General features: G+C 60.0%; 4 protein-coding genes across 13 annotated transcripts; 2 read left to right on the plus strand and 2 right to left on the minus strand.

The window, feature by feature from the left end:
• The first annotated feature begins 416 nt into the window (after positions 1-416).
• IL6R (interleukin 6 receptor) lies at positions 417-10,887 on the plus strand. The gene is made up of 10 exons (XM_050930810.1): positions 417-516; positions 4,006-4,245; positions 4,543-4,666; positions 5,998-6,179; positions 6,420-6,580; positions 7,339-7,483; positions 7,587-7,630; positions 8,367-8,442; positions 8,843-8,951; positions 9,608-10,887. The coding sequence occupies exons 1-10, from the start codon at positions 444-446 to the stop codon at positions 9,837-9,839; spliced, it is 1,386 nt and encodes a 461-aa protein (XP_050786767.1). The 5' UTR covers positions 417-443; the 3' UTR covers positions 9,840-10,887.
• A 1,995-nt stretch (positions 10,888-12,882) lies between these two features.
• SHE (Src homology 2 domain containing E) lies at positions 12,883-27,310 on the minus strand. Of its 2 annotated transcripts, none has more exons than XM_050930812.1 (6): positions 26,324-27,310; positions 24,362-24,488; positions 19,499-19,813; positions 18,809-18,968; positions 17,854-17,973; positions 12,883-16,136 (listed from the first exon to the last, which is right to left on the minus strand). In XM_050930812.1, exons 1-6 carry the CDS (start codon positions 26,777-26,779, stop codon positions 15,950-15,952), a joined length of 1,365 nt encoding a protein of 454 aa, XP_050786769.1. In that variant the 5' UTR covers positions 26,780-27,310; the 3' UTR covers positions 12,883-15,949. The 2 variants fall into 2 exon arrangements, with proteins under 2 accessions (XP_050786769.1, XP_050786768.1); XM_050930811.1 differs by having other exon boundaries at positions 24,362-24,491.
• Positions 25,398-41,202, plus strand: TDRD10 (tudor domain containing 10). Of its 5 annotated transcripts, none has more exons than XM_050930814.1 (13): positions 25,398-25,673; positions 28,497-28,524; positions 29,383-29,459; positions 30,773-30,834; positions 31,482-31,552; positions 33,307-33,466; positions 33,983-34,025; positions 35,806-35,887; positions 36,512-36,659; positions 37,297-37,442; positions 39,247-39,401; positions 40,334-40,404; positions 40,763-41,202. In XM_050930814.1, coding segments are annotated over exons 2-13 (1,077 nt in total). In that variant the 5' UTR covers positions 25,398-25,673; positions 28,497-28,522; the 3' UTR covers positions 40,823-41,202. The 5 variants fall into 5 exon arrangements, with proteins under 5 accessions (XP_050786771.1, XP_050786773.1, XP_050786770.1 ...); XM_050930816.1 differs by having other exon boundaries at positions 25,418-25,497; XM_050930813.1 differs by lacking the exon at positions 25,398-25,673 and adding an exon at positions 27,549-27,642.
• Positions 41,203-42,209: 1,007 nt separating this feature from the next.
• UBE2Q1 (ubiquitin conjugating enzyme E2 Q1) lies at positions 42,210-57,031 on the minus strand. 5 transcript variants are annotated; one of them, XM_050931029.1, is made up of 13 exons: positions 56,743-57,031; positions 54,057-54,161; positions 53,545-53,649; positions 52,664-52,714; positions 49,349-49,489; positions 48,523-48,607; positions 47,898-47,958; positions 47,300-47,390; positions 47,155-47,213; positions 46,550-46,598; positions 45,718-45,813; positions 45,153-45,219; positions 42,210-43,640 (listed from the first exon to the last, which is right to left on the minus strand). In XM_050931029.1, exons 1-13 carry the CDS (start codon positions 57,016-57,018, stop codon positions 43,471-43,473), a joined length of 1,356 nt encoding a protein of 451 aa, XP_050786986.1. In that variant the 5' UTR covers positions 57,019-57,031; the 3' UTR covers positions 42,210-43,470. The 5 variants fall into 5 exon arrangements, with proteins under 5 accessions (XP_050786986.1, XP_050786988.1, XP_050786989.1 ...); XM_050931032.1 differs by lacking the exon at positions 42,210-43,640 and adding an exon at positions 43,670-44,083; XM_050931030.1 differs by lacking the exon at positions 42,210-43,640 and adding an exon at positions 43,670-44,083 and having other exon boundaries at positions 45,636-45,813.
• Between the last annotated feature and the right edge of the window lie 5,527 nt (positions 57,032-62,558).

A 62,558-nucleotide genomic window follows, 5' to 3' on the forward strand; every position in this document is an offset into this window, starting at 1 on the left:
TTCTAACCACACTCAGCACCCCTGTAGAACCCAGGAGTCCTGGCTCCCAACACCCCCCCAGCCCCACATAGAACCCAGGAGTCCTGGCTCCCAACACCCCACCCAACCAGCCCCACATAGAACCCAGGAGTCCTGGCTCCCAGCCCCCTCCCCTTGAAACCACATCAGCCTGCACCTGGGAGGGGGAGCGGAGCTCCTGGGGGTGGGAGTCAGCGTCTCCGCAGGTGCCCCCCACCCTCCCACGCGCTCTGCCCCCGTTGCTCAATCGCCCCTTTCACAATCGCAGCCCCCCCCCCAGTTCCTCAAATGTTTTTCTGCCGCCAGCCGCGCCCCCCGCCCGCCACGTGCCGGGGGAGCCGCGCCCCGGCGCCCGGGCTGGCGGAGCCGAGGCAGAGCGATGCGCGCTGGGGGGCGGACGCCGGCAGCCCCCGGGGCGCAGGAGCATGTGGGCGCTGCGGGCCGCCGGGCTGCTCTGCCTGCTGCGGGCCGCCGCGGAGGGGCCCTGCCCGCGGACAGGTGGGTGCGGGGCCCGGGGGGCTGAGTGGAGCCAGGTGAGCGGCCACGGCCGGCCGGGACCCCGGGGGGAGCTCGGGGCTCCGGGCAGCCGCGGGCGGGGAGGGAACGGGGCCCTTTCGCCCTGGGGACATTGCACAGATGGCGGGGGGTTGGGAGCCAGGACTCCTGGGTTCCGTTCCCGGCTCGGGGGGGGGGGGCGGGACAGGACTCCTCAGTTCTGTTCCGGGCTCCTGGGCGATGGTGGTGGTCAGGACTCCTGGGTTCCGTTCCCGGCCCGGGGGGGTCAGAACTCCTGAGTTCTGTCCCTGGCTTGGGTAGGGGAGTGGGGGTAGAAGCCAGGACTCCTGGGTTCCGTTCCCGGCTCAGGGGGGTCAGGACTCCTGAGTTCTGTCCCTGGCTTGGGTAGGGGAGTGGGGGTAGAAGCCAGGACTCCTGGGTTCCGTTCCCGGCTCCGGGGGGTCAGGACTCCTGGGTTCTGTCCGTGCTCCCCGGGGTTGGGGAATGGCCGCGCCGCGCGGTGCTTTCAGTCTGAGCTGAGAGGGACTGAGATTTATTTACTCCTGGTTCTCCCTTCTCCCAGCTACTCAGGGTGAGCGCCCCTCCCCCTGGCGTACTTCTGCTGGGACCCCCCCCCCAATCTCCTCCTCTGTCCCCTGAACGGAGGGGCCTCAACGGGGGCACCCCACGCGGGCCGGCCGCCGGCTCCTGCTCCCCTTCCTGGCCGGAGGTCCCTGGGCTGAGCCGAGCTGGGGAGAGCACAGTAGGGGGAGAGGCCCTTAACTCCAGGGCTCCCAGCTGGTGCCGCCTGGGGGCTGGTCCCCCTCCCTTGCCCAGTGCCGGGGCGCTCTAGGGGAAGAGCTGGTCCCCCGGGGGCGGGGGCACGGCAGCCTGTGAGCAACCCGTGCGCTCTAAGCCCCCATCCAAGTGACTAATGCAGCTGCCAGGGCTGGGGTGTGTGGCACAGGGAGCACCCTGCCCTGGGCCAGGACTGGGCAGCAGCGGGGACCCCAAGCTGCAAAGAGGGCACCTGGGCCCTTGTGACCAGCAGGCACCACAGGAACTGGTGTGAAGCCCACTGCCGCCTGGGCAGGGCGATGTGGGCAGAGGCAGCTGCCGCTCTCACCCTGCCCTCCCCAAAGCTGGCACAGGCCCCTCTCCGTGGGGGGCCAGATGGGGGCTCTGGGGGATGCAACGATCTCTGCACTTGTAGGAGGGTAACTTTGGGCCAGGCCTGGCCTGGCGCCCATCTGCCTCCCCACTTTCAGTCTGTGTGACCCAGCGCCACCCCACTGCCCCCATCTGCTGGGCTGCGCCAGGCTGGTCGTGAGTGGAGCTCCCAACTGCCCCACATTGGGGCTAGGGTCCACCTGCCTGGAGCCTCTGAGCTCCCCTGCTCTGGTGTCTGGCCGTGGCCACCCGGGGACTGGGCCAGGGCAGCAGAGACCCCAGTGGCAGGAGTGGAATCATGCCACACAAAAAGCAATGAGCTGCTGGCTCTGGGGAGAGCCAAAAAACGAACCCAGGCCTCCTGGCTCCCAGCCCCCCACGGCTCTCCCCAGGGCGGAAATGAAACTTCCCAGCGAATGGGGAAGTGCCCAGGCCTCCTATGTGCCGATAGCCAAGGGCTGAGTTGCTGCTGCTGGACAAGTGGGTCCCATGGGTGCAGGCCAGGCGGTGCGGAGCTGCTCGGCTCCCAGGGCTGGGTTTGGCTGGGCTTTGAGATGCCTGCTCTCCTGAGCCTCCAGCTCTCACATTGTCGCTGGTTATTTATACCTGGGGCGCCCCTCGGCGATGTAAGGGTTAAACCACCCAGCAGGCTCAGGACCCCAGCCCAGGGGTCCCAGACAGGGGGAAAAGGGCAGGTCTGGAACTGCCCAGTCATGGTCTGCAGGGCCCAGGAACTCTGCCCCACAGACCCTGGGCACCAGCCTGCCTGTGCCGAGGACGTTTGAGTGCCTGGCTTAGGGGAGCCCCTCTGCGGAGTTCTTAGCCATGCATTGCAGAGATGGCTCCTGCCCCAGAAGCTTTGCCTAAGGGGCTGAAGGAGGCAGGACAGTTCCCTCAGTTGGATCTTCGGGGAGCTAGGGCCAGGAAGGGGCCGGAGCAGCCCCAAGGGAGCATGTGACAGAGCTGGGAACAGAACCCAGCTCTCCTGGGTCCTAGTCCAGTGCCTGGTCCCTTCAGTGGAGAGGTGCCCCCTCCTCTTGCCTGGGATGCCCTATTCCCCCCAATTTACAGGGTGCAGGGGGGTTGCCACTCAGGGCTCAGCTTGTATTGGACCCCAGCTCTCTTGGCTCTCCGCCCCATGCATGGGGGGCTGGTCCCTGCAGCGCAGGTGCCCAGCTCCCTGGGATTAGCAGGCAGCTGAGAGTTCTCTGTGCTGAGCTGGCCGGTTGCGTAAGTGGGTTTGGGTAGAACTGGCTGTTCCCGACAGGGCTGCGCAGGCACCGGGCACTGGGAAACTGGAGTGTTTGCTTTCGTTATTGACACTTGTGGGTTTGCAGAAATCCCAGCTCCTGTGAACCTGTCTGGGAGGGTGTGTGGGGAGGGGAACGGGACATTTAAGGGAGGGGGACAGGGAGGGAGCTGTCAGCCTCTGACCTTTACAAACCACCTGGCCCAGCCATGAGCCAGCTGAGCCAGACCCAGCTCTGGCCCCATTCCGGTGCGGATGGTGACTCTGTCCCAAAGGTGGCCGTGAGGATTAACCCTTTGAGGCCAGCAGCCTGTGTGGCTGCCCTGCTGGCAGGGCCCTGGGTCCCGTGTGATTGCTGTGCACGCTGGCTTTAGGCTCTGGGAGCTGGGATCCCTTGAGGCTGCTCCTCCCACCCCAGGAGCCCTGGACACCCCTCCCACAACTGGCTCTGGGTCCTCTCAGGCACCTCCTTGCACTGGGCACCCAGCTTGCCAGGGAAATGAGGAGCCCAGGGGCCCATTAACGTGCCCTGTGTAGGGCCCAGGCTGGGGCATGGCCCAGGCTGAGGGCTCTGGGTCTGGGAAGGGGGGATCTGATCATGACAGGGCCTGGTGCAGTGACTTGGAAAGAGGTGGGTGAGGAAGCGAGTGCTCAGCCAGGCCGATGCTCATTCAGGCTTGCAGGCTTTTCCTCTCCAGCAAATATTGACACAGGCTGGTTGTCTCCTCCCTCAGGGAGCCCCTCTGGAGTGTTTCCTAGGAGCCGGGAAGGGGGGAGCCTGTGCCCTCCAGCCTGGTAGGGAGATGGGGGTCAGCACCACCATTGCACACAGCAGCCAGTGAGAGTCATTTTCTGTGACATCATAGCCTGGTCAGCTTGTGGCAACCAGGGAAGGTGGCAGTCCCCATGGAACATAAAGGGAAACTGAGGCACAACAAGGGTATTTGCCTAGGGTCATACAATCAGTAGTGACACAGCTGGGCATGGAACCCAGGAGTCCTGCCCCCACCCCAGCTCTAACCCCTAGACTGCTCTCCCTTCCCTCTGCACTAATGGCTCTTCCCCTCCTGCAGCCCTCCTGCCTGACATGGTGCTGAGCACCGTGGGAGCAAATGTCACCCTGCCCTGCCTGCAGTGGCAGCCAGAGCCAAATGGCACCGTTAGCTGGAAGGTGGAGAACAAGGCTGTGAGTTCGGAACACGCAGTGCTGGGGCCCAGCCTGCTTCTGCGCCTGGTGCAGTACAACGACTCAGGCAGGTACAACTGCTATGTGGGCGGCTGCCTGGTGCGCTCGCTGCGGCTGCTGGTGGAAGGTGAGTCTGGCTCAGGGATGGGGTGCCCATGCCAGGGGCTGGGGAGGAATGTCCAGGTCCATGGGCGCCGGGACTGCGGGGTCCCTCCATGCCTGCAGGATGGTGCAGCAGCGTCCAGGCCAGCAGGCTCATCCTGCAAGGTCCAAAGGCTGCATGGGGCGAGCCATGTAACATGAAACCTGGTGTGGGTCGGGATGTGCCCGCCTGGCGTGGCTGGCTCCCCCCCTGCCCAGCTCTGCAGCCACTAACCCCTGCTCAGTCCGGGGTTCCCCTCACCACAGCTGTGTCTGACTCCAGAGCCCCCGGAGCCGCCCAGCTTCTCCTGCTACCGCAGAAGCCACGTCAAGGACATCCTGTGCGAGTGGCAGCCGGAGCGGAGGCCGTCGCCCCGGACCAGGGCCGTGCTGTGGGTGAAGAAGTGGTGAGAGCCTGGGGGAGCTGGGCCGTGGTTGGGGATGTGTCACGGAGTTTGGAGGATACAAGGCCCTGCACCCCAACTTCCTGCGGTTCACCGGGACACTCAGCCAGCCGGTAACACAGATGACAGGAACACAGTCCAAGACAGGTCTTGCGGGTACAGACAACAGGACCCCCTCAGTCAGGGTCCATCTTGGGGGGGCCCCAGGGAGGCCACAGCCCTGTTGGGAGGCCAGAGCCCCATCTGGGCTCACCTCCATTTTCCCAACCAGCTCCAAACTGAAACTCTCTCCAGCTGTCTCACCCAGCCTCCCCCCGGCCCCTCACCCAGCCTTTTTGCAGTTTCCAGGGCAGAGGTGTCACCTGTCTCCAAACCCCACTCCTGGGTTCTCACGTTAGGTGCTCAGGTATCCTCCCTCAGGGAAAGTCTCTCATCCCCACTGCAGCCAGTCCCAGCAAAACTCCCCTGCAACCTTCCCAGGCCAACACTCCCCACTCAGCATTCCAAGAACACGTTAAGAACATTCCCAGTTCCTCACAGGATGACCCTGAGGCCCTCAAGGAGCACGTGGGGGTAACCCTGCCTGGGACCCAGTCCTGGGGTTAGCTGTTAGCCGTGGAGCCAGCTGGGCATGAGAGTAAGGCCAGGGCAGGATTTGGGGTAGGCGCAGCCAGCATGGCTGTGCTGTTGATGCCCGGCAGGGTCCCCCCCAGTGGCTGGCTCTCCGCGAGCAGAGCTGGGGCCTGCTTTCCTGGCACAAAATCGCCCTCCCTGCTTGCTGCCATCCCACAGGGCTGGGATGGGTGCTGGATAGGGGGACACCATGGCAGGGTTGGATGTGGGGGTCCCTTGGGGGCTCTCTCCCTTGGCTGCCAATGCCAAGCCCGGGGTGGGGGAGTGCTGCTGGCCTTTGGATCAGATGCCAAGCCAAGGGCCTGACTGTGCCTGCTCAGGAAAGAGCCATGTGCCTTCTCCCAGGCTTCCTCCCCCTATCCCCGCATGCTCACACCCTCCCTACTTTCAGTTCCATACAGAGTCCTTCTCCTCTTCCTGTTCGAAAGTGCAGCCCTGCAGCTGCTCTGCTCCACCCCAGAGTGGCTGCAGTGCAGCATCGTGTGCAGGGAGCCCTTGGCCAGGGGAGGTGCCTGAGTGGGGTGTGAGGCTGCTGTTGCATGTTGCAGCCGGGGGCGCAGGCTGCTGTGACATTGATCTGATGTCGGTAGCTCTGCTGGGCCCTGGGGTGTTCCCGACCTGGGGACGTGGGTGGGGGGCGGTGGCAGGGCCCGCTGGCTGGGTGCTGCACCTGGACCTGAGCCGTGTTCCCTCCCCGGCAGGCTCACGGGGAAGAACGCCACGGAGCAGCGCTGCCGCTACTTCCCCAAGGTGGAGAAATTCACGTGCAGGATCACGGTGCCGCCCAGCGAGGACGACACCTTCCTGCTGGTGTCCGTGTGCGTCAGCAACGGGGCAGGGAGCACGGTCAGCAAGGACCAGGTCATCTCAGCCAACCGCGTCTGTACGTATGGCCCCCCCGCCCCTCCTGCTGCCCCCCTTCTCCCCACGCCTACCGCACTGCCCCTCCCCAGAGCTGTGCCTGCTGCCCTCCCCCTTTTCCAGCCAGGTCTCTCTCCCCATGGGGCTGCTGGGTGCTGGCGCAGGCTGAGCCTGCAGAGACGGAGCTCCCCCATCCCTGGGGGGTAGCGGGGACATGCTGCACCAGACCCATCTGCCATGGCAACCCCCCTTCTCCTGACAGTGAAGCCGGACCCCCCGGTGAATGTGCTGGTGGACCCGGTGAAGAGCGCGCCCCAGAAACTGCGTGTGAACTGGACATATCCTCCCTCCTGGGACCCCAAGTTCTACCGGCTGCACTTCCAGGTCCGGTACCGGGCTGAGCGCTCCCAGAGCTACACGGAGGTGAGCACCCCCCGCCCCGGGCTCCCCGTGCCTGCCAGGCTGCGGTATCCACACATGCCCCACCCTGCAGCTGCTGGGCAGGATGGACTCCCTCCTGCCCCCCAACTCCTGTGCCTGAGCCCCTGCCCCCATAGCTACAGCGTGGGGAGAAGGCCCTGGTGCATCGCGTCTCCCTGTGGACAGGGACGGTGCTGCTAATGGGACGTTAGTACGGGCCAGGAGCGAACGCTGCTCCCGATCCTCCCAGCATACTGCAGCCAGGTGTGGCTGGGCTCTTCCATTCCGGCAGCAAGACTCTGGCAGTTCCCTGGCTAGGGAGAGACACCCGGGTGTCCCGTTGCAAGCCCAGAGAGATCCAGACAGTCCTTCGAGCCTTAGTCACAAACCGACCCCCGCCAGCTGGGGGGTTGCTCCTGTGGAGTCTGTGATCTCTGTTAACTGGTGGCTCAGCATCTCCTGCCTGCCTGAAGGGAAGATTCTCCACCTGGTGACCTGCTTAACTCCCAGACCGACTCCCTCCCAGAGGATCCATAGGCATGTTTCACAGCCCAGCAGAGACCTTCCCTGCCTCTCCTCAGTGAATTACCCTAGACAACGGACTCCGGGGATCCCTGTAAAACTCAGCACCCCCGGTGCCCTCTGCTAGTTGGCATGACGAGGTTCCTGGGTCACAGGGACCCTGGCTGTCCCAGCTAGGGAGGAGGTGGGGGCTGCGCCAGTGCTAGTGCCCCTGGTTTAATTCTGCCTGTTGGTTGCAGATCGACCAGTTAAGAGAAACGTCCCTGGTGATCCATGATGCCTGGCACGGCACACGGCACATGGTGCAGGTGCGGGGGCTGGAGGAGTTTGGCCATGGCTCGTGGAGTGAGTGGAGCCAGGAGGCTGTGGGCACCCCGTGGGCAGGTAGGACTATGAGGGAGGGGAGGGGAGGGCTTCTCTGGGTGCCGTCCCCCCTCGCCCCCATTCCCAGGGCTGTCCCCTCACTGCTCCTCTCCTTGGATTGCAGATCCCATCGACCTCGAGTGGCAGACAGGATCCTACAGCTCGCAGGTAAGGCAGGTGGTGCTGGGGCTGCCTGCCCTTCTGGCTAGGGGCCCGTGGGCCCCGGTGGGAGGGGGAATGGGCCTCAGGGCTCAGCACTGTATGTGCTTCACCCAAGGGCTCTGTGGTCTGGGGGGAGTGGGACAGGGGACATGCTGTGTGTTGGGGGTGTCACAGGTAGGGGTGGGGGAGCAGGAGGGGGGACATGCCATGTTTGGGGATGTCACAAGCAGGGATGGGGGACATGCTGTGTGTTGGGGGTGTCACAGGCAGGGATGTGGGAGCAGGAGGGGGGACATGCTGTGTGTTGGGGGTGTCACAGGCAGGGATGTGGGAGCGGGATGAGGGACATGACTTGTGTTGGGGGTGTCACAGGTGGGGATGAGAAGTAGAAGGGGGGACATGGCTTGTGTTGGAGATGTCACAGGCGGGGGTGAGGGAGTGTGGGGGACATGCCGTGTGTTGGGGGTGTCACAAGTGGGGATGGGGAAGTGGGATGAGGGACATGACTTGTGTTGGAAGTGTCACAGGCAGGGATGGGGGAGTGGGACTGGGGACATGCCTTTTGTTGGGGGTGTCACAGGCAGGAATGGGAGAGTGGGATTGGGGACATGCCTTGTGTTGGGGGTAGCACAGGTGGGGATGGGGAAGTGGGATTGGGGACATGCCTTGTGTTGGGGGTAGCACAGGTGGGGCTGGGGGGACCCTTTGACCCTGTTGCTAACCCCCCATCTCTCTCCTCCAGTTCCCCTCGGATTATGATTTCTACGCTGACACATTCACGTTGCCCCCCGGGCTCTATGGCACAGAGGGCACTAACGGTAATGAGATCCCCCCTCCCCCCGGTGCTGGTCTGTCAGGCCCAGGGCTCCTGGGTGGGCAAGGCTGCCATGCCAGGGACATGTGGGTTGATCCAGAGCCCAGCTGGCAGCATGGGCTGAGAGCCCTGGTCAGCTGCCTCAGGACGGGCTGATCCAGGGCAACCGAGCCAGGTGGCAGCCGTATGGGTGGGCCCCAGGCTGGGCTGCTGGCTCAGAACCACAGGAGGTCCCAGTCATTCTCCAGGGCTCCCGAGCCCCTGGCAGCAGGTTTCTGGCCTTTGTAAAGTCCTCGCTGGGAGATGGCCCAGAAATATCCAGCCCTGCAAAGTGAGCAAGGGTGTGGGGGCTGGGCCTTGCCTTGCCGTGCTGGTAATGGTGCCCATGTGCCCTCGGTTTGCAGAGGGGGGGCGTGGTGTCGGCGACCACTCCACCGTGCCCCTGTACACGTTCCTGGTCACCGGAGCGAGCCTGTTCCTGGGCACCGGCCTGCTCGCTGGCATCGTGCTCAGGTGAGACGCGGCTGGGCAAGCTGCCGCTGGGCCTGTGCTCGGGTTGGTGCCGAGGGGTGCTGGGCCCCAGGCCCCTGGGCGGGGTGACGGTACCGGCGGAGGAAGCACTGAGGGAGGGACAGTCGCTCTCAGCTGGCACCCCAGACCGTGCAGTGCACGCCTGGGTCGGAGCCGTTACTCTGGTGTGACTCTGGAGTGACTCCTGGGCACCAGGGCAGGACGGGATCTGGCCTGCTGGACTCAAACGAGTTCCTGCCGGACTTACACCTGCGTAGCCAAGAGAGGCCATCTCCATACAGCAATCTGGGGCCTTCTGGAGAACATGAAAGGACCCCCTGACCCCTTATATGAGTGGCCACTGCTGGCCCGGTCAGCCCTCTGGGGCTGGGATCCTGGTCTCCCTCCAGCCGAGAGACGCCCCTGAATGCTCGTCTCACAGGCCGTTACTGATGGCGACTCAGTGGGGCTGTACCCCCTGCCTGCCCCAGGGACAGCCACAGGCCTGGGGCAGCCACATTGTGGTCCCGGAGCCAGCGGGGCAATGGGCACCCTGCCAGTGCTGGCCTGAGTCCCAACCCTGCTGCCAGCAGGGATCGGGGTGTCGGAGGGGTGGGAGCCCCCATCTCTGCCCCTTCCTAACCTGCTCTGTGTTTAAGGTACAAGAAGAAATGGAGGAGGGGCTCCCTGGGCCAGGGCAAGGCCAGGGCCATGGTCCAGCACCCCTTGGTGCCGCTGGCTCCTCCGAGCCCCACGTCCCCACTGAGCGAGGCCCCGCTCCTCTCCCCTCCGGCATCGCCAGGCAGCGTCAGCTCCACGGGCACCCCTGGCAGCGGGGACTTCGGCCCCTTCGATGTCACCAACATGGATTATCTCCTGGTCCCCCAGTAGCCAGGGAACCAGCGTCGCCAGCCTGTGACGCACCGACCGCCCCAGCAGGCGCCACGGCAGGGCCCCGACCTTGTGGCTCGGCTATAAATAGCCCGGCCCTTAACAATAGCGCTCGCTCTGCCCCAGCGGGCTGGAGCCGCTGTCAGCTGCTGCCGGGCAGCTCGGGCTCCCCGCAGCTGGTGGGTCCAGGGCCTCTGCTCCCTGTCCTCCCTGGGAGACGGACCCGCGCCCGCTGGCAGCGATGCCCTGATCTGCACCCAGGCACCCCGAGCCAGCGTTTCGCAGTGGGGTTTGGCCAGTCCTTGCCTGTGGGTGGGGCCTGCGGCCTGGGAGTGATGCAGCGCGGAGGGCATCCGATGGGCTCACTTCACGCGGAAGGTGGCAAGGGCTGGCGGGGCCCCAGTTCCGGGAGAGGGGCATTAGCTGGGCATTCAGGGCACTGCCCCTTGGCCATGCGCTCGCCAAGGGAAGCCAGCTGCAGGGCTGGGCTGAGGGCCAGCAGTGCCCGACTCCAGGCCGACAGCAGAGCTGGGTGGGTGCAGCCACCCCGTCCGAGGGAGCAGGGGCACCCGAGCTGTGGGATAACTCAGGGCTCCCCCCTGGCAGTAGTGGGCCACGCCTGGCACTGGGCACCTAGCACTGCTGTGGCTCCAGCCCACTGCCCCCTGCCCCTTGTACGGAGCTGGAGGTGCCAGGCAGCCATAGAACGAGAGACCCTGGTGCGGGGAGCTCCCCATCTGTCTGGATGGGGGGGGGAATGGACAGCAGCTCAGCATGAGGGCAGGATGTGCCCAAGCTCACCCAGGGCTCCTGCTATCCAGCCCAGTGCCCTCCCCACTGGGCCTCACCCCCTCCCTGCAGCTGCCTGCGTGTGTCCGTAACAAATGCTCGTTTGCTGGGCATGACGGGCCTCCCCCCTAGCCCCTGGGGCAGCACTGAGGGTTAGATTCTCCCCCCCAGATTCAAACTGGTGTTTGTGAAGAATGTTTTGTACAGGAAGAGCCGTGTTGGCAACCGTGTGTCCAATAAATGTTTTGGGTTTTTTTTACTCTGTGCATAGGGCTGATGCTGGCAGGGTGGGGTGGGATTGGGGAGCTGCTTGGGGATGGGTTCACTCATGGGGCACTAGCCAAACCCCCCACTCTGGTTGGTGAAGAAGCTGAGCCTGGCGCTGTCTGCCGGTGCCAGAGAGGCCACCACTGCGTAAGTGGAAGCAGAGCAGTAACGTGTTCCTGCTTGGCTGGTGAGCCCAGGCCAGAGCCATGCAGAGAACCCAGCAGTCCTGGCTCCCAATCCCTCCTGATCGAACCCACCAGTCCCCACTCCCCTCCCTGAGCCATGCAGAGAACCCAGGAGTCCTGGCTCCCAGCCCCCCCCTGCTCTAACCACTAGCCCCCACTCCCCTCCCAGAGCTGGGGAGAGAACCCAGGAGTCCTGGCTCCCAATCCCTCCTGATTGAACCCACCAGTACCCACTGCCCTCCCAGAGCCATGCAGAGAACCCAGGTGTCCTGGCTCCCACCCCGCCCCCTGCTCTAACCACCAGCCTGCACTCCCCTCCCAGAGCCGGGGAGAGAACCCAGGAGTCCTGGCTCCTAGTCCCCCCTCCTCTAACCACCAGCCCCCACTCCCCTCCCAGAGCCATGCAGAGAACTCAGGAGTCCTGGCTCCTAGACCGGCCATTTGTTTTGCAACACAGAGAAAGAAAAATGGCAGCTGCAGCCAGCGCACGTTCAGCGGGCAGTGCGAAGGCAGGAAACCACAGGGCCGGGAGGCCAGTCTTGCCCGCAGCCCTGGGGGGAGACAGTTCCCCTTTGGGGCTGGCCCCTGGCTTTTAAGCAGCAGCACAGGATGCAGATGTCTCTCCTGGGGCTGGGAAGAGCACGTGGTGGGGGATGGGGTGCAAAGGCAGCAGGGTCCTGGCCACCTCTTAGCAGCAGCTGGGGGTGGGCAGCAGGGATCCAGCCCTGGACCCAGAGGAGAAGGGAGGGGTCAAAGGGGGAGCGTGGCCCAGGGCTGTGGATTCAAGGGGAGACATACAGGGCAGGGGCAGGGGCCAGGCTGAGCACTGCAGGCCAGGGCTCCTTGGGGTGCTAGCCCCACTGCTGCCTGCAGCTCTGCCTGTGAGCGGCTGGGGCAGCCCCCACCCCCACCCAGGGCGGTGCAGAGGAAGGTTCGCTGCCTGCTATGTAAATGTCCTACCCCGCAAGTACCTGCTGCCAGCAGCTCTAGTCTGGGGTTGAGTCAGCCCCTACCCCGCAGAGCCCAGAATAGCCGGCGGGGGGGAACAGACAGGTGAGTGAGCGGCCCCCTGCCCTCAGGGTGAGCGTTACCACAGCCGGGCCCCCACGTTGGGAACCAGCCAGGCCCTGCCCCCCGAGTCTCTGCCTCCGGGAAGGGGTTCGCCATTGTGCTCCTGGGGAGCCAAGCCATTCTGCCAACCTGGCCCGCCCCAGGAGCAGCAGCCTTGGCCACACAGCGGGCAGGTGCCTGGGACCCACGCTGCTCTTCGGCCGTGGCTACATGGGGGGAACTGTCCAGCAAAGCGAGCCCAGTATGATGCCCCTCTGGGTGGAACAGAGGCATTGCTGTGCCAGACCAGAGCTGCCCGAGGCTGTTGGCCCAGAATGGCTAATGCAGAGCAGGGTCGTTCATAGCGACTCTGCCAGTCCGAGCCGCGCAGGCCTGAGCCCAGAGGTAAATCCAGATTTACCCCAGGCTAGCAGCAGAATCCAGCTCAGACCAGCTGCATGAGTTGTGTGTCGCTCACTTCTGGTCACATATTTTGTAAGACACAAAGTTCCCCAAGTGAGGGTGAGAGCAGGAAGCTGACTAACCCCTTCTCTGCAGCAGAGGCACCGAGAAGGGAGAGGGACAGATTTTTTTTTTTTCCTTAGTGCTGATGCAAATCAGAAAATCCAAAGCCTTGCCACTGATTTCAATGGGCTTGGAACCAGGCCCTGCTGCAAAGATGCAACCAAGCACTTATGCAGCGCTAGCAAGTGTCTCGTCTGCCCGGGCCTCAGCAACATGCAGACGCTGGGTGAGGCTGTTCCTTGAAGTGACAGTTTATTTCCACCTAGCGCCATGGCTGCAAGCAGCCTTTTATCTGGTCTCACTGACATTCCAAGACACCATAAAACTACCTCGGGCAACATCATAAATACTTTAAAAACAATTAATACAGCCAAGCAGCTGGTTAAAGACACAGTCTCCAAAAACCAAAGGTCAAACACTGGCCATCGAGCCAGCTGTGCTAACTGCCAACCCACACAAAGCATGACGACCTGCCAGGACGCTCTGCCAATCACTTGCCCAACCCAGGAGTGTCTCCGAGACCTTTGGGCCAGCTGGATGCTCCCGGGGAGGCACACGAGCTGCAGGCACATGCTAACTGGAATCCCCCGGGACAATGCTAGATCAAGCTGCAACCTGGCTCGCTTTGGGAAGGGGATTCGATTCCTTCGGAGGGGTGCAGGGCTTGTCCTCTCTGCAAAGCTAATGGACGTGTCGCTCCCCCCCACCCCAGATGTGAGGGTGTTGGTGCATTGCCTGGAGGTGGCTGGCACAGGGTAAGTGGAGCAGAGCTAACGCCATATTGAGGACAAAGCCTCAGCCTGTAGTGCCCACAGCTGGCCGGCCCATGTCTCCGGCCAGGCTCCAGCAGGGAGAACCTGCCTGGGTTAGCTCAGAAATTGTCCCCCAGAATTATTTGGTTTCCAGGCCCTGTGGATCCTCCCCTTAGGCTGGGGTGGGGGTCCTTAGCAGTGAGCAGGTTCCCATAGGAACACGCTCCTGCTGCCCTATGGCCTGGAGGGTGGAGGAAGGCAGGGGGCTGCTCCTGGGCCCTTGCTGTCACTGCTCCAGCTGCTCCCTTGGCTGGGCCAGACAAAAACAATTCCTTAGGCCATGCAACTTAGGGGTAACATTTTCCTCCCTTGCCCGCTCCCTGTAATGCAGAGTCCTCGCCACAGGGTGGCAGTGTTGACCCAAGCACTACTCGGCCCCTTTCTGGTCTCTGCCCACCCCAGGTTGCAGAGAACAGGGGAGCCCCTGGCTCTGTGTAGGGGACAGAGCAAGGGGGGGGGGGGGTGGCCGGCACTGGGGGATTTGGGGCGTTTCCGTCCCCTCCATAACAAACCCCTGCCAGGCACCAAGTCAGCAAAGCAGGTGCTAAGCTGAGCCCCGGCCAGCGATGCACCGATCAGCCTGGGGCTTTGCCACAGCAAGGCCTGGTAGAACGAAGCCCAGCGCCATACGGCAGCAGCACCTGCTCCCAGGTGTTTACTCCTGTTCCTGGGAAACCTGCTTTGGGGGAAGCGCCTGAACAAACTAGAACCATCTCGGGGCTTGTGGCTGCCGGGACCAGGCCCCGTTACAGGCAGGGCATCACTTGCCGCATCAGTTTGTTTTTAGCGGGAGAAAGGCAGCGTACAGGTGGTGCCAGGATCGCTGCCTGCCGCCCATCAGTCGTGCCCCACAGGAGCTGTCAGGTGCCCCCACTCCATTAGGCACATCCTCGTTAGGGCACTGCCAGAAGCAGGGGCAGGTCGGCCCCTGGGAACAGGCCCATGGGGCAGCCTGGAACAACCCTTCTGTCAAATGCTGCTCCCAGAGGAAAACCGTGGGGGACTTCCCCACAGAGGACCTGTGCCGAGCCACAGTCCGAGTGGAAGTTACTTCCTTCAACGCTGGGACTCGGCCCACGGAATTACCCTAGTGGGACGTAAAAGCGCATCAAAAAAATGCCCTTCCTGCAATCTAGTGCAAGACCTGCCGGGAGGGCCTGGGCATTACTGGCTGCCGGTGGGAGAGGCTGGGCGTTACCGCCTGCCGAGGAGGCATGGGCATTATCACCTGCCGGGTGTGTGTGTGTGTGTGTGTGTGTGTCTTGCACTACCCGAATACAGAAGCTGCCCTCCGCTCCTACCGCCAGGCTCCTACCCAGCCAGCTCCCAGATCGCTGGCTCTCATGGCCTGGGCCCCCGCCCCTAGGGCTGTCCCTCACCCCACAGGCCTGGGCCAGAACAGCTGCATTTCAGGCTGGGCGAAAAGGAAGCCAAGCGGATCCCTTTGCCATTTGTCACGCCGCCACGTAAAGATACATCCTGCCCCTATGCCGAGCTGGTCCATCCGGCCTGCCAAGCCTCCTGCCCGCCTGGGGAAGCTGAGCACACGGCGCCAGTGCTGGGAATTCGCTGGGGAGCTCCCGTAAACCCGTGGGGCAGCCGGCTGCAGACTCAGTGCTGGACAGCGAGGGCTGCAGGAGTTTGGCCCTGGCTTGGGGCGGGGCAGACTGGAGGGGAGAGAAGGCCTGGAGGGGGAACGACCTTGCAGCGGAGGGACATAAGGATGCTCCCAGCAGGGAGACACCTTGAGGTCGAGTCAAACACCTTGCCCTGGACAGAGAGCAGTGGAGCAAAGGGGCCTCCCGGGGCACAGGAGAGTCTAGGGAAGCAGAATGGCCGCCAAGGTGCCAGTGGAGCCGGGCCCCAGCTGCCCACAACCATCAGAGACCCCAGGAAGCCAAAGGGGACATCACTCCTCTAGACAGCGGCTCTGGCTTGGCCCGGGAGGCAGGAGTCAGCAGGGGAGGAGCTCTGGCCTGTGCCAGGCAGGCCAGCCCGGAGGAGCCAAATGGCCCCCCTGGCCTTAAGGGGATTGAGACCAGGACCAGCTGCTTAGCACCGTGCCCACTGCTGCCCAGAGTCACACTGACAGTCCCAGGCAGCGCAGGGTCACCTGAGGCTGGGCCACCTCCCTGGCCGGCCTGCGGGACGATCCACTCCGGCGATCCCTACCGGCACCAAAGCCTGGCAGCTCCGGCTCTCTGCAGGGCCGAGGGGGCTCTCCGTGGGGCAGAGCATTCCCAGATTGCAGCCCCTGCTAGTGTCCTGCAGGCTGGGCGGCCGCTTCCACGGGGGCACCAACCGCGCTCTGGCTGGAACATCAGACGTGCTGGGGAGCGGGGTCTTTGACTCTGTCCAGGGGGGGCCCCAGAGCACCTGCCGCCCCCGCGCTGCACCTGGCTCCACACGTGAGCCCGCCCGGCCCCCTGGCTGCCCCAAAGTCCGTGGCGAAGCCCCAGGCAGCTGGCTGGGCGCGGCCACACTACTGCAGCTTGCTGTGCACGGGGTGCAGCAGGGTCATGTGCTCCGCCCCTTTGAAAGGCAGCTTCTCGGCGGAGTAGTGATGCACCACCTCGGGGACGCTGCCGAAGACGCCGCTAGTCTGGCTCAGCGTGTACTTGTTGTCCTTGGTCTGGGCCACGATGATGTGGACGCATCCCTGACTGGTCCTGCAGCAAAGCCACGGAGGGATCAGACGTGCTGGGGAGTAACAGCGGGGGGCTCCCTGGGCCCCACGTGCTACAGCCAGCACCGACCTTAGTGCCTGCTCCTGCTCCTCCCAGCACTTCATGTATGAAACCTCGCAAGGCCCGAGCAGCTTCGGTATCCCCACTGTGCAGAGGGGAAAGTGAGGCATGGGGAGGCTGGGCCCCAGCAAGTTAGTGGCCGACCCAGGAAGAGAACCCAGGAGTCCTGGTTCCCAAGCACTTGAACTCACTCCCCCACCCGAGCCAGGAAGAAAACCCGGGGGGGGGGGGGTCTTGGCTCCTGACCACCAGACCCCACTCCCCTCCCAGAGCTGTCAATAGAACCCAGGAGTCCTGGCTCACAGGGCCTTCTCCCCCGACCCTCGGCACTCCCAGAGCAGCGGTGACTGGCTCCAGAGGGAGACTTCTCCAAGGACAGTGGCTGGATCAGACCCAGTGGGAACTGCTGGGTGCAGAGCTCCAGGCCGGCTCCTTGTCCAGCATGCTGCCCTGGGGGCAGGGGGTGTTTCCTAGGGTCCAGCCCTGAGCACCACCACCTCCAGGCTCTGCCAGCTAGCCCTGCTGCCAGGGCCTGGTTCTCTGCTGCCTGCCGCACTGCTTCCCAGGCCAAGCGTGACGGGGGCAGCCACACGAGGTGCTGGCGAGTCCCTGGGTCTGTTCCCCGTTTCCCTGGGCTGGGCCCAGCTAGGGGCCGCCCAGGGCCATTCCGGCCCTGCAGTCGCCTCGTCACCAGCCCAGCCCCTGTTTGTTCCCTTCCCTGCTCCGATTGTTTCGGCTCCAGGGGCTCCACTTCCTCAGGAAGGAAACGCCGCCAGCACTGCCGACAACGATCCTCCAGCGCTGCGCCAGAGAGCCAGGCACCGGGCACTGCCGCGCCTCCCAGGGCACAGCCAGCAACGGGGAGGCCGAGGGGTGCGCAGGGGCTCCCCACAGTGCTCCACGTCCACAAGGGGGTCAGGCTGCTCCCCAGAGACCCTTCTGCCCAGGAAAGGTGTTGCTGCAAGGCAGCCTCACCAGCCTGTATTACCCACAGAGCCCTCCCAGGACTCCTGGGTCCTATTTCCAGCTCAGGGAGGGGAGTGGGGTTCAGTGGGCTAGAGCAGGGGGGCTGGGAGCCAGGACTCCTGGGTTCTCTCCCTGGGAAGGGAGTGGGGTGTAGGGGTTAGAGGTGGGGGGCTGGGAGCCAGGACTCCTGAGTTCTATCACGGCTCAGGGAGGGGCGTGGGGTCCAGTGGGTTAGAGCAGGGGGGCTGGGAGCCAGGACTCTTGGGTTCTCTCCGTGGGAAGAGAGTGGGGTGTAGGGGTTAGAGGTGGGGGGTTGGGAGCCAGGACTCCTGGGTTCTATCATGGCGCCGGGAGGGTCGTGCGGTCCAGTGGGTTACAGCAGGGGGGCTGGGAGCCAGGACTCCTGGGTTCTATCTCTGGCCCAGGGAGGGGTGTGGGGTCTATTAGTGGCCAGTGCAAGGTGCTCATTAGGCCCCGGGACACGATCACCCCAGGGGTGTCGCCCCCCAACGTTTTATCCCATTTCAATGGATCCCAACCACTGCCCTGCTGGCTGAGCCCTCCTGGCACAGGGGAGCCGTATCCTGTAGCCAGGCCCATCCAACACCTCCGAGCCTGGGGCCCAGATCTCTGCTCTGCCTACCCCCTGCAGGCAAACGTCTCCGCTACTTACTTGAGTGCAATGGAGTATTTGCCGCTCCCCGTCTCGCTGGTCCGCACCAGGTAACCGGCCTCTTTGCAGGGCTGCAGTCGGCTCTCGGCCTCGGCCCGGGTGATGGCTCCATGGTACCAGCTGCGAGGAGCAGAGAACAGGCTGGGTTTGTGAGCATGTCCTGCAGGGCCCCTGAGTCCTGGCTCTGTGGGGTGGGCAATGGGGGGTTACAGGGACTCCCCATGTGCTGGTTGGAGGGGGGCAGTTAGCTCTGGGGCTGCATGGCACGGCACAGGCTCCACCTTTCCTCTCATGTTGGTAAAAGGCACCTGCGTTGCCCAGCGTGTCCCTGGAAGCAGCGCTGGGCCCTGGGGGCACAGGATGTTTTAAGGGCTGGGTGTCCAGGCCATCGGAGGCTGATAATCTCGTTAGCCTTAGGAAGTGGCTGCAGATCCTGGGATGGGAGGATACGGGGCCAGGAGGGGGCATAGCAAGCTCCGGATCCCACTGGGCCAGCCCCAGTGTTGGGGTTCCAGAGCCACCACTCAGCTCCTCTGCTTCCTCGTTCCAAAGCCAAGATTTGGAGGCAGGAGGAGGAGAGAAAAATTGATTTCCCAAAGCAAGTGGGGAGAGCCTAGGGCAGAGGGGTCGAGACAAGGGACACCCCAATGCCCTCGGAGGGACAGGCTGGTGGGAAGGGGCAACAGCGAACCAAAGTCACAATGCAGCCTCATTTTGTTTGGGAAGCTCCTGGGGGGCAGGGGAGGGGGGGCCGGGTGCGGGGCTGGGCAGGAGGTGGGGGCTGGCCAGGGGAGCAGGGGCAGGGTGGGGGAGCAGGGGCTGGGCATGGCCTCAGCAGGAGGGGGGACCAGGAGCAGGCCCAGGCAGGCGAGGGGGGGCGGGGCATGGGGCTCGGCAGGAGGGGGGACCAGGAGCGGCGCCGGGCAGAGGAGGGCGGGGTGGGTGTGGAGCTTACGGCTGCTTCTCCAGCGCCAGGGCTGGGTCCACTCGCTCGCCCTCGCCATGGTCTGCGAGCGTTGGCTTCAGGGTCTTGGGAGTCCAGCTCTTCTGGCGATGGTGCTGCCGCAGCGCCTCGTCCTTGGGGATGCCCACCCGCTCCGCTCCCTCAAACTGGACTGGAAGGAAGGGCTCCGTTCACCGTCCGGCAAAGGGGAGAAGTGCCCGACTCTCCCCATCCAGACCCAGCTGGAACGGGCCGCGCTCCTCTCCCTTGTGCTTGGCCCTTCCTCAGCTCCGGGGCTTCCCCAACCCGGATTCTCTCCAGCAGCCCAGAGCCCAGATCCCCTCCTCACTCCCAAGGACAGGCTCCGGGGCCCCTGCCAGGGGGAGGGCACTGCCCACTGGACACGGGCACCGCACGGTGTGGATGGACACCCTGGCGTATTGCTAGGAGAGCCAGTCCCTGGCCTCTGCTAGCAGGAGAGTGGGGCAGCTCCCCATGGCAGCCTGGGGCCATGTGGAAACCAGAGCGACCCCACGGCTGCTCCCCTGCAGCCCTGAGAGCAGGTGCCCATATGCCTCTGTCACCAGGAGACCCACGCCCCGCCCGCCCCAGAGTCCCTAGTATCCCGCCAGCCAGCACCCCCTCTCCCCTCCACTGCCTCCTGTGCCCTGCTGGCCAGTGCCCCACAGCCCCACCTCCTACCCGACAGAGCCTTCACTATCTGCTCCTTCTTCCACTCCCAGGGCTGCTCGTACTCCGCAGCAGGGCGCTCGTCATTCTCCGGGAGCCGGCTGTCCACCGCCCGCATCCTCCTGTCCTGCGGGGTGCTGGCCGGTGCCTCCCCGGGCTCATAGGGGGTGTCATAGAGCTGCGGCGGGGCCTTCCCCAGCTGCTCCTTGGAGACCTGCCGCTTGGGCGCTGCGTCTGGCCTGGTGCCGCCCTCCCCTGGCTCCCCGGGCCCGTCCAGCAGCAGGATGGCTTTGACCAGAGGGTCCTTGGAGCCCCGCCTGCGGATTTCTGAAAAGCCAGGGGAGAACCAGAGTCAGGCAGCCCCCCAGAGCCCTGCAGGCAGAGTAGGGGGAGAGGGCAGCAAAGGGGCCTGCCCCCCTCCCCATAATAATGCCCAGGTGAACACCCTGGAACCTGCAATGTCATGGCTCAATCCAACATGCCCGATCCTGGGAGACTCCCATGGGCCCCCACAGGCACTGGCCAGGCCTGGACCCATGGGCTGACCCAAGCTGGCCCTGGGAACACCCCAGCTCTGCAAACCCAAGCTCCGGGAGGCAGGGATTAATGCTGCTTTGTGGGACATCGGCACATGGAGCCGGGAGGGCGAGGTGCTGTCCCTGAATGCTATGGGGCTGGGAAGGCAAGTCCCAGCCGTGGTGCTGGGAAGAGGGAGCGTCCCTCAGGTTCTCAGCACTGGGGTACAGATGAGGAGATGAGTGCTAGGGTGGGTCTGGGGTCTCTCTGCCCCTCCCCAAGGCGCCGGTAACAGAAACAATCCTGGAGTTGCAAAGGGATCCTTCCAGCTGGGAGAATGGAGTGGGACGTGCAGGACGGGCTCCCGGAGGAAACGCAGGCAGGAAGCTACGCCCTGGCTGTCCGATAGGAGCCCCTACGCCAGGGCCAGCCAGTGGGCGCAGCGAAGCAGGGCTGGGAACAGGCTAACCCTGCCGCGCTCGGGACGTGCATGCAGCTGGCCGGGGGCTAGGGACTTGCCCCGGGCCCCCGTCACGAGCCACCCTCCATGGTCACACTCAGCAGCAGGACCCTTATCCCCCAAGTCACAGAGCCCAGCTGCTCCCCGGCGAGAAGAGGGCCAGAGCTGAGCTCAGCCATTGCCCTGGCTCCGGGAGGGGTAGGCATGAGGGCAGTGTGGGGCAGGGACCCTGCCCAGCGCCTAGCAAACAGGAGCCCAACCTGTGGCTGGGGCCCCTGTGGACACAGCCAAGCCATCAGCAAAACCACCCGCCCACCCCAACCCTTCTCCGTTCACCGCGAACCCTGGCGCCCCAGGCCTGACAAACTGCCCTGCATGGAAAAAACCCATCAGCCAATCTCTCATTTCCAGCTTCCGTCCCACTCGCTTCCTGTTATTCCGCCCAGCTGCTTGGCCGGGGCGAGCCGGGGCCCAGCGCAGCACGACACTGGCTGGGGGACGCTGAGCTGGGAGCTGGACAGCCAAGCCCGCCGTGTTGCCAGGCGCCCGCGCGATGTATTTTTCAAAGGGCAGCGGGAGAAAGTTGCTGCTCAAGAGCTTGGCTGTAAAACGAGCTGCAAATTACCCCAATTCCGCAGAGCTCCCAGATGTTCCCCATGCCCCCCTGCTGCCCAGGAGCTGCCCCCCCCAGCACGCTGGAGAAAGGAACAAAGCCTGAGAACTGCTCCCCATGGAGACGCCCAGGGGAACCTCGGAGGTGAAAGTGAGAGACGTGCTGAGACAGCTCATCCAGCGGGCTCTGCCAGCTGCCCTTGATCCCACCCCATAGCCCGGCTAGTTCAGCCCAGGGTCCCAGCCTGGCTCTGCCAGTGCCCCTCCAACTTGACCCCCAGCCCCTCCTGCTGGCCCTGCCTGGCGCAACCCTCCTGCCCAGCTCTGTCACTGCCCTTCCAACCTCACCCACAGCCCCTCCTGCTGGCTCTGCCTGGGGCACTCCTGCCCAGCTCCCCCAGTGCCCCTCCAACCTGACCCCCAGCCTGCCCCTCTTGCCCAGCTCCATCAGTGCCCCTCCAACCTGACCCCCAGCCTCTCCTGCTGGCCCAGCCCGGGGCACCCCTCCTGCCCAGCTCCCCCAGTGCCCCTCCAACCTGACCCCCAGCGCCTCCTGCTGGCTCTGCCTGGGGCACCCCTCCTGCCCAGCTCTGTCACTGCCCCTCCAACCTGACCCCCAGCCCCTCCTGCTGGCCCAGCCCGGGGCACCCCTCCTGCCCAGCTCCCCCAGTGCCCCTCCAACCTGACCCCCAGCGCCTCCTGCTGGCTCTGCCTGGGGCACCCCTCCTGCCCAGCTCTGTCACTGCCCTTCCAACCTCACCCACAGCCCCTCCTGCTGGCCCAGCCCGGGGCACCCCTCCTGCCCAGCTCCCCCAGTGCCCCTCCAACCTGACCCCCAGCGCCTCCTGCTGGCTCTGCCTGGGGCACCTCTCCTGCCCAGCTCCCCCAGTGCCCCTCCAACCTGACCCCCAGCCTGCCCCTCTTGCCCAGCTCCATCAGTGCCCCTCCAACCTGACCCCCAGCCCCTCCTGCTGGCCCAGCCCGGGGCACCCCTCCTGCCCAGCTCCCCCAGTGCCCCTCCAACCTGACCCCCAGCGCCTCCTGCTGGCTCTGCCTGGGGCACCCCTCCTGCCCAGCTCTGTCACTGCCCCTCCAACCTGACCCCAAGCCCCTCCTGCTGGCCCAGCCCGGGGCACCCCTCCTGCCCAGCTCTCCCAGTGCCCCTCCAACCTGACCCCCAGCCCCTCCCGCCCAGCTCTGCCAGTGCCCCTCCAACTCGACCCACAGCCCCTCCTGCTGGCCCTGCCTGGTGCACCCCCCCTGGCCAGCTCCCCAAGTGCCCCTCCAACCTGACCCCCAGCCCCTCCTGCTGGCCCAGCCTGGGGCACCTCTCCTGGCCAGCTCCCCAAGTGCCCCTCCAACCTGACCCCCAGCCCCTCCTGCTGGCCCAGCCTGGGGCACCCCTCCTGCCCAGCTCCCCCAGTGCCCCTCCAACCTGACCCCCAGCCCCTCCTGCTGGCCCAGCCTGGGGCACCCCTCCTGCCCAGCTCCCCCAGTGCCCCTCCAACCTGACCCCCAGCCCCTCCTGCTGGCCCAGCCTGGGGCACCCCTCCTGCCTAGCTCCCCCAGTGCCCCTCCAACCTGACCCCCAGCCCCTCCTGCTGGCCCAGCCTGGGGCACCCCTCCTGCCCAGCTCCCCCAGTGCCCCTCCAACCTGACCCCCAGCCCCTCCTGCTGGCCCAGCCTGGGGCATTCCACCCAGCTCTGCCAGCACCCCTCACTCTTCACCCACAGCCTCTGCTGTCCCCGCCCAGGACACACAGGCTCTGCTGAAGCCCTGCAATTTCACCAGTGGAAGCTGCAGCTGTCCAGGCCTGGACTCTCATGAGCGTGCACCAAAAGCCCTGCCCAACTGCTTACCGTGATGGACACACCCTGGGTTCGGGATGGCGCTGAGCTCCGAACTGGCAGAGTCCCTGCACACTTGCTCCAGCCCCACCGTCTGGGACAAGGCTCAGCCGTGTGCCCAGAATCGGGGCAGGGAACCCAGCAGCCATCAGGACAGACTTGAAGGCTCCAGCCGCAAAGAGCCCCAAGCATCTAACTCTGCTCGCCCCTGCAGGTCACATGCCCCCCTCTGCTCCCCAAGGTGTGGCCCACCCAGCCTCTGGCTTGGCTGGGGTTACGCAGAGCGGGCTCACGGGCACCGATTACCACCCACACCCTGCCCCAGAGGCACTGCAGTGCCAGTTGCCACGTGCCCAGCACGCCTGCTTGGGGAGGGGACAGACACACCCCTTTGCTGTGCTAGGCACAGTGTCCCCTGGCTACCCCCCACCTAACCCACAGCCAGACACCAATCGGGTCTTCCATGGGCTTTGGATCAGAGCCCAGCAGAAGTGGAAGCAGTAACCCAGGGTATTCAAAGCTTCCCTGTGTGCACTCATCCCCTACAAGCCATTGCAGTCCCTGGGAGTCCATGTGCGAACGGGGCCAAGCGCCACGGTCCAAGCCAGGCCCCAGCCGCCCCCAGGCCAGTGACCGATGGCAGAGTCAGGCTCCCACCCCTGGGGAGCACCAAGTTCGCTTCCCTCGAGCACTGGGAATGAAGACCTCCCAGCCCGGTGAGCGGGCACAGGCGAAGGTAGGAGCCAGCCAGCTCACGGGATGGGGAAGGAGCCCTGTGCACACTTGGGCTGTCGCTGGCCAAGCGTTTGTGCAGCCGAGAGAGCGGGGAGGGACCCGAACTGGCCCAGACGCAGGTGGACACAGCTCTGGAGCCTGCCCCACTCCAGTTTGGCCAAGGACTCCAGGCGCGATGGGAGTTCTGGATGCCAGGATTGGGCCCATCGTGAGGGATTCGGTACCTGGCCCCATCAAGCGCTTCCCCATGTTTCGTTCCCCTCTTCTCCGCCCAGGGGCTGCTCCTTTCACTTCCCTTCAGTGTGGGATTGGAGCGGAGGTCAGAGTCCATCGGCCCCGGGTCAGGCCCTGGCCAGAGCCCGCGCTGCTCCTTATCTCTCCCCACAGAGCAAGAGGAAACAGCAGAGCCGGCTTCCTGCTCCAGCTCGGCTAAGGGGCTGCTGCAGGGATGGAGTCTGCCCAGCCTGGGGCAATCCCACATCCTACCCAGCTCCACGGCTTCAGGGGTGGGTCTCTAATACCTGCAAATATCCCCCCCGCAGGGAACCGCACGCCACTTGAGTGAGCCTCCCCAGAGCCAGACATTCCCCGATTCGGCAGGCAGCGGGCAGATTTAAATATCCAGTTTCAGTACTGGCCCGTGCCTCATCCCACCCCAAGTTTCCCTTTCCCCGGGGTCAAATTGGCATTCGCCGGCCACGCACCGGTTATCATCTGCTGCGCGTCGTAGGGCTCCATGTACCCATCGTTCTCCCCCAGCCGTTCCGCCTCCCGCTGGCCCTTGGTGCGCTTGGCATCATACGGGTCGGCGTAGTCCTCCAGAATGATGACCTGCTGGGGGCAAAGAGTTCTCAGCACGCCGGCCAGGACAGCCACAAGCCCCCTAAGGGCCACAGCACCAGCGCGCCCAGCGTTGGGGCAGGAGGGCCTGTGTTTCCAGCAATGCTGAGCCCCACAGCGCCCCACATCTTCAACTGGAGAGCGGGGTGCTCAGCATCACCACTACCAGCTCCGAAGGCCCTGCTTCACTGCCACCAGTGCTGCTGGCACAACTGTGCGACACGACTGGGTTCACACGCACAGTGACGGGAATGCTTCACGGTTGGAGACAATATAATCCCAAGGGGATCAGAAGCTGGTAGGGACAGAAAGACGAGATGGTGTGGCCTGGTGGGGAGGGCCCTGGACTAGAACCTAGACCTGGCTTCTATCCCCTGCTCTGCCATTGCCCTGCTGGGTATCCTTGGGCAAGTCCCTTCCTGCCTCTCTGCCTCAGTTTCTCCTCCCACACTTTGCCTGTTCAGACCCATGATGCGTCCCAATAACGCTGCAGCCAACACACAGGGAGCTCCCAGGGCAGACCAGGCAGCCTGGAGCCTTCACAGATACTGGCCCGTCGTGGTGATGCTAGCGGGGAGCCCGCTAACGCACATGACAACCACATGGGGATGGTGCCAGCTGATGGATGCATGGTAGTGTCCCTGGAGAAGACAAGGCCTCTGCATCGGTGCAGCGCCCAGCACCCTGAATTCAAGAGGCAGAGACACGCAGTCGAAGGCTCTTGTGCCAGCAGGGGCAGAGGGCAGGGGATTAACGAGGCCATTGGCTGCAGAAGCCAACGTGAAATGCACATGCCTATCAGCGTGGAGAAAACACGAGACAGGGGGGTGCAGCGTCTGCACCGGACACGCTTAGTGCCAGTTTCCCCCGGTCTCGCTACCCAATGAATAACCACAGCCTGGGGCCCGGCCCCTGGGCTGGCTACTGGGGGCACATCGGCAGAGCGGGCAAGGAGGGGCCCTGGCCAGGAAGAGCAGCGAGAGCTGTGGGGCAGAACCAGGTGAATTCGAGCAGCTTGGGGCTCCTGAGCCTGGAGTAGCTGCAGACCAGGACTCCAGCGTATTGACTTGCCCGATGGGAAGCACAGGACTGAAATACTGGGGCCGGGGGGAGGGGAATCTGTGGGTCAGGGCTGACCAGCCATGGGCACCTCCGTCTGGGCCAGCAGAGCTGCAGGTCGGTACCAAGGTTCAGGCCAGCACTGCCAGGGGCTCTCCGATTCCAGGCTTTATTTAGCTAAACCGCAGCCCCGCTTCCCAGCGAACAGGGTCCTGTCAACCAGACTTTTCAAACTCCTTCCCCTCACGAGCAGCCAAGCCAGCAGGGCCCTGCCGAAGGAGGTCAGCGTGGGATCCTTTAGCTGGGGGACAGAGCGCCTATTCTCCCTGTGGCAGATTAACCGATTTGGGATCAAGAGAATTAGGGAAGGGCTCAGGGCCAGGCTGATCAGCTGGGCCGGCAGCACTGAAAGCTGCCTCCTGCTCTAGGGTTCCCGTTTCCCAGGAACTGGGGCAGAGAACGAGAACGTGACCTGCCCAGTGCCACGCACCAGAGCTCTGCCGAGCAGAGGGGCAGACGCTCTCCCAGGGGGCGCTGGCCCCCTCGAGGCACCAATACTTGGCCGAAGGGAAGGGGGTGTTAATCCGTCCGGCAGGGCAGCCCCATCCCCTCTCCCGGGCACAGGGCAGGTTCCGAGCACGCGGCTGCTGCGTTCCAACCGCGGGTCCAGACCAGCCATTTGCTGCCGTGTAGACGCCCCTGGGTGAGTTGCCCAAGCCCAAGCCCACACAGCCCCAGGCGCTACCCGCTAGGCCATGGCCCCTTACCGTCTCCTGCTTGGGACTCCTGCCCTTCTCCTCCTCCGGCGAGGGGCTGCTGCCGGGGTAGCTTTTCCCATTCTTCTCATGGGCGTCCACCTTGATGAGCCGATTCATGTAGGTGCTGCAGCCAGGGCCCTTGGGGGCGCCCTCCTGGGGGCTCCCCTCCGCCCGTGAGTTCTTGCGCATCTTGCCCGTGGCGGCCTGGATCAGCCCCTGCAGGTTGTCCCGGGACAGCCTGCTGCCACCGTCCTTGCTGGGCCCCGGAGCCGCCCTGCAGCCCCCCAGCTCAGCCGCCGAGTTCTTGCGGTTTTTGCCCTGCAGTGGGCCGGGGCCCGGCTCGGCGGGGCCCAGGGGCTTCCGAGAGGCACTGCACAGCTTGCCCAGGCTCCCGCTGCCCGGCCTGGCCCGCTCGGAAGCCGTCTTCAGACTGGAGGGGAACTCCTTGAACCACTTGGCCGCCATGGGGCGGGGGGGCTGTCGGACTACGGCTGGGAAAGGCCGGAGCTGAGATGCCGGGGAGGGGGCTGTGACCTTTGGTGGGGAGGGGGGGATCTGGAGCCTGGTGGGTTGGGGGAGGGGGTGTGCCCCACCCACGGGGCCTGGGTAGGAGCTCCGTGCCAGCTCAGAGCCAGCAGGGGATGCGGTCGGGAGAAGGGGTGGTCCTGCTTCCCCCTCGCCCCCGATAAATTACAGTCACGGCGTGGGGGGGAGGGCCAGAGTCACGGCAAGGGGGCCCCCATCGCAGAGGTGGGGAGCTGGAGTCACTCGGGGGGGGGCTGGTCCTTAACCCATGGGGGTGCAGCAGTGAGCAGGAGGGGAGACAACTTCACCTGCAGGAGAAGGGGGGGTGGGATCCTCCTTCGCCGGGGGGGCAGGTGGGGTCGCTCCAGGGATCCCTGATCCTTCGCCGGGGGGAAGGGGGGCAAGTGGAGTCGCTCCCGGTCCTTCACCCCGCCCCCGGGGCCCCACGAAGCGCTGCCGGGCGCCCAGCTCCCGGGCAGCCCCGAGGCCTGGAGAGGGTCTGCGGGGGCGCAGCGCAGCGCAGTGGGGGCGGCTCCGTGTCTCCAGCGCCTCGCTCAGCTGCGCGGCCAGCGCAGCCCGGGCTCCCCGCCCAGATCCGGAGGGGGTGGTGCAGGGGGAGGGGGCACCGGCCTGCAAAGAGCGACCCCCGCCGCGGGGGGGCGCAATCTGCCGCGCAAGGAGTAGGGCGATTTCCAGCGGTGTGGGGGCGCGATCTGCGCGGTCAGTGCGCTGCGCGCTTTGCCTCCGGGCCGGGTTGGAAATCGCCGCCCCGACGGGCAGTATGAACACGCTGCGCGCGGGCGGTAATTACAGACTGCGAACTGCGCCTGTGAATAACTGTCGCCCCCGCGCAAATCAGTGCGCGGAGCCTTGGTGTCCCCGCGCAAAGGCTGCAGCTTGTGCACGGGGGAATCGCTCTGCACGCAGGCAGGGATCGTGCAAGCAGCGCTGGTCAACGCTACATTTTCGGACTAATTGCAATCAGCAGCGCCGGCCATTAGCGCTGTTCTCCGGCCAGGCGCTGCCGTTCCCAAGAGCGCGGAGTTTGCACGCGGGTCCGAGTGGCTGCAACGCAGGAATTGCGCGCTCGGGCTCTGCACCGGGTCCGTCTCGTCCTCCCCGAGGTGGCGGCTAATCCCGCCCGCCAGGTTTGCAGCCGGTGCAATGGCGCCGAGCGGGCGTGGCGCTGCCTCCAGGCCGCAGGGGGCCCGGGACTCGGGGGGCTGGTTGCAGCTGCCGGTGCCCCGAGTTTGGAAGCCCCCCCCTTCCCGGGGGTAGCGGCCAGGGACGGGGCTGAGCAGCTCCCCCCTCCCCTCTCAGGGCCCCTCGGGGAACAGACCCACCCCTTCCCCCATGTGGCTTTCTGGGCCTAACTGGCCCCCTAATATAGCCCCCCTTTGGGGGACCCCGAGAGGGAAATTGCTCCTTCCCCTTGCAAGCCCCCCCACATAGGCCCCTGGTGCCCTCCCAGGTGGGGCCCTGTGGTGGGGGTGCCCGGCGGTGCAGACCTGGCTGCAATGGGCACAGCTCTGCAGGAACTGCTGTGGATTCCCATCTGCAGGTGGCCCCCAGGCTGGCTGGCCCCACCCTTGGGAGCAGCATGGTCAGACGCGCCCCCACCCCCATGTTCACTCAGTGTCTCCTGGTCTCTTTGCAGGTTGCTGGGCCCGTGACCCCTGAGCCATGTGAGTAGCTGGGGGAGAGGAGCTCGTGCTGGTGGTGAGCTGGGGGGCTCGGTGTCTGTGGGACTGGGGCTGGGAGCCCTCCTGGCTCCGGGCTGGGAAATGCCCCTGCCCCCAGCATTGCAATGTGCCCCAGGGGGTTCTGGGGTGCTGCAACCCCAGGCGCCACTTGGTTTGGGGAAGGTCTTGGGCTACTGCTCGTCCCCCACCCTGTCCCTGGGGGGGCCCTCCCAGCGCAAAGCTCCAGCCCCCAGATCAGACTTGTATCAGGCCCCATGGGCAGCTGGGTCCCAGTTCTGCAGAGGCAGTTTCAGAAAATCTTTAGCAGGAATTAAATCTGGCAGCGTGGGGTTCCGCTGGCATAGGCACACCACAGCGCAGTTCACACCTGTTTCAGGCTGCTGCAAACTCAGGAAACATCACTGCATCAGTTTCCTAAGAGATCGGCTCTGGGAATTACTTTGGGGCAGTTCTAATGTCTGGTCTGTGCTAGGCCAGAGGGCTGACTTGATGATCCTGGTGGTCCCTCCTGGCCTTGGGATCTGTGAATTTAGGCCCTGACCTTGTTTTGAGGCTATTTCGGTGGCATGAAGGCTTGAAACACACACGTGTGAGTGCGAGAGACAGGCCCTGGAGCAAGGGGCGAATCTTGGGTGTGGCATATTGCTCTGCCCTGCCCCAGGGCCCTGAGCAAGTGTCTGACTTGATTTAGTAGCTTCCAGCAGTGCCGAGCACCCAGAGCTCCCTCCCACGTCACCCTCCTTCCACGTTATGACTGTCGGATCGTGGGTGATAAGGTCTCGTTTTGCTGTAGTTAAAAGCACAAAGTGCGCATGTCCTCTGCTCCTTCCTGTCTTTCAGGGCAAGCAGCAGCGGTGGCTGGGGTGCTCCCAAGTCCCACAAGCCCAACGGGAAACCGCAGCAGCTCAAATACTCAGGTAAACTCAGATCCTGGTTCCTTTCCCTTGCCACAGCTGTACTTATGTGGCTGTTCATTTTGCATCCTCCACACGAAAGCGAGAGAATCATTAACTTTCTGTGTGTTTAGGATTTAACGCTGCAGCAGCATCTTTACAAACAGCTGTTCTGTGTCCTGTGACAGGATGGGTCCCTCTTGTACATGTGACCGTCTTACAACTGCTCTTTTTATATTGCAAACGAGTCCCTCGTTAGAGTTGTAGCTGCTTTTGTGGGGCGCTCTCATGCTGTTAGCAGTGACCAACTTTGCTCTTTCTTTGGTATCAAAGCCAATGGGATAGAAAATAATCCATGGGTGGTAGTTCAAGCCAAATCCTGAATCTGACAAATGGTTAAACCCAGAGGCAGCCCCATCAAATGCAGATGTGAAACTGAAGACACCTTAAGGAAGTGGCTTAATCTTTTGCAGGACCAAGACCTAAGTTTGTACCTGAATTTCCATGATAAACCCTTTTCCGGGGGTTCAGGAGAAGCTGGCATCTCATCCTGCAAACTAATAACCAAACCCTGGATCAGGAGGATGGGAGTGACATGGGAATCCATCTTTGGCTTTTAAGATAAAAGATGCATTTTATTGTCACTAAAACAGAGCTTGTTTATCTTTTGAGGAGTAAAGTAACTAAAGTGAGAGAGAGAGAGAGTGTGTGTGTGTGTGTTTTTTGCCCAGATATGCAAGAGAAACAGTAATGTTCTTGTGGCATTGTTAGCATCTGTTGGCTAATGTCCTTGTGGCATTGTTAGCATCTGTTGGCTAATGTCCATCATCAAAACTTAGCCCAAAATGTATGTATATAATAGTAGGTTTAGCCATTGAGGGGAGCTATTTACCAAAATATGCATTTGTGCGTTTCCCCTGAACAAAGGGGAGAGGAGGTCACTTCACACAACTCTCAGGTTTATTAACCCACTAATAAGGCTGGAAGAAAGTTGGGTTTGGTTGGGAGGGTTTGTTTGGTTTGTTTGTTCAAAAGTTGTAGCCCCAGTTTGTTAGTGTGGTGTTTCCAGGTGTGCACCCCCGAAGCAGGGCAGGGGCACAGGGCAGATCCTGCATGCCCGGTTTGGTTCTCACAGGCAGGCATGATGCTTGGATGGCTAGGCCAAAATTTGAGTCAAATTTGCTGCAATTATTAAAAAAAAAAAAAAAAGTTGCTGTTTCCGGAAGAAAATGTCAGCCTGCGATTTGCATTCAGCCTTATCCGTAAGCTTGTCAAGACCCTGCTTCGCTGGAAGCACAAAATGGAATTTTAGGTGTTTTTCTTCCTTGTTTTTCAAGGTGTTGTCAAGAAAAAGGATTCAGAAGTTTATGTCGGAAACGTCCCGCCTGAGATGACGGAGGTATCTTCACCGCTGTTTTGGAAGGGCCGTTCTCTGCTTTAGTGATATAAGCTAAGCAATTAACATTGACGTCCCACCAAGTCGTACGTAGCCTGCTGTCTTTAACTCTTTGTGACATACGGTTATGCTCAGTGATTTCCCCGCTCAGCCAGCAAATAATCTTCCAAAGGAAACGAAAGGCGGTTTGCAAACATCCGCTCTTGCTCCTGTGTAAGTGCGAACACGGCGGTGGCAGGTTATGGGATTAGTGATGCGCTTGGGGGGAACCTGCAGCAGGAACCCAGCAGTTTCATGTAATGGCCGTGAATCTTATCAGGGCAGGAGTCGCTTTCACCTTGCTCCCCATGGTTACTCTGCTCCCATTCCCTACTGTACGTCTTTCTGAATCGGGGGCAGGTGCCTGCTCCACTTGCGTGATCCTTTGCACCGATCCTGTTCCAGGGCTGGCTATTCTGTGTGTAACTGCCCTTTGTCAGCTGCCTGTCTCGGCACAGACAATAGCTGGACTCACCCAAAATAAAACGTGCTCCCGTCCCTTTGGGAAACTGCTTACAAATAAACCGAGTGCTGCAACCGCTGTCATTGTCTCTGCTGTAACGAGGCCTCCCCCTTAACCTGTTCTGCTTTGCTTTGCTTTGCTTTCCCAGGAGGACATATTGCTCCTGCTCAGGGACTTCCACCCGCAGCATATAAAAAGGTGCCATTCCGGGCTGAGAAGGTAGGTTTGTTTTTCCTTTTGGCCCTCAGTGTAGTTCTCCCTGTTGTCCAGCTCAGCAAGCTCCCGTCTCTGCTCCAGGGGGCTTTGTTCTGTGGGGATAGAGGCTTGGAGAGCAAATGGCTGATGGGGCATGACCTGGTCCCTGGCTTTTCCTTAGCTTGTTCTGCAGATTGGGTGGTCGTGGTAGTTATCAAGTTATATCATTCTAGGGGGTGGCTTCAGAAGAACCCCCAACTGGCACCCTAGCTTCTCCCTTCTGTCCAGAAACAGCAGAACAACATTCTGGGGTCACCCTGGAAGCTTTTCTCCACCTGCCTCTCCACATCCGCACCAAGCTAGTGGACGGGAGGCCAAAGACAGCCCGAGGAGTAGGTTCTCGGGAACAGTTCCTGGAGATAACTTAAACCCCTTGTTTTGGGCTTCTCTCTGCCCTATGACAGTCTGGCTCGTTGCCGTGAGCTCCCTGCAGGTCTGCCCAGTGGCACTTGTTCATTGCTGGGCCATTTCTAGCTTCTTGCTACTGAACACAGCAGGATGGGTCTCTGTGACTGTACCTGTCACAGATTCCCTTGGGACTGTCACCTAACGTGCTGAAATTACCTCTGAGACCGTTTTCCCTGCCAGTATGGGCCTCCAGAACCCTGTCTTGTTGAGCCAGACACACTAGCCTGCTGCAACACAGACCCAGGGCCTGGTCCATGCTTCCAGAGCTGCAGACTTAACTGAAAACAGCTCAGCAGGTCACCTGTCTCCAGCACCCAGACACCCAGTTCCCAGTGGGATCCAAACCCCAAATAAATCCATTTTACTCTGTATAAAGCTTATACTGGGTAAACTCATAAAATGTCCCCCTCTCTAACACTGATGGGGAGAGGTGCACAGCTGTTTGCTCCCCCAGGTATCAGTCACTTACTCTGGGTTTATTAATAAACAAAAGTGATTTTATGAAGTATAAAAGGAGGATTTCAGTGGTTTCAAGTAATAACAGACAGAACAAAGTCAGTCACCAAGCAAAATAAAGCAAAAACAGGCAAGTCTAAGCTGAACACATTAAGAAACTGATCACCTGTAGTCTCTCACCCTCCGAGATGTTCCAGCGAGCTTCTTTCACAGACTAGACTCCTTCCTAGGCTGGGCCCAATCCTTTCCCCGGTACCGTCCTTGTTAGGTCCAGCAGACATCTCAGGTGGGAAGCAGGGGGTTTCTCATGACTGGCAGCCCCCTTTGTCCTGCTCCACCCCCTCTTATAGCTTTGGCACAAGGTGGGAATACTTTGTCTCTCTGGATCCCCACCCCTCCTTCAAAATAGCAAAGTACCAGATTTAAAATGGATTCCAGTAAGGTGACATGGTCACATGTCACTAAGACCCCCCCAGTCTCCATTCCTCATGGGCTGGCCCCACTCTTACACAGGAAGGTTTGCAGGTAAATAAACCATTTACAACCAATTGTCCTAATCAATGGGAGCTATCAAGATTCTAAACCATCATTAATGGCCCACACTTTGCATAATTACAACAGGACCTCAGAGTTACACTTCCTATTTCTAGTTTCATACACAAGAATGATTCCTGCATACAAATAGGAGGAATATATCCAGTAGGTTATAACCTTTGTTATGATACCTTACAAGAGACCTTTTGCATAAAGCATATTCCAGTTACATCATATTCACACTCATCAGCATATTTCCCTACAACATGGCATGCACCGTCACAGAGTAACGTGTCCCCTTTCCTTCCCCACCCCCCCAGCTATGCCTTTGTAGATCTCAGCTCCTCTGAGCAGGTGCAGGCTGCAATCCAGCGCTTCAACGGGCACCTCGTGAACGGACGTCGCCTGTTTCTGAGCCGCACGGGTGCAGACAACGGGAGGAAGGCCCCGGCTGAGACCCAGAGCACCATGGAAATGCCCGTATGGCTGCTGCTAGCTCTGAGCCGTGTAACTAGCTGTAGGGGAGGCCTCCCGACGGCGCGTTTGGCCAAGGCTGGTCAGCTGGACCAAGCCCTTTGTGGCAGTGCACAAGTCACTCGCCCCTCCCTTCTCTCCACATTATCAGTGAGACACGGGGGACGGCTACCCGAAGTGGGGAGTGGGAGGCAGGACGTGCTCTGGGAACTGGGAAGCCCGGGTGATGTTGCCAGCTGTGTCACTGGGTGAATGGGAGAAGTGGGGGCTGCAGTCCGAGACCTGCCTGTTGGAAGAGGAGAATAAAATGCGCCTTTGCAAAGCGCTCTGGGCTCTCTGGAGGAAAGCCTCGGTGTCAGTGCACCATGTCCCTACCCCGCAGCGCTGGCTGGTACCACCATCCACAGCCCTGAGCTGCTGCCCGCTGTGGGGAGCAGGCAGGAGGCAGCGCCTGCTCTCTGGGTGCTTCCAGGCCCTGGGGGCTCGTGTCTTGTATTGTGAGATCAGCTGTTTTCTTTGCAGGCTTTGGAGAGAGTCCCTAGGGGAGAGCTTGGTCTGAGCCATGGTAAGCTCCAGGGGGGTCCCGGCCTGCTGCCTCCGGCCCTGGTTCCATCAGCAGCTCCCCACCTCCCTCCCCCATGGGGAAGTGAAGCTTGGTGGCTGCTTGTGAACTGAGCTGTCTGGCTGTCCCATGCCCCTGTGTTTGACAGGAATGATCAGGGAGGGGCTCATTCCACATGCCTCTGGAGACGTCCTAGCCCAGGAGCGCAGACAGCAATTCCGGGCCCCAGGGCAGGACAGTCAGTGCCCCCCGCCCCCCCGCATGCACAAGCCGCGGATGCCTGATATTCACCCGTTCTTCCGGCGCAGCCAGGGCTTCACGTTCCCAGCCGGTAGGGCTGCCAGCTGTCTAATCGCGCAAACCCAAAGACCCTTGCCCCGCCCTGACCCACCTCTTCCCTGAGGCCCCACCCCTGCTCACTCCACCCCACCCCGTCCATCACTCGCTCTCCCTCACCCTCACTCACTTGCACCAGGCTGGGGCAGGGGGTGGGGTTCTGGGAGGGAATTTGGGTGTGGGGGTGGGGTTCTGGGAGGGAATTTGGGTGCGGGGGGGAGGGGTGCAGGCTCTGGGAGGGAATTTGGGTGTGGGGGGAGAGGGGTGGGGTTCTGGGAGGGAATTTGGGTGCGGGGGGGAGGGGTGAAGGCTCTGGGAGGGAGTTTGGGAATGGGGGGGTGGGGTTCTGGGAGGGAATTTGGGTGCGGGGGGAGGGGTGCGGGCTCTGGGAGGGAGTTTGGGAATGGGGGGGTGGGCTCTGGGAGGGAGTTTGGGTGCAGGGGGGAGGGGTGTGGGCTCTGGGAGGGAGTTTAGGTGCAGGGTCTAGGCAGGGGGTTGGGGTACAGGAGGGGGTCAGGGGGCTGGCATTTACCTCAGGCAGCTCCTGAAAGCGACCCACACACCCTTTGGCAGCGGCTGCTGGGGGGGCCCCAAGGGTTCTCTGCTCACTGCTAGCCACAGGCACCGCCCCCGCAGCTCCTATTGGCTGCAGTTCCTGGCCAATGGGAGCTGTGGAGTCGGTGCACAGGGCAGAGCAACTTGTGGAGACCCCCTCCCCAGGGGCCACAGGGACGTTCCAGCTGTTTCCCCGGGGCAGTGTGGAGCGAGGGCGGGCAGGAAGCCTGCCTTAGCCCAGCTGCACTGCTGCCGGCGGTGGCTGGGGGCCCCTGGGCAGTTGTCCCCCCCTCGGCTGGCCTGTCCTAGACCCAAGGACATTGGAGGTTGCACAGGCTGGTAGGCCCAGGAACCTTGAGTGGCTTCTAATTCAGCAGCCACCTGTACGCTGATCTGCTGCTGTTCATGTTATTCCCAGTGTCCCCTGCCCGGTCTCAAAGGGGAACATCTCTTGGGCTCCTGCTTTCCCAGCTCCTGGCTTTGCAGGAGCTCGCCTGTGTTTTCCCTAGTCCCTGTTGTCAGCAGCTCACCCTGCGGATGCCAAAACACAGAACCAGCTCCAAACACCAGAACTGTCCTACCTGAAAAGGCAGCTGTGCCTCTGGTGCCGTTCAGGCTCCTGGTGCACATGGGCCTGCTGGGGACGAAGGAATTCGGTCGCCCGAGGGCCTGGCTTAGCTAATTTGGGAGGAGGTTTTGCGGGGTGACCAACACCGCTGGGCACGTTTTGGTTGCTCCGGTGAAATCTCGCTGTAAGGTTTCCAACCCCATTCTCCAGCAGTCGCACGAGCTCCTGGAGCAGGAGGAGAAGGCGACTGAAATCCTGTCTGGCGGATTTTAATTAAAGGTCTCGTTTAAATCTCAAACCGTCCTGTTCTTCCTCTGCTCCTAGCAAAGGCAGAGACCCAAACCCTGCAGCCGGCGCCTCCCGATGCAGCGAGGCAGATCTGTTATGCGGTTCCCATGGAAATGAGGTAAGCACCAGTGCCAGGGACTCCTGCGCCGACCCCGGCCTGCCAGCATCACCGGCTCTGGGATAACTGCGCTGGATGTTTAATGTTCCTCACTCTGGCATCCTGCCGCTAGTTCAGTCCTGGCTGTCTGGCTGAGGCGGCCATGTTCCATGCTGCTGGTAACCTCGGCAGAGGATTTCAGTTCTCTGACCTCCACCAGGACAGGCCAGTGCACCAATCCACTCACCTCACCCCCAGAATAGCTCAAATGTCTTTTGGAGACGCCACAACTCTGCCAACCCGGGTACCTAGCCCCTAATTCCCTCCCACAACCTGTGCCTTGGCCTCTCCTAGTCCTGCCAGACTCAGTCTTCTCGTAACTCTGGGAACTCATTCATTGCACCTGCTGCTCTTTGCTTTGCATGTATCTAATCTGCTGGGCAGGTGAAGAGAGATGGAGCTGTTGCTTGAGGCCCCTGTAAATGAGCATGCTGAGCCTTGGAGAGAAGGAGCCTTGGACCATAGATGAGAAGCTCTCTCTGTCAGCTAGATTACACCCTCTCTTTCCCACCTTGTGCAGGGCTGTACCACATGAGAAGCCTTCCCTTTGCTGACTGTCCTCTTAAGCTAGTTTTTCCTCTCCAGGGGTTCCTTCTTGGCACTCATGCTAAAAGACTGCTTTCAGGATCTGAACTGGTTGGTGTCGATTGCAAAGCTGCACGGAGAGGCAGGGCTGCTGGTGACGGATGCTCTGCCACAGACCCCGTACTTCTGGGCCATACACCTCACAGAGGTAGGCACAGGGAAAGCTGGGCTGTGAGTCCTTTCACAGGAGCCCCTGCGAGACGGTCGCCTTGGTCTTGGCGTGCGTGTATCGGACTGTAACACGCGTGTCTCTGGGCTGCGTGTTCTTGGGTGAGGACATGCTGGTGTCTGCGAGCAGTCTGCGTAATGATTACGTAGGCCCACGAGGAAAAGGCCAAACGTGCAAAGAACTGCTGGGAGCTCTGCTTTCCGGGAATGGGTTGATTGACGCCCATTCTGAGCACGGTTTCACACTGGGATCTCTGCGCTTTGAATTTACAAGGCTCAAAGGCACAAGGGGATCAAGTTCCATTCCCTCCCCTTCCCTCCCCAGGCCCTGTTTTATTTCTGCTCTGGGGTCTTTGCTCCCAAGCCAGGGACATGCTGAAATCCCGCTGATGCCCCCTGGGGCTACGCGTGTTTTGCTGAATTGCAAAGGGAGTGAACCAAAGTCCGGCTGGATGCACAGGTAGTTCGAAGCTGGGGCGGAGGGGAGTGGAGAACAAGGCTGTCCCCTCGGCTGGCACTAGAGTACGAGTGAGTGGTGGTGGATGTGCTGTAGCGCTGGCAGCCTGGCGCGAGGGGTGGCATTGAGTGGGTTCTCTGCTCTGCTCTTTCCTTGGCAGGAAAGTCACTCGAACATGCACAAGCTGTTCTGCCAGCTGGCGGAAGAGGAATCCAAGCAGCCCTACCTGACGAGGCAGGCGGTGCAGCGAGGGACCCGCTGCATGGCAGAGTGCATTCTGGGGGAGGACGGCGCGGCATGGAACAGGTTTAGGGAACAAGCTGCATGCTCAGAATGGACCGGCTGAGCGAGAGGCAGCGCTGAGGCCAAAGGGGTGGGGAGTGGGGGGGGACATTGACTGATATTGGTCCCCTCCGACTGTGCATGGAGGGCATGTGGCACCTTTCCTGGTCTGCAGGTTTCTTAGCGCACCTTCACCCCGTGCAGGAGCCTCTCCCTGTTACCGAGCCGCAGCCGCTCTGTGCCACCACTGCCTGGCCACTGCTGAGACGGGGAACAAAGCGTGAATTCCCCAGGCAGAGGGGCAGTCGAACTCAGCAAGTGCAATTATCCAAGCTGGGGTTTGTCCGCATGCTGGGGTGAACCTTCGAACAAAGCATGTGCCGCTCTAGCCAAGCTTTGTGGTTCACCAGCCGCAGTGTCACCTTGCACTATGCTGGTGAAAGGCGCCCCTGCTGATTGCCCAGACCCAGCTCGTCTCACCTGGCTTCTTCCTTGAAGGTCTCTCATGCAGGTATTGACACGGCCTGTGTAATAACCTTAGTCCCAGTTTTGGACCTTAGCGTCCAAAATATGGGGGTTAGCATGAAAACCTCCAAGCTTAGCCACCAGCCTGGACCTGGTACCTGCTGCCACCACCCAAAAATTAGAGTGTTTTGGGGCACTCTGGTCCCTCTGAAAAACCTTCCCTGGGGACCCCAAGACCCAAATCCCTTGAGTCTCACAACAAAGGGAAATAATCCTTTTTCCCTTCCCCCCTCCAGGTGCTCCTGGAGAGATACACAGACACAAGCTCTGTGAATCCAAACAGAGTGAATCTCCCTCTCTGTTCCCACTCCTGGAAACAAAAAGTACTTTCCTATTCCCCCAGAGGGAATGCAAAATTAGGCTAGCAATCCAACACACAGATCTCCCCTTGACTTCTTCCTCCCACCAATTCCCTGGTGAGTACAGACTCAATTTCCCTGAAGTAAAGAAAAACTCCAACAGGTCTTAAAAGAAAGCTTTATATAAAAAGAAAGAAAAATACATCCAAATGTGCTCTCTGTATTAAGATGATACAACACAGGGTCAATTGCTTAAAAGAATTTTGAATAAACAGCCTTATTCAAAAAGAAGACAAATCAAAGCACTCCAGCACTTATATTCATGCAAATACCAAAGAAAAGAAACCATATAACTTACTATCTGATCTCTTTGTCCTTACACTTAGAAACAGAAGATTAGAAAACAGAACTACTTCTCCAAAGCTCAGAGAAATCAGGCAGCCAGAAAACAAAGACTCAGACACACAATTCCCTCCACCCAAAGTTGAAAAAATCCGGTTTCCTGATTGGTCCTCTGGTCAGGTGCTTCAGGTGAAAGAGACATTAACCCACTCAGCAAGTGCAATTATCCAAGCTGGGGTTTGTCCGCATGCTGGGGTGAACCTTCGAACAAAGCATGTGCCGCTCTAGCCAAGCTTTGTGGTTCACCAGCCGCAGTGTCACCTTGCACTATGCTGGTGAAAGGCGCCCCTGCTGATTGCCCAGACCCAGCTCGTCTCACCTGGCTTCTTCCTTGAAGGTCTCTCATGCAGGTATTGACACGGCCTGTCCTGGCTTCGCTCTCCCGGTCTGAGTTACTGAGATGGCAGTAGATAATATTGCAGCCAAAATTCCATTTTGCTGAGATTTTAAGCTGTACTGTTTAAAAAAAAAACAAACCACAATCCCCTAACCCCTGAGGCAGTCAGCTGGCCTCTCTCTCCCGCCTCTTTGCAGGACAAATATTAAATCCTGGCTCCTGTAGCTTCTTTCCAGGCTCACGTGCTCCTATTTGACCCTCACAGGTGCTGGGTCTTGGAGAAAGTGGAAGATCTTGCAGTGGTTCTCTTTGTTGACTTTGGCCGTTCAGCCACTGTTCCTCTGAACTCACTGCGGAAGCTGGATGAAGATGATTTCTGGGACATAAAACCGCTGGCCCAGCCCTTCATGTTCCAAAAAGGTACTAGCCTAAGGCTCCGATGTTGCAAAGGGATCCGTTCCCTCTGATGCTCTGCCTGGAGCACTTTGCACAGTCCTTCGTCGGGCCTTTTGCAGCCTCCCGTGGGCTAGAACTGATTTTAAACTTCAGTTTGGTAGAAACAACCTTCTGGTTGTGCAGTGCCACTTACTGGCCAGGTAGGTGTATTGCATTTGACCAGCTGAAGGTTAACCTCTCGGCACACAGTAAAACCAGCATTTTCAGTATAAACCCCCCAATTCCCAATGTGGAGGTGCAAACCAGGGCTGGAAGAACGCTCTGCTGCTGTCAAAGCACTGTGGTTTTCTCTGCTTTGAATACTTACAGCCCCAGTGGCAAAACATCCACCCACTCTTTCAGGAACATAGGTCTTATTTTACCCTGAAGGTCTTTTGATGCCTTTCTCCTTTCTCACTCCTGCTGCTGGGTTGCTGCCTAGTGATGACGTATCACAAACTCCTAATTTATCATAAAATGTTTGCTGCTCCTCAGAGCAGTTCAGCTCCTAGCATGGGTTGGGTGTAACGGGCAGCCCATCTTCTACTGGCTTTTCTGGGCAGATAGAACTCTCGTTTCCCGCTGGCTTGCACCCCTCACCCTGCCAGCGCTAGTTAATGCCTCTGATGAAAATACCACCTTGTTAATGGGATATGCTATAGCTTGCCTGGAAACAGAAGAGCTGGTTCCTATTTACCTGTCTTGGTACCCACCCCAGGGATGTTGTGAGGATACAGAGTCACATGGAGCTGGGCCTTAACCCTGGATCTCCCAGGCCAGCAGCCTATACACAGGACCGACCTGCCAGGCCCCTGTACACTCTGGAATCACTTGGCTGTTTAAAGTGATGAGTTACTGTCCTGCATTCCTCCATCTGATGCAGGGCAGAACCCCACTGAACCCTCTTTGTCTTCTAGAGATTGTCTCTGCAAGACCCATGGTCCGGCAAATCCTGCGAGGGAAGGTGGTTGGCCCGTCTCGCCTGGAGGTACTATGGAGCCCTGAGCACTTGGGGTGTGTGAAAGGCTCATGTGTTGTTTGAAAGGATGCTGCCCTCCCCAAAATACACATGGCCATTGGTCATGTCTGCCATCACAACCCTGGGGTCCTATTTCATTGGGTGTGACTGTCTCTAAACATTGGCCCAACGTACATACCCAAGACAGCTTTCTGGTGTGTGTACAGCAGGGACCAGTTCCCCTGGGGCTCCTTCCCACCTCTCTGTGATATCTTTACCAATCCTACACCAGCCTCCCTGGAACGGGACAAGGGGGAGGGAGGCCTATGGCAGCTTTGAAGAGGAGGTTGGAGACCTGCTAACTCCTGCCCCACTTGCCTTGTGCCAGCCTCACATCCTGACATTCACCTTCTGCACAGAGGAGGAAGAGGAAGCTGAGGACCAGTGAGCTCTGAGCTGAAAGTCCCCTGCCTCTTGCTGCCTAAAGCAGGAGTGGGGCAGAGAACTGCTGGACCTTGGAAAAGTCGTCTTCAGCCTGAACCAGCCTTATTAACTGGCTGCAGTGTTGTGATTGTGGGGAGGGGGCGTCTCTTATTTCTCCAGGTTTAGTGATATCCCCAGTTAGCTTCAAGGGGGTTACCTAGTTTTGATTTTTCTGTAAAATTGTGAGGGGGCTGGTGAACTGTCTCTCTGGTGCCTGACTATTAAATGGAGCCTGGCAAGTCCCGCTAACGCTGCCTCCGCTAGGTGTGGGTCTGCCCAGAGTGCCTGGCTGCTGGACAAATCCCTGTTAGACCAGCATGTGCCCTGGCAGCTTGAAGGGCCTGTGGGAGGGTTGTTCCCTCAGTGCTGTTAGGACAAGGCCTTGCAGCCCTTTCTTCAGCAGGACTAGAGACTTCAGCCTCCACCTGGTGTCAGGGCTTGTAACTGGGAGCCAGCTCTGCCCGTTGTCAGAACAGCAGGGGCCTGGGGCAGGCTGTGCCCACAGGCTCGTTTGGGTAAAGCATCATACAAATCTCCAATTTGTTACTCTCACAAACCATGGACAGGGGCCAAATGCTCAGTTCTGAAGAGTGACTCAACTGCTGAGGGCAGAGGTTGGCTTGTTTTTGAAGGGGGGAAGAAACTAACAGGGCTCTGGATAACTGAGGTCTGCCCCTAGTGTCTGGTTTTGGGGCTTGGTTGCTAAGTGGCTCAGAAGAAAATTGCTCTGGTGTTTTGGCTGAAAGGATGAAGCTAGCTTAAAGTAAATGGTTCCAACCTGGCCCCCAGGTTTAGATCAGAAATTGTCAAGCTTAATTTCACAAGTGAAAGTCAGTGGGCAGGGCTGGCAGTTGTGAAACCACTGAGATTCTCCCACAGGAGCCTCCAGAAGGCTGAACCTGAGTTGTAGAATCCCTTTTTCTGAAAGGAAAACAAAGCTGTATAACGCTTGCCTGAGGCTGGCACACATGCTATCCTGGATGGCTTTGAACTCAGCTTTGCAGCTGGGTAGAACATTTTAGTGAGCTGCTCTGGCCCATACCAAGAGCCAGCTATCTGCTGAGTTTAAAGCTCTAATCACTGGGGAAATCTTATTTTGGCTACGGCTCGAGGGAAACTCTCAGTAGCTCCAGCATGAAGTGGCTTGGCAGCAGTATCCAGGGTGTGGCTGGTGGCACATCACAAGAGTTCAGCTCCCTCTATGAACCTCTCCTGCAGTCTTACCCGTGTCACTGCGATCCTTCAGCAGAGTATTTTACCATTGTTCAAAGGGGGGGAGGGGACTTGTGAAGCAGGTTTCAGTCTGAGGGGAACTCCCCTAAAATTATTAAGGAAAACAGCACAGACCCTCCTGAGTGATACTCTGCTTCCTTTATTTAGTGAACACAACTAGCCTACAAGCAGGCAGTGAAACAGTCCCTGCAATTCCAGAGCACTGATGCACAGCTGACAGTGAAAAGTAGAAAGGCTGCTGGGTAAGATAACGGGCAGCTTCTGAGTGCCTTTGAGTTCTAGCAGCATCTATTAGAGTAAGTTCATACCGACAGTCTGGCTTTAGGGCACGAGTGATGTAGCCACACACTGATGGGCCCGGACGAGAGCAGCTCTAACATCAGATCCTGACAATCTAAATGCCAAGTTTAAGGGATGGAAGATGGGAACAGGAAGTGAACAAGAGGATGAGCAGGGAGGACTCAGTCCACCACACCTCCTCTCCCCTGGTGCCTGAGCAGCAAGGGACAGTTTACCCCATTGGATGAGACCCATGGGCCATCTACCACAGTGAGCTGCCAGCAGCAGCTGCTTCAGGAAGGAAGGAAGCTCAGAGGAGGCAGCTGTGGGATGATCTGCCCTCCCTGAGGTGCTGGTCTCATAGCCCATAGCCAGAGGGTTCACATCATGGTGCACGCTCAGGATTCCAGGCCCAGGAGCCCAGCTGTACTCAGCAGTTCCAGGGCGCTGAGTTCACATAGTTAACTTCCAGCAAAGGTAAAACAGGCAGAGTCATAAACCTCTTTTGAAATGGAGTCAGAGGTGACAGGACAGGACAGATTCCAGCTGCCATAATCAGTTCATCAGCACTCCTAGGATTTGCAGGGGCAGAAACAGGGTTGCCCTTTCAGCCCATCCTCCACTCAGCCTGTAATCCTGCCTCACTCAGTTAGAAGGTAGAGATGATCTGTTACATTTACAGGGAGCACAGAACAACTGGCCCAGCTGTTAGCCAGTTTAGTGCAGAACCTGCTGCCTCCCTGAATGAGAGAAGCTTTGCTCACCCATGTCTTACTGAGCAGCAGCCCTGGCAGAGACAAAACCAGAACAAGTTACAGAGCTGGGCAACATCTGACATGCGAGCAGGTGTAGTGCTTCTGACAGCCCCCCCAGCAGCTGACAGCCCGCACCCCCAAACGCATACAAACTGCTCACCCACAGCAGGATGAGCACAGCATCAAGTAGCTATAATCTGTATCTGTTCTCCAGAAGTGAGAAACTTTGTGGTTTCTTGAAGGAAAATCTGTTCTTGGTTTTGCAGATTAGCAAGTTAACTACCTCTCCCTTACAGCATGGAATTCAGGTGTTCAAAGACGTTGTTTGCGTACCGGACTTTCCCAGTCAGGTCTCCTGGGGGGATCTCAGCACACTTTGGCCATCCATAAGAATGGGCAGTTGAGAAAAGACTCCCTCCGCCACACACAGCTGGCCAGGGGCCACACCAAGACAGTTTGGCCTGGGGCTCAGAGCGGTACGCTGCGCCCGCAGTGTAGAACTCAGCTCAGCAGTAACTTCAGAAAAAAAGAGTCAGACCAGCATCTGCAAATTAACAAACTGTAATTTTTCTCCAAAGATACATTTTCCATACACATCCATCATACACTGTAACCAAAAAAAGCAGTGTACATGAAATAAGAAAATAAATTAAATCCGTAGCATAGGTGAGGAGGATGCTCTAGACTGGAGCGGAGTCGAAAGTTTCCAGCGATACAAGAGGCTCAAGAGTTGTTTTAATAAGGACGCCTGCTAGCGAGGGTCCAGCAAGAGTTTCATGTCAGTCCAACTGCTTACACAGTTTTTCCCGTCAAGTTTATAACAGCTGTCACTGTCCTGCGAACAGGCAGAGCTATCACATCCCAGGAGGGAGCCACAGGGCATTTTATGGGCCAAGGACAGCATTCCACAGTAGCCAACTGGCAACGCTAGCCATCTTCCTTGGGCGGCGTGTACCAGCCTGCAACAAGAGCAAAGACTCCATGGGAGGGACAAGTCTCACCCCAGTACTACAGCTACACTCCCCAGAACAGTCCCACCAGACTCCAGCAACCTGCCACGTGACAAGTGCCTCACGTGAGACCATGCAGCTCTGGGATGGCAGACAGGGAGGATAGTCTCTCCTTCCCCCTCCCATGCCTTGACTGTAGGTTCTGCCCATCCTGCAGCTTCCTGAAGCACTGCAAGGGATGCACGCTGCACGCACAGGGCAGGAAGATACTCTCCCTCTTGAGCAGGTCAGCTCTCCACAGCCCATACCTGATGTAGCTCTGCCGGACCAGGACAACCAGGCCAAGCAGCGCCCAGCTCTCACTGTGCCAGCAGAGCTGTTTTCAGCTGGCAGCATGAGCTTGGAGTGTCACACGGTTTCATTAGCTGGGGACCAGCACTGACAGGACAAATTTAACCCACCCCGTAATATGCCCAGTGCACCTGAATTTGGGGAGCCAAGGAGGAAGAGAGGGATAGTTTCATCAAACAGGAGAACACCGTGTAGGTAGCAACTCCTCTCGGTCTCAGGCCCGGTAAGGTATTGGACATTCAGCTCCCTTGAGCTGCTGCACTTCTTCAGAGAACACGTTCTCAGTCCAGCTGGGTTTGTTACACGCAGTGCTGCTCTGCCCCGCCCCAGCTCTAGCTTCCACATGGCTAGGATGGGTAAAGCCTTATGGAGTCAGACAGCGTGAGCCAGGCGCAGGAACATTAACAAGGCCAGACATCCTGCTTAGCAGCCACTACACAGGCCTTGCAGGACACACACGTACATTCGGTCTCTTTCTGCAGTGAGCTAAGGGTCCGTCCCACATGCCAAGAGAGGCAGCTTTGCAGCAAGGTCCACGCAGGAACTGGGACCCAGGGCATTTCACCAGACACACACTGGGTGCAGCCCACTCAGTCACACTGCTCTCAAGCAGCGATTCTGAAGTGGGCACAGGCAGGTTCGACATGCTGTCTGTTCTGCTGTGCCCCGCGCAGGAGCCCCATGGGAAGGACAGACACACCCCCCCACGCCCCAGTGGGGGCCTTACCATTCTTCTCATGAATCTGCACCAGGGACTTGTAGGACTGCTGTGCTCGCGTCAGGCTGTACTGATTCTGCAGGGGAAGCCAGAGGGACAGTCGGGTCAGTGCACTACAGAACAGGCATCAGTTAACCAGCTGCACTGGGCCAGCACCATGGCCCATGTCCCACCCCAAGTCACTTTACACCCATTTCTGGCACCAGAACCTAAAGATGCAACGATCAGAGCTGATGGGGGCAGGCAGCTTGCGCCTTATCCCATCTGCACAGGGTCGCAGCCCCCCCTCTAGAGCTAATGAGAATGCAGCACATCATCCCGAGCCCCGTCACCCTTTCCGAGGGTGCTGAGATGCAGATGCGTGGCATGACAGCACAGGGGCCTCGCGCTGGGATTCCTATCTCCATCCCACAGCCCCAGACAAAGCGCACTGCTGGCATTTGATTCATCGCATCAGCCAAGGAAACAGCAGCTCCCAAGTATGTAAGGCACCTGAGAATCGTGGCTTTAACCTGCACCCACAGAGTAGATGATGCTGAAACATGCACTCCGCTCCCCCAGGCCAGGGGCTTACTTTATTGGCTCCAAACTGCACCCTTGCTTTCCCTTTCACCAGCGTGGCACTGATCTGCATTATCACTGATTCAATAGAATAGGCACTGCTCCAGCCCTGCAAACAAGGGGAAACAGTGAGTGGCAGGAACCTGCCATCCCGGTGGCTGGGCAACGGCCAACAGAAGGCAGTAGCCAGTCCTGTCCTGGCTGGCGGGAGCTGGCTTCTCTCAGCTGGGCTCTGCTGAGGGGTCCAGGTGGACCCCATCAGCAGTGCTAGGGTGCAGCTATTGGAGGATCAGCAGCCCGCCCACCCTTGGGCTGCAGGCTGGTCACCTCTTGTTCAGAGGGGGACAGTCTCATGACCCTTTTCACCCTGGGCTATACAAGTGAGAAGAACAAGAATGATGCTAGCCCTAGAGAACTGGGGTGTGTTCTCCGAGGCTGCTGGGGGGGGGGAGGAGAGATTTGCTTTGCTTAAGACTGTGGTGAAACTTTCATGGCCTCGCAATCTTCAAGTGCTCTGCTCCGCGCTCCCCCCCGCCCCACCCCCCGGCTTGAGAACAACGCGCCGGGCTATGGTGGACTCTCCCTGCAGCTTGGCACTGTTGCCCACCAACTGAACATTTTGCCATATCCTTTAAGCAAATGTTTTCTCCCTCCCCCCAAGTAAAGGCAGCAGCACTGTACAGGCCAGGGAAGCCCAATAACGCCAGGCACTCGAGGGGTCAGAGCTGTGTGGGAATGTTAACGCTAGTGGCAGGATTTTCAGACACTTGCAGGGCTCCCGGCACCAGTGCTGCTCACAGGCCTTCCTGCAATGCAGCCGCCTAGGCTGGAGACGAGACACTCACCTGCTTTGTAAGCAGCTCCATGCAGATGGCACCTCCCCCCAGAACGTACCTTGGGAGGGAAGATGACAATCATACCCATCTCCTGCAGCAATGCCCAGTCCCTTCCCCCTCCAGAGCCTGAGGTAACTAGTCACTGCTCCCCCTCCAAGGGAGATCGCAGTTCTACAGAAACATCCCCAGTCAGCTGCTACAAAGACAGCAGCTGAGCAGGGCTCCAGCACCTTTCAGCTCCATCCTCTCCACAGTCACACCCCCATGCCTGGGCCCTGCACTCCCCTGGGAAAGGCCACAGTCACCTTCCCCCTCTAGCGCCTTCATTCACAAATAGCAAACACCACACCAGGGAGATGACCACTGACCTACTGGAGTGGAGTCATCAGAGTGTCACCTCAACCGCTCTTGGCAGACCCCGAGAGGGGACTTGGACCAAAGAGATACAGGGACTATCCATCCCTACCCCCCAGACAAGCCCAGAGGAACCACCAGCCTCGCTACTAATGCGGAGGCCTAACCGCACCCCTGCGGCAGCTCCCTCGATATGGGACAAGGGACTGCCGTGGCCAAAGCACGTGGTGGCAAGCGCACTAATCTGAACGATCACTTACCCCCCCGAGAGCACAGGGGACACAACCCTTACAAACGGTGGGTCGAAAGGGAAGTTATCCTGCAAGGAGAGAGAGACACCCAGGGCTGTTGAGAACCAGAGCAGGGCAGAGTGGGGCGGGAAGGGACCAGTGCTGCAGGCCTTACTTTAAAGGAGAAGTTCAGGAGGATGAAGTCGATCCCTTCTTTCTCTTTGAGGATCTGGAGATCGTTGTGCAAAGCGCTGTCCTCGTCCACCCTGCAAGGAAGGGCCGTGGGGTCAGAGCCCAGGGCAGGCAGCACTCTGCACTGCTACGGGAGCCCAGGGCAATCGCACCTGGCTGACCCAAGCCTGCCGGCTGGAACACAACCACTATGGAATTCAGGTTCGCAGCCCAACCCCTCGCTCCCCAGGCACGAGCGGGATCATGCACTGGGGAGGAGAGGGAAGGACACCACCGCATGAGCATGGCGCGAGAGCTGGCAGCTTCCAAGGGACGCATGCCTGGCCCTAGACTGTATCTGGAGGGTGGAAGGGGAGGATGCACCCATGCCAAAGCTCCAGAAACAGCAAACAGCTCCACAGCTCCCTCGAAGCATGGGGAAACCGAGGCACAGACTGGGCAGGGCATGCGAGTCTCAGTGGCAGAGTCTGGAGCACAGCCCAGGTCTGCCAAGCATCATCTCCTCTCTCCCTACTCACACTCTATGTACCAGGGCCCAGCCACCCCAAGCCCTGTCCACAAACCTGAGCCAGGCCACCTACTTCAGGAGTTTGACGTTCCAATCGTACAGGCTGTCGCTCACTAGTTCAACTGCATAGTTTCCTGCAGAGCAGAGAAAGGACACGTCAGCGCCACCGGAGACAGCAGCCGCCGTTCGGACAAGGATCTGAGCAGCAGCCCTCTGGGAGAAAGCATGAGCTCAACCTGGCATGGATCCGCACCGCGCAGGAAGCGCCCTTGTCTAGGCAGGCTGTCCTCACAGGGCACCGGCAACTGACTGCCCCTCCCCAGAGTCGGGGGCTTCGGGGCAGGGGACAGTCACTCCCCTGCCGCCACCAATTCGCACGGTGAAAGGGCCATTGCACCAGCTAGAGACTTCACGGAAGCAACTACCAACTCAGAGGCCCTCCCTCAGCACAAGCTCCTTGCTCCCCTCTAACACGGACAGTGATATCACTGATCCAGCGCCTCCACCTCCTCCAAACCCCCAGCATGGCTCCAGGAAGCCCATTCCATTAGGGCATAGGGAAGGGAAGTGGCCTGCTCAACAGATCAGCTCTCCCTGGCCATTAGGTATAGGCTGGCACAGCCACGACACACGAGCAGTCAGATTAAGGAAGGGCCCCCCCAGCCCTCCTCCTCAGGCCCGAGCTAGTCACCACTTACCGCCCTTGAAACTTGGTGATCGGTAAATATCCCTGAGCTCCTTCATTAGCCGGTCAGTGGCCTGCACAGAGCCAGACACTGCGCCCTGCGAGGGGTGGGAAGAGGGGCGGGGAGCAATCACATTGTTACACTGCTCTCACTACAGTCAAGGCCTGAGCCAGGACTACTGCCCTGGGAGATCTGGCCAAGGTGCATTCGTGCCATGCACTGCAGCCCCCTCCTCTGCAGTCCTCCAGGGAGCAGCCACCCCTGCCCAGACATTCAGATCCTCTGGGTTAGGAGGCAGGTGGCGAGCCCGAGATGAGCCCAGCCCCATGGCAAGACTGCGTGGCCCCAAGACACCAACTGTATCCCAGCAAGAACAGAGGAGTCCAGGAAGGGTCCAACCTCCTGGTGCTGTGCAGGGCAGAGCTCCCGCTCAGCTGTACTGGAGCAGGAGCCTGGATTCCAGCAAGGGGAGGGAGAAGCGGCTGCACTTGCTTCCGGCAGCATTAGAGGTAAGCGAACCAAATTCCTTTGGATAAGCCACCCAAGGTCAGTGGTCTTCACGTGGACTCTCCAAGATTCTCCCTGCATCCTTCTCTGGAGACAGCACGTTTGCTACAGAGCTACTGGGCACGTGCAGCTATGCAGACTACAAGCGTCGTGAGCAACTGAGCAAATGCAGATCCCTCCATGGAAACAGGAGTCACCCAAGGAGCTAGAACATTGCAGCAGATGGGGACTGACGGGCTCAGGCACTGCTCTGCCAAGCAGTGCGGCAGCAACACAGGGTATCCCTCAGCCCCTCTGCTCCCCAGCCCCGCCCCCTCCTAGTGACACGTACATTTAAGTAATCTTGCCTCTGGTTCTGTTTGATTTTCTCTAAGATGGCCAGGTTTTCCTTCCCGATGCCGTCATCCTCCGACTTCTTCCCGTCGACTGGCTCCTCCTCTTTCATCTCATAGTGATCCAAGTCCTCAGTGTCCTGGGCAGGGAGAAGAAGGATCTCACACCAGACACGCAGCTCCACTCCCCACTGCTCTGAGCAGCTGCAGTTTTACAGAACCTACGATACCCAAGGCAGGCTCTGGGGAGCATTCCGGGCTCCCAGTCTCCCTCAGTGGAAATTCTCAGCAACTCCTTTCCCAACATGTGCAGAGATGTCACAAAATCCTGGTGGGCTCGTGGTGTCAGAAGCCAGTGTGGGGCAGAGGGAAGTCAGGTCTGAGCTATGGGATGGGAAATTCCAGTACCTGGGCAGCGAGCTGGGTCCAGCGCACCGCTTGCACTTCACTCCTCTGGAGATCAGGAAGAGGGAAGCAAACTGCGCAATGGCCCCCAGCCCACCTGCAATGCTCCACCTCCAGGACAAGTGGGTAACGAGCAGCCAGGAGCTGCAAACTCCACCGCCCTGAAGCCATACAGCTACTGACACCCGTGCACTGCTCCAGCTCCAAGCTGGTGCTGCACTTGGGCAAGCTTGAGTAAAGATGAGTCTTTGCCTCTAGCGAATGCCCGAGGATCCCAGACCGGACGCAGTCTGTCCCTGGAACGCACATGCAACTCACCCTCTGACTTCAACAATGGGACTCCGAGAAATTCTCATCTCCAGAGTAAGAGAAATACTGAGGCTCTGTAGCCGCTGTCACTCCCACACCTCCAGCCCTCACCCCGGAAACTGGCTGCAGCTCATTCTATGGTGAAATCCCACGTCCAGTCATTACTAGCCTCCAAAGTGGCTCTGCTGCCACATGAGAATCTCAGTGTGTATCCAACAGCTCCCCATCAACCAGCCATCCTGCTTCTTCCCCTCCCCAACTCTGTCCCTGCTCCCTTACTCCATCGGAGGACCCCTTGGCGGTGGCTGCAGATATCTGAAAGAGGAAACCCAGCCCCAAAGTTAAGCAGGTTTCTGAGTGGACCCCAAGTGAGCTCCCTCAGCTCTTCACTCTGCTCCCCACTGCATGTTTCTTTCCACGTTGAAAGTGGGCACATACAGCTGCTTGTTCACCAGCTTCTCAGCTGCCAAGTCCAGCTCTTCTTGTAATTAGCCACTGTCCCCTTGTGTACATTCCCCAACATGCCTCACTGAGCCGGAAGGCTCGGTAGCTCTGTTGAGCCTTTGCTTGTGAAGGTGGAAAGCAAACGGAGCTGTCTCAATGCTTGGAGACAAACATTCTGGTCACCAAGAGTGTGGAAGGGACCCAGGGCAGATTCCCAGGGCCTTTGTATATGTGAAACCCAGAGCGGCTCAGGGCCCTTTTCTCTGGAAGTAGTACCATATTTCAGGGTACTTTTGGAGGGTCTTTCAGATCACCCCCAGCTCTGCAGACCCCTTCCCTCCCTCCACAGTCAGCTGGCCAGAGAAGGTTGCTGAGTGGGACACGGGCTCTATGTGGATAGTGTTTCAAGCATGCTGGCTCCTCAGCCCTCACAGAGCATGGTCGGAAGCCCCATTCGCCAGCGCAGCAACATGCTGTTACACCCAGCACATCTGCAGACTGCACTCAGTGCTTGCGCTGACGGCTACTGTCACTCAGGAGAGATGCTGTGTCACTCCATACAAAGCTAAATGCCGACTCCACCAACCACCTCGCTATGTGCAGAACCTGATGGAGTTTCAAACCTCTGCGAGGGAGCACCTTGCTGTCGCCGCTCTCCAGGGCACCTGCTGCTATTCCAGAGAAACAATGCGTTCTGGGAAGGGCTTTGCCTAGGAAACCCTCCAAACAGGATTAACCTGCACAGCAGGCTACAGTGAGTCTGACCTGCACTCACCCCACAGGGGTGGTTCCTGTCCCACAGGACTGGGCCCAGATCCCCACTCCAGGCACCACGACCAGGCACAAGGGTCACAGCATCACTCCGGATTGGACAGCGGGTGGAGGGGTGACAGCAGCGGCCAGGCCAGATTTGAGAAAGCAATGTTGTGACGGGGTCATAGCACCACTACTCAAATTTGGCCCGGCCACCCCGCATTGTCACAACAGAATGGTGGCTGGGCCAGACCTGAGCAGCACTGCAACCCTGAACACAGCTGCAATGCCTGAAGTGAGGAGAGGGGCCCAGCCTTGTGGGATGGAGCCGAACTGCAGGGTGCGGTTCTTCATTTTATGTTATTTCACCTTTGTAAAAAACATGGGACTCTAGTTACTGCTAGTAACCACCCAGTTCTCAAGGGTCCATTCACCACCGACAGGTCCAGCTCAGTGTAGCGTGGGCGAGTGTAGACATCGCAGGCAGGCTGGGAAAGTGGGTGAGTTTACATGTACTGCATGTGACCTCGTGTATTAGGTTAATGCACAACATCCTCTCTCAGGGGACGAGCCTATCCCTGATCCAACAGGGTCTCATCTTCACTATAATCCCTACACTGCACACCCCCACTAATTGTATAGGGCCTGTGACTGCCGGAATGGTTGTGAAAAGCTGTATGAACCTTGCACATCCATATCCTAGCCAGAGGCATTTTAGGAAACATCACCATGGAGAGTCAGGTTTATTCCATCCCCTTGAAAACCAACAGCTGAAGCCCACAGGAGTTACAGCAAAGCTGAGTCCTCACCAGCCTGCAGTGAAATATGGCCGCCTCTCACCGCCTGGACAAGTGTCTTGCTTGCGCACTTTGCAAGCCTGCCTAATCCTCTCTCTCCAAGACTCAGATTTCCACTATGCGATTTCCATGCCAGCAATGGCAACTCAAAACTCCATGCCAAGGAGATCAAAGAGCTTAGCTGGTAAATTTCAGGCCCTGGAGAACTGCAGTACAAACAGACAAAGCAGCAAGCCAAAGGATTCCATTCCCAGCTCACAATCCCTTCCCACCCCCCCCGGCAGTGGCAAGTCTTGATAACACAGGCCTCTTATATCAACCAAATGCAGAGGACAGCAGCAGTATCATTTCCTTAAGGCTCTCAGTAAAGCAGACCCGATGATTCCGTCAGGGCTGAGCAAACATGCTCAGTGACGGATCCCAACCTTGTCAGTATAAGGAGCTGCTCATGCTTTGAAAAGAAACAAGCCAGGTTTGAATCTGACAACTGCTGCTTGGGCTAATCTGCCTCAGCTCCTTTCCTGACACACTTCACTGCAGTGCTCTCCCCACCCCACCCCACGGCTGGATACAGTGTGAACTTCTCCTGCTCCGCCCTGCTCTTACCTCTGGCATCTCCTCATCTTCATCCTCTGAGGACACCTCTTCCTGGGTGCTCTACAGGAGCAGGACAGAGACAAGGATCAGAACGGCCCCTGTGGAGTCGCTGCCATTCTGCAGGGAGGAGCTAGCCAGCCGAGTGACCGCTGCCCAGACAGTCTGTGCTGACAAGCGGCACCTCAGCTAGGAAGCTGCCACCAGGCAAAGCTCACTGACCAGTGCCCTGGAGCAGTGGCCTATGCAATTCTGTACCTCATTAACAGCAAGTGGAGCCCTCGAAATCCCCTACAACGCTTCAAGGGAAGCTTGGATGAGGACTGACCCTGAGCATTCAGCTCAAAATTCAAGTGAAGCCAGAAACTTTTTACAGGCTGTTCCTTCTAGAATGGCTGCCTCACAGGTGAAGGGTTAAGTTGGGGCAGTAATCAGAGAAAGCCCAGTGGGCAACATCTGACACACTGGCATACATACCCACAGAGGGCAGACAACCAAGCTGGGGCTGTACTAGCACTGCACAGGCCACCTGGCCAGTATTGCCAAGGTAACGTACTTGTCTCAGGCAGGGAAGCGAAACACACCCACATTCAATTCCAGAGACTGGGTGAGAAAAGGACCCATGCAGTGCGCTGCCCTCTCTGTATGTTACAAGAGGTGCACACGATGTAGAGCACTAGGGCAAAAACAGGTACTGGTCCACCTGCCATGCTCCAGGAGAGCAACCAAAGCCACAATCCTGGAAAACAGACCCCTTTGGAGGGCACCCCCAGATCCCCCTGACTGGGCACATGGGAGAAGGGTCATTGCAGTACAAAGCTGCACAAAAGCTATCTTCTCAGCAGGCTTTTCCCCCAGGTCAAGGTCAGAGCAGCTTGTCTTAGGTCTGTTACTTGTTCTGCTGGCAGAGGCTGGTCCAACATCTCGACATCTGGGTGCTGGGGAAGGTTGTAGAGTTTGCACAGGTCGGAGATTATCCGCTTCAGGTGCTGCAAAAGCTGCCCAGGAAGGAGACAGACAAGCAGTGTTAGAAAAAGGCACAGAGTCCCCAGCAGTCGAGTGCAGCCTACGCAGCCCCTGGCAGCACACTTCTCCCCACTGCATGCAACTCAGATACCTGGGGAGGTCATGGGAGAAGCTCCTTGCTGAACGCAGCTTCTGCACAGCACCAGGGCAGGCCATTTGCCAGCACGACTGCAGGCTGCAACCAGCAACCAAGCCACATCCCACGTAAGGGAAGAGCATAGGGAGACTCACTAGCTGGACAAGCCTGAACTGCTCAGCTTGACTCTCCAAACCCCTTTACAATCACCCCAGTCAGAACACTAGAGAACCACAGACCAGACGGGACTCGTACTCCTCAAGTTCTCCCCGTCCAGCCCTTCCCTATACCTTGTCACCTCACCAATGTATTTCCTTTCTTGACTTCCACCAGCCGCTCCAGGATAGCTGCCAGGTTTGGATCATCGGACTCCACAGACCAGATTGGGGGAACAGCTGGGTAAGACTCCTAGAGAACAGGGGAAACGGTGATGTTTGGGCCATTGTTACAGAGTGCACCTCAACCCCACCCAGCCTAGGGTGTCAGAGTGAGCATCCCTCTGACCGGGGCAGCAAGCTGCAGTCCTGTCTCTTCCCCCCGCCCCCAAACACACAGCTCAGCAGGACAGCGTCCAAGCAAAGGCACTCCACCCTCCGGACTAATCCCGGATGGAGGCAAAACAAACAGTTGCTCTGATGGCATCAATCTGTGCTGCTACACTCCCTCCAACCCGCAAGCTCTCTGCCAGATGGGGAGGCGAGAGAAAGAAAGGTACAAAGTCTATGTCACTTCACACTTTGCCTACGGAGAGTGAATGAAATCCTACACTCTCATCCTACGCAGCCCAGTGCCTGTCAGCCCCTTAAGGGCAGGTCCTCTCTGCCCTACATTCTGCTGACAGCACTTGGTAACGTATCTTCTTTTTAAACAAGCCCTCTGGAAAATCATCCTGAACTCACATCATGGAAATAGGCCCCTGGGCAAAGGAGTGGAGAATGTAGCTTCTCCTCAAGACAAGCTGCTCCCCAGCCTATAACCTACCCTACCTGAGCAGGCCCCAACACCGAGGCACAAGAAATGTGTCTGTGTTAATGAGGCTGCTGCAGCACATGGCCCTGCAGCTCCAAACCCCCCTGCAGCCTGCTAATGTTCTTACTGCACATGCTCAACTGCTCCCTGAAAGGGAGCTCTCAGCCTTTGCTATTTATCCATAACCGAGTCCGGAAAAATCCAGCACACACAGAGCCAGGAGTCTCACGTGCATCAGAAAGATCAAGTCCTTATTTGATGTTTCATTTCAAACACAGCCAAAACAGTGTTTTCAACAAAAAATCCTCATTCTGAGCTGCATGCAAACATCCTGAGCAGAGATCTTGTGCGAGGATGGGGAGCAGAGAGGTTTTGCTGCAAACATTTAGTTCAGGACGTTGCGTGTCCTGAGAAACAGGATGATAATGGAAACCCTGTGGGGGCAAAGACATGCACATAGTTCTACCCAGCTGAATTCCCACTGGGACCCCCAGAAGAGAGACAAACCCAAGAATCACCTTGGCCAGTTTAACTTCTGCAACTGTCCAGTCACAACAGGAAAACACTATCCTTCTCCTGCAATCTCCGGAGCAATCCAATCAGAGACTGCACCAATACGAGGCAAGCCTGCAGTCAGACCCTGTTTACACACCAACCCAACTTGCACTCTGCACCAAGGGCTATGCGCACGGCACTGCAAGCTGCTCTAGACTGCAGTTTACCATTTCAAAGTTATGCCCAGTGACCTTCTGGCTTCTGTGTGTGCAGTGCAAGCCTGCTGCCATCCTCCCCGTGAAAGCAAAGAGCAGAAGCTCTGAAGCAGGATGCTGATGTTTCAGGAGATGGCAGGACAGACTGGGTTATCTGGTGCCCACCTGAGGAATTTCACTCAACACCACAGAGTAGGCTGCAAACCACAACTGGCACCAGGCCCAAGTCTCCCATAATCCAAATTCCTCCCAGTGGACAAGGTCAAAATTAGGGGTGGCATCTGGGGTTCTGAACGATATTCCTAGCACCACAGAGACAATGGTTGGAACAGCTCATCTGTGAACCCACTTCACCTTATGCAGCATAACATCTGAAGTGGGTTACAGCATCCTGAGGCAGCTTTGTGCCACTAGCTACTGGAAATGAACATGCAGCCAGGGTTTGAGGAGCACCTCTAGTGCTTTACCTTACATCAGACAAGCCCCAGCTGAGGTGGAGTCTGCATACAGCAGTTCCTTCAGCTGAATGTCTGAAGGGCAGACACTTCAGGGTCTAATCCAGGAGCTAATCCCACCTGATCTGAGAGATTTATTCACAGGAACACCATGCACATCTCTCCCTCCATGTATTGCCCCAGCTCTAGCTCCTCTCTGCCCAGAAACCCAGCAGCACCTTTTGGGGAAGTGTGCAGGCATTTGCATTTCAGAGCAGCTACCTCCATGTTGAAAAGGGGCTAAGATGGGGCATTTAGTTTTCAATGTAAACACCCAGCCCATTCTTGCTCATCCCAGCGAGTGAGCAGGTGCAGGATAGGAAGCTTCAACTGGAATGAGCTACAGGAGCTGGTCCTTAGGGGAACAGATTATAATTCTCATTTTAGTGAGGATGAATACAGCCCTGGGGATAGGGTCTCCTCTGAGCACTCCAGCACCGCCCTGTACTTCCCGGGGTTCACGGCAAGAAGGCAGAGCAGGCGGGACTGCAGAACACCCCAATACGACCGGTGGCAGCGCCTCTCAGAGGCGAGGGCCAGTGACTGGGCTCACGCCACAGGGCTGGGAGGAGCCGCACAGGCAGGGCAAGGGCTACGCGGCGGCTTTAGGCCGGGGGTGCGAGCCCGAAGGAGCTGGCCTGGCTCTGCGCTCGGCGCTGCGCAGTTTGGTTTGGCGCTGCGGACGCGCCGATGGCGCCGGGGGGGGCGCAGCCCGTGCGAAGGGGAAGCTGGTAACCGCCCCCCCCCCGCCATGCTGCGCAGGCGGCCCGGCCCAGCCCCACGCGGGCAGCTACAGCCCGGCCCCCCCGCCCTCACCGTGATGTTGCAGTGGATGCGGACGGGCCCCGGCGGCGGCCCCCGGCTCCCGGACCCCCCGGCGCGGGCCCCCGGCCCGGGCACGAACTCGCAGCTGATCTCGTCGGGGCAGGCGCTGCCGATGCGGAACCGCTCGTGGCCCCGGTGGAAGATGGACTCGAGCAGCCGCAGCTCCCGCCTCAGGAGCCGCCCGGGGGAGGCCGCGCCGCCCCCGCTCCGCCCGGGCCCCGCCGCCGCCTGCGACCCCGCCGCCTCCTCCGCCCCCGCCCGCTGCATCTTCCCATGGAGGGACCCGGGCCCCGCCGACCCCGCCTCAGCGCCAGGAGCCGGCCCAAGATGGCGGCCGGGACGGGCCCCGCTACCCGGAAGTGACCCCTCCCCTTCCCACCGGCCCGCGCGCAGGAGGCGGGCTACAGCCACCGGAAGTGGCCCCTTCCCTACACACCAGTCGCTGGGAGGTCCTGCAGCCGCAGAGGAAATGACGTTTCGCGCCTCATTCTGGCATAGGAAGTGACGCAAAGATCCAACTCACAGGAGACCGGAAGTGAGCTCCCCCATCCGTGCACACTGGCCGGAAGTGGTCCCTGCTCTACGCCTTGGTTAACTCCCAGCGCAGGCGCAGAGGATGCTGGGGACCCGCTAATGGCGGGGGGGCCGGTAACTGTGCATCGCCCGGCTCCTCCCCCGCGGGCCCGGCCGGAGGGTGCCTCGCAGCCACGTGACCCCCCGCTGGGCCTCCCCCGAGCACGTCATGGGGGGCGGGGCCAGTGCGGACCCCGCAGCGCCGCGCACAGCAGCCAAGGGGGCGGCCCAGGCGGGACTGGGCCCCACGGTCACAGCCCCCCCCCCGTCCTTCAACCATCCCGCAAGCTCCCGGGCTCCGCAGCGACGTGTTTCCAGAGCTCTCGCCTAAACCTCGCTGTGCGCACATTGTGCTGGGTGGGTCAGGAGAAGGGTTATCGCCACCCTCCTTACAACACCTTTCACGTGCTGAACGTTCCCGTCCTCCCCCCGCCAGCGAAACGCGCCTGATGGTGTCAAGTGTTCCTCTTAAGTCCTGTTTTCTGCATCTTTAGTACATTTTGTTGCTCTCTTCCTAGAACCATAGAATCTCAGGGTTGGAAGGGACCTCAGGAGGGATCTAGTCCAAGCCCCTGCTCTTCTGCACTTGCTCCAGTTTATCCACTGCTTTGCCACAGCGTGGTGCCCAGAACTGGACCTGGGACTCCTGTTGAGGCCTTATTGGCATGGAGTAGAGTGGAAGAATCACATCTCGTGTCTTGCTTACAACACTCCTGCTCACCTGGAGGGTTACTTTGAGGATGAGCTCTGCCCTGAAAGCCTAGCTCAAGTGCATGACTTGAAATGATGCTGCATCGTGTTCCAGACCCACCTTCCTCTCCCGTGTGCAGTGGCAGGGCAGCAGTGCTGAGTCAGGGCCCTGAGGCCATTAGGCAGTGGCAGTGATGCTCCAGAATTGCTTTCAGCTCCCTGCTCCCTAGGGTTCTCCTTGCCCTTGCCCCCCTTTGTGTGGGGAGGGTATCTGAACCACTGTGCTGCCCTTGGAGCTGCCAAATTTCCAGGGCGAAGTTGTTGTGCAAAGTCTCCCAGGCTCCAGCCTAGTGGAAAATTCAGAGGCGAGCAGCTCATCTCCTGCTGCCTGGAACGGGTGCTGCTGACAGCTGCTGTCACTCTGCAAGCAGGATTATTCTGACAGGGGCATTTGCTGCCTGGCTGGACACAGGCAGGTCTCCTTGCAGCAAAACACACCACCATTCTCCCCCTGCTCCTGTTCAGTGAGCAGCACCTGCTTCCTCTTCTCCCCCCCCCCCCCCCCCCACCATGCACAACAGGAATCTGGGCTGATGTAGAACGGGGGCCACCGCTTGCCCGCACTGACCCTCTGGGAGCCTTCTCCATCCTCTGGGATTAGGAGTAGTGAGCCACCCAGCCATCACGTATGTTCTTGATCCCTGGCTGACTTGGGTAGAGAGGTTCTGAGGCCCAACCAGGGATGATGAACACAGGCAGGAGCAGGACCACGATGGTGCCAAAACCCAACCCTGCAGCAGCGCATCTCAGACCCCAGGCTGCAGCCCAAGCCTTGACACAGATATTTTTTGCCCCGCAGTTCGAGCCCCGTGAGCCTGAGTCCATTGACTGGGCTCTGAGACTCGGCACCGTGGGTTTTCCTTTGCAGCTTAGAGGCACCTTACAGCCCCAGTGGAGGGGGAGGGGCACAGAAGTGATGCTGAAGCGATTCAACTGGAGGTCTCCCCTCCACACCAGTCAGGTGGGCTCAGCTGTCACCTTCCCATCCTCCATGTGTGCTTGGCTGAACACGCAGACGAACAGGACTCACTCCTGGCCTTGGAAACCAGCGCCCGCCACTGGGCTTGGCTCAGGGAGGGCTCCGGCTTCCAGAGTTGCAACCATGAGTCAGCATTTGCTGCAGGCAAATGGTGTCTGGAAAGGTCACTGGAAGCTGGAGTGGAATTGACAGAGACACGCTGGGGAGAGCCAGCCTGGGGCACCTCTCGGGGTAGCATCTGAGGCGCCTGGTGCTGCAGTACCCACGTCTCTGTGTGGGCTAGGGCAGCTTCCCACGACCAGCCATGGGATGCCAGTTATGTCACCCCATGGCAACATGAGCTGCTGGCAGCCCCCTCTGTCTCCCACTGGGGAATGATCAGGGGAATGGAGGGAGGGTGGCTTTGGGGACAGGCCCCACCCCACTACAGCAGGGTTAGGACTGAGTGCAGCCCCTCCATGGCCTCTGCTGGGAGTGGACAGAGCAAGTCTGCAGCTGGAAGAGGGTGCGTCGTCCCTGCAGGACCAGTCCTGTTCAGTCAGGCTCCACCTTGACATGCAGGAAGTGTCGGGGGGCAGAGACGGGTAGAGGCCAGGGCAGGTCCACCCTGTGACTGACAGCTTTCTGCTTGGTTGGCCACGTCCTTACGGGCAATGCATCAGTACTGCTATCCCAGCCCTGGGCTCCCTCCACACGGAGCCCTACCAGCCCCCGCATGTAACCCAGACATGCCCAGGCAGGTAAATCACACCTGTGTCCACCATCCTCCTACTCTCCCCAGTGCACAGGGGGCAGTGTGGGGCATTTCCACCAGCGGGCAGCAGGCCTTGAGTGTGACCCAGTCCCATGGCAGGTCTCGTGTTCCCGAGGCTCTGCTGCGAGTGCCGGCCAGGACAGGCAGAAGCTGATGCCCAGGTGCTGGGGCTGCGTTCAGTGTTCCTGCCTCCCACCAGCCCGGCCATCCAGCAGCTCCACCTCGGTGCAGAGAGATGGGGGCCTTGCTCTGCCACGTGGGTATTGCCCAGCTTGGACGGCTCCTGCCTCACCTGGCCGAGGGGCAACACTCTCCCACCAGCCTGAGCAGGTGCCATTGCCTGGGACGGGCGGGGGTGGCTGCGTCCCCTAGCCCTGCTCCTCTCGTTGGTTCTCTCTCACATTGCCTAGTGCCCAGTCTCTGTGCTGAGGGGCCTGGCCTGCCAGTGTGAAAGGCTGGCGGGGGCGGGGGGGAGACGAGATGCGGAGCTAGATATGCCCAGAGAGGGAGAGGAAGAGGCGTTTGGCTGGTGGCTGGGGGGGGCCAGTCAGACTCTGACCTTGTCTGTGCAGAGAAAGGTCGTGGGAGCTGCTGGCAGCGGTAATGGAGTTTCTGTGTTCAAGGGACCCTGCTTGCAGCACGGGCAGCAGGGGGAGGGTGGAGGCCTGGTGCTGAGACTGGCGGCTTCAAGGAGCCCGAGGCCATGGGGAAGGGCTCGTGACCAGCCACAGAGACATGCTGGAGGCCTGTTGCTATCACTTATAGCCCAGGTTCCCGGCACAGACTGGGCGGACCAGTCCCTGCCGCCTGGCCTGGGCCCTTCCCCACCTCGTGGGGCCGGGAGCCGCACGAGGGAGATGATCCCACTGGCTGCTCCCAGCGGTTAACTGCACTGGCTGGCACATGGCAACCTGGCACATGCACGTGATGCTGCTTCCCCCATGGCACAAAGGGAACCCCTCCCTGGCCAGGCCACTGCTGCAGCAGCTACAGTGCAGACGTGGGCTCCGGCTCCAGGCCCCCGGGGATGGAGCCTGTGGCTGAATGAGCTTCCACCGACCTTGGGGCAGGGCTGGGAGCCCCCTCACTGAGGTTTAAAACTAGACCAGGGCCCGGGACAATAGACTGTAGTAGGGACCAATGCTGCTCCCGGCCCCGGGGCACGGGGTAGACAGGGCTTCTCCAGGCCCCTCAGGAGCCCTGCCCCCTTGCTCTCCTGCATCTCTGGTAGGGAAATGAGCAGGCCTGGCATGGCTGTGGGGGAGCTGCCTCCGGCTCCGTTGGGGATTCAGAAGGCCTGGGCCCAGGTAGAAGGGCAGAGGGGAAAAAATCCCAGCTCTGCCCCTGAGAACAGCGCCCTGCTCACTCACCTGCCCAGGGTGCACCCGCCACAGTGACCCGCCCATCCCCATCCTGCAGCCAGCTCCTAGCCCTTTACACACGTTAATGGAGGCGGCCCCGACTCCCTGAGGTGGCATCATCCTACACATCGGGAAACTCACACAGACGGGCCAGGACTTCCTTCTAAGGCCCTGAGCCAGTCCGTGGCAGAACTGCAAATGGAACCCAGGAGTCCTGCCTCCCACTCCCTTCTCACACACCCCCTTGCCTGGTCTATCCGCTAGGCCTCACCATCCTGTGTCATGGGGCTCTGAGCTGCTTATGCCCCTTGTGTTCTCCCCCCAACCCCTCCAGGCCCTTGCACCATCCTTCAACACCAGGGGCTGCTTCATGAGGAGCTCAGACAGAGGGGACAGATGGATGCATGGCTGAGGGGACGGGGGGAGCCCTGGGGCAGGGGACAGACAGATGCATGGCCGTGGGAGAGAGCCCCGGGGCAGGGGACAGATGGATGCACAGCTGGGGCAGGGAGCCCCAGGGCAAGGGACAGATGGACACATGGCCGGGGGGGAGCCCCGGGCAGGGGACAGACAGATGCACAGCCAAGGGGGTGGAGCCCTGGGGCAGGGGACAGACAGACGCATGACCGGGGGGTGGAGCCCCCAGGACAGGAGAGCACCAGCCAGAGTTGCTAGGCCAGGTGCAATGCATGGCCAGGGGGACGTGGGGGAGCCCAAGGAGGTGCAGCTAGGAGGGTCCTGCTGGAAAGGTAGCCTAGTGGGCACGGCCCAGCCAGACATGCCAAGCACTGTCTTACCCATCATTTATCACCCTGCCCCCTGTTGCCAAGTGGGATCAGCAGCTCCAGGGAGCTGAGCACTGGGTGACTGAGCAGCGCCTCGGAGGCAGTGATGGGGCCAGCTGGCAGGAGGGAGCCAAGCTGCATGTGGAGCAGGAGCCTGGCAGCCACCAGGAGGGAGGTCCCAGTTCCACAGCCCTGAGGGGACCAGCAGGGTCCTGCTTTTCTCCGCTCCGAGGGGAATCAGCATGTTCAGAGGCAGAGGAAAGACGTCAGCACCAGCTTCTGTCTGTTGGGCCTGCAGGGAGGGGAGTAGCTGCGTCTGCCCAGGCATGTGACTCCCCACATTATCTGGGGCCTTGCCTGTGTCACCTCTCCCCAGGCCTGGGCAGCTCTCCAGGGGTTGGCCTCTCCGAGGGCCCCTCACTCCCTTTATCTACAGGAGACAGGGAGTTTGGAGCCCAGGGATCACGCATTGCTGAGCCAGCCTCATTGTCTCACCTCGACTCTCCGAGCACGCAATGCAGAGCGGCGTTGCCTGTGGCTGCCCCGTCCCAGGGACAGGCCTCGCTCCTTTCAAAGATGCTGCCCCGAGTCACTGCACCACACCC

Source organism: Gopherus flavomarginatus, chromosome 20 (genome assembly GCF_025201925.1).
Source record: "Gopherus flavomarginatus isolate rGopFla2 chromosome 20, rGopFla2.mat.asm, whole genome shotgun sequence".
Lineage (NCBI taxonomy): Eukaryota > Metazoa > Chordata > Testudines > Testudinidae > Gopherus > Gopherus flavomarginatus.

What these genes read in the sequence shown, in the direction of transcription:
- UBE2Q1 (XM_050931029.1), bottom strand. Translation starts at nt 57,018, where the DNA reads ATGCAGCGGGCGGGGGCGGAGGAGGCGGCGGGGTCGCAGGCGGCGGCG. An exon ending in GCATCCACTGCAACATCACG is followed by an intron (nt 54,162 to 56,742) that starts GTGAGGGCGGGG and finishes CCTGTTCTCTAG; the next exon opens with GAGTCTTACCCAGCTGTTCC. An exon ending in AGCCTCTGCCAGCAGAACAA is followed by an intron (nt 52,715 to 53,544) that starts GTAACAGACCTA and finishes CTGCTCCTGTAG; the next exon opens with AGCACCCAGGAAGAGGTGTC.
- TDRD10 (XM_050930814.1), top strand. An exon ending in GACGGCGCGGCATGGAACAG is followed by an intron (nt 37,443 to 39,246) that starts GTTTAGGGAACA and finishes TGACCCTCACAG; the next exon opens with GTGCTGGGTCTTGGAGAAAG. An exon ending in GCCCTTCATGTTCCAAAAAG is followed by an intron (nt 39,402 to 40,333) that starts GTACTAGCCTAA and finishes TTTGTCTTCTAG; the next exon opens with AGATTGTCTCTGCAAGACCC.
- SHE (XM_050930811.1), bottom strand. Translation starts at nt 26,779, where the DNA reads ATGGCGGCCAAGTGGTTCAAGGAGTTCCCCTCCAGTCTGAAGACGGCT. An exon ending in CTGGCGCTGGAGAAGCAGCC is followed by an intron (nt 17,974 to 18,808) that starts GTAAGCTCCACA and finishes TGCTCCTCGCAG; the next exon opens with CTGGTACCATGGAGCCATCA. An exon ending in AAATACTCCATTGCACTCAA is followed by an intron (nt 16,137 to 17,853) that starts GTAAGTAGCGGA and finishes GCTTTGCTGCAG; the next exon opens with GACCAGTCAGGGATGCGTCC.
- IL6R (XM_050930810.1), top strand. Translation starts at nt 444, where the DNA reads ATGTGGGCGCTGCGGGCCGCCGGGCTGCTCTGCCTGCTGCGGGCCGCC. An exon ending in CAGGATCCTACAGCTCGCAG is followed by an intron (nt 7,631 to 8,366) that starts GTAAGGCAGGTG and finishes TCTCTCCTCCAG; the next exon opens with TTCCCCTCGGATTATGATTT. An exon ending in TGGCACAGAGGGCACTAACG is followed by an intron (nt 8,443 to 8,842) that starts GTAATGAGATCC and finishes CTCGGTTTGCAG; the next exon opens with AGGGGGGGCGTGGTGTCGGC.